At 39.5% G+C, this 72089-nt stretch overlaps 2 protein-coding genes across 2 annotated transcripts; both read right to left on the bottom strand.

The window, feature by feature from the left end:
* Nucleotides 1–19146: 19146 nt before the first annotated feature.
* LOC114644859 (zona pellucida sperm-binding protein 2-like) lies at nt 19147–55505 on the bottom strand. Its single transcript, XM_028792839.2, has 12 exons — nt 55300–55505; nt 54194–54308; nt 52745–52950; nt 52419–52536; nt 50077–50246; nt 49908–49984; nt 46227–46357; nt 44697–44883; nt 42256–42403; nt 29365–29461; nt 19486–19575; nt 19147–19271 (listed from the first exon to the last, which is right to left on the bottom strand). Exons 1-12 carry the CDS (start codon nt 55300–55302, stop codon nt 19147–19149), a joined length of 1467 nt encoding a protein of 488 aa, XP_028648672.2. The 5' UTR covers nt 55303–55505.
* A 156-nt stretch (nt 55506–55661) lies between these two features.
* Nucleotides 55662–69058, bottom strand: LOC127529231 (uncharacterized). The gene is made up of 8 exons (XM_051932243.1): nt 68992–69058; nt 66637–66764; nt 65306–65455; nt 60741–60779; nt 60329–60508; nt 58481–58580; nt 58165–58379; nt 55662–55850 (listed from the first exon to the last, which is right to left on the bottom strand). Exons 1-8 carry the CDS (start codon nt 69056–69058, stop codon nt 55662–55664), a joined length of 1068 nt encoding a protein of 355 aa, XP_051788203.1.
* Between the last annotated feature and the right edge of the window lie 3031 nt (nt 69059–72089).

The following is a 72089-nucleotide window of genomic DNA, read 5'->3' as shown; positions in this document are numbered from 1 at the left end:
GGCCTTGTCCACAGCTTGATCCCCTGTCTAGTATGGCTTGTTTCTCCTTGGAGTCGGGTGATTCATTCATCTGCAGACCTTTAGCATAGCTCAGTCTCTGGGTTCAAAGTCAAGTGTTGTCATCAACAATGTGCTATGTGAGAGACGTCTGGCAGTGCAACCTGACCGGGATGCCCCTAAAATGGAAGGAATGGTTGAAGGCAGCTACTTGTTGACACTGCCAAAACACTAGGTGGCAGCTTCCCTGAAGTGTAGTGGTGCCCCAGATTCCCGCAGGGCATTATGGGACTTGGCAGTTCGGTTTCTCAGCCTTGTTGGATGTCGTTGGCAGAGGTGGGTAGAGTAGCCAAAAATTGTACTCAAGTAAGAGTAGCGTTACTTCAAAATAATATTACTCAAGTAGAAATGAAAAGTAGTCATCCAAAAAATTACTCAAGTAAGAGTAAAAAAGTATTTGGTGAAAAGACAACTCAAGTACTTAGTAACTGTTTGATCATAATAAATGATTTATTTTTTAGAAATGTTGTAATAAGACGGACAAAAATATAAAATAATGTGCAAATTCTGCTATTTCCAAATAATTAATAAAATATGAGTACAAATAAATAACATCTTTACAAAATAAAGATGCACAAATAACACAAAGTTCCAAATCTCAGTTTTTCACAACAAAGCTTTTGAAGCCAATACCTACAGTTGGTAACATGTATGTTTGAACAGTGCAAACTACTTACAGTGACAAGATATACTGACTGTACACTGACAGTATAATACTGTATATTCACTTGCCCTCCAAATAGCACAGCTGATAGAAAATAACATTAGAACAAGGCAGCTTGTGCACGTACAAGAAGTCTCACTTTACCATGACTGTCTGTGTCTGTGCATGTTTGCTTAAAACATGCTTGTTCTTCACTCAGTGAAGTGATGGTTAAGCTTCAGCAGGAATTGGCTCTCATTTTTCATGTATTCTTTTTTTCCCTGTCCACTGTCTGTGAGGAGTTTGTGCCACTATGCCGCCAGTTTGTGTGTGGTCATGTGACTGCAAGGCTACGTCTGATTTGTGAAACGGAGCCATGTGATTATTGTTGCTACGTCTGATTGGTGAAACAGTAATGCACTAGATCCATTGGCGGCTTCTCTCTGGCAAAAATATAGCGTATATGATGGAAAAAAAGTAATGATTCGAGTGTTGCCCAATGCAGCGGAATAAGAGTAGCGTTTCTTCTTCACAAATGTACTCAAGTAAAAAGTATGGTGCAGTAAAACTACTGTTAGAAGTACAATTTTTAAAAAAAAGTTACTCAAGTAAATGTAACGGAGTAAATGTAACTCGTTACTACCCACCTCTGGTTGTTGGTCCCACCAGGGGGAGCTGTCGAAGGACCTGGGGACTCATGCTTTTCCAATAGTCCAGAAGTAATAGGTAGTTACGAGGACGGAAGCCCCGAAATACTTCTGGCTGATTAAAGAACTTGAATTCTCCAGCTGGCCCAGAAGTGCTGGCAAGTCACGTGGGAGGAAGAGCAGAAGCACTTCAAGGTCAAGGACTATTTAAAGGACTGCTGGGAAACCAGCAAGGGAGCCGGAGTCGGAAGGTGTAGGACAGAGCTTGCTGGGAGGTGTGGAGGAGAGAATTGGAATCATTATTGAGAACTGTGTTTGCTGAACTGCCTGATTATTGTGGCTGGGGTTCTTGAAGGGACTATTATTGAGAAGAAAATAATTAAATATCTTCTAAGTGTTTTTACTTTGCGTCCTGACCGTCCATCTGTTGGGGTTAAAGGGGCAACAGCGACCCCTTGCGTCTTATAGCTAGTAAAAACAGCTCTTACCTGCAGGTGTAAAGACTTAAAAAAAAGTTTTGTTCTATATTAGTCAGTATTGAAATGCTTCATCTGTAATTTTGAAATTTACTTTTGGATCCCAATGTCTCACAAGGTGTTAGGCCTGTTTCATTGGGGGTACCCCTTATCAAAAATAACACTAATAATAAAACAGATGGTGATTTATCCAGTCTCTGGTTGTTTCTTGGTAAATTTGTTTTAAAGGACAAAAATAAATTCTGCAGGTGGTAAGCACAATGCACAAGTTTCCATTCATTGAATCCATTATGTTCAAAAATAGACCCCTGAAAACGTTGCTCTATAGTTGTATCAAGTTTGGCCATTGTTGTGACATACTCATCATAACGAGTATCATGACATAAAATAAAGTCAATCTTAGTATATACCAAGGTAAAAATGCATTCAGTTGTTTACATAACCTTTGCTGTTATGAAAACAACTTTACTTTACAGACTACAATATCAACCATTCCCCCCTTAGTGGGAATGTGGAGCAAGAGAGCATTTGGTGAGTGAAAACTCTGAAACCAATCCCATTAATATTACAAGTTGAAAGAGCTAAATGCCATAACCCTCCTACAGAGAACACAAATACATCCAGGAGTGGCAAACAAAAGAAAAGAGAAGGCAAAGTGGTGGAAGTTATTAGTTAGACAGCCATGTTCTGTGGACGTACCTGTAGAAACTATAACATCAGTGTCCTCCAGAGAACATCTCTAAGTCAGCAAAGCAAGTAAAAGTCAAGGAGGAAATTCACAATCTGGACTGGTAAATTCCTAATTATTTTTAGAAATGAGATAAAAATAAACTAAAACAGTTAAACAGATAACGTGCATGCTTTGATACCAGTATGCAGAATCTGTAAGGCAGGCCTGCTTACTGCTGCACTACCTGGCTTAAAAGTATGACATGAATGACTGTGTGTGCTATCTGTTTTATCAGACTTTATAGTGTCAAGGATGTGCATCTGTAGCTCACCCCTGGGCTTGTCTTGCCACCCCAGGCCAAGAGGGGGTGCTCACACTAACCTTCTCCTCTTCTTTTTCTTCAGCATAGCCCAGAAGACACCCTGTGAAGACAACTGATGTCATGCATTCAGGTCACCACCTTTAAAACCTGCCGCTGCTGGAAGGAGGTGGTCAGCATTGACACAACTAAACCAGACAGCAGAGCTCCCAAAAGTAAACGACAAATTGGGAAGAACCGGCTTTCTGTGGTTTTTGTTGATTTTGTAGAGGTGTGCGTAGCAGCCCATTTTTTTACATTGTGACTTTATTAAACGGGGGATGACTGGGTTGGTGCGCCAACATTTTCTTGTGGGAACCTGCAGTGCCCTATTTAATCACAATAGCTATCATGTTGGCTTACATGAAGATTGCATTTTTCTGTTCATATTCAAAATTTGGGTTTTGGAATGTACAGTAAAAAAATAAAAGACTAATCTGATTCAAAATGCTAAAAGATATTTGTAAAGATGAAAACATACTAATAAGAATGTAAAAATAGGTAATTATTGATTAAAAGGCTACTAGAATTGTGATGTCTTCTAAATTTAATTACAAGTGCCAGTTGTGGCACTGGCATTTGAGTGCAGGAACAGAGACTGGAGATTTAAACCACTCTTATCAACTGGACTAGAAAGTGTTAATTGTGCTTCTCTTGTTGGATGGACTGGACATAAATAAAAAAAAAAAATAATAATAATTATAGGGGCACTTTACATTAGCAGTAAATCTCAAAGTGCAACATAAAAAGTTTAAACAAAGGCAAAGCAAGATAAAAACAGAGATAAAACAACAATAATTATAGCATTCTTGTTAATAAGCTTTCCTAAATAGAAAAGTCTTTAGCTGTTTTTTAAAACAGCCCACAATTTGCTGTGTTTTTAGGCTCTCTGGTAGGGCATTCCAGAGCCGTGGAGCAGCTCGGTCACCCGTTGTATGAAGTTTGGTCACAGGAGGGGCAAAGGCGGTAGATATTTGTAAAATTGAGGTTTCTTGTAGTGGATTGTAGCATAAAGAGTTCTTTAAGATATTGTGGAGCATTTCCATAGATAAACTGGTGAGTAAACAAACAGAGTTTGTATTCGATATGGAGATGGATAGGGAGCCAATGAAGTGATCGAAGGATTTGTGAAATGTGTTCATATTTCCGCACCCTCATCAGGATTCTTGCAGCACTATTTTGAATTTGTTGTAGCTTTTGAAGGCTATTGCTTTCATTTTTTTTCATTTCATTTCTTTCAGTTCAAATTACTGTCCACCATGTTGCAGAGATGGGAGCCAGTGTCCTGGGATCAAATTCTGTATCCAATCTGATCTGTGTAGAGCTTCACATTCTCCCCAAATCTGTGTGGGGTTTCCTCCTACATCCCCAAATGTGCTCATGGTGTTTATTGGTGACTATTCCCCATTTAAAACTTTGAACTTTTCTAAATTTCTGCATGTATGACTCCTACAATATGCTGGGTGTACGTGTGAGCTGCCCTTGCATAGGGTTAGTGTACTATCTGGGGTTCGTTCTGCCCTTGTATCCAATGCTACTGTAACAGACATTGGCCCTGTATTACATTAGTAGATTTGTGAATATTCTGACACAGAAACTGCTTAAAAATTTACATTGGAATTCTACCCAAGTCGTCCTAATGTCAACACTTCATTATTCAAATCAGAGTCATAAAATTAAATCACAAGGTGAGCATACAGCACAGTATGTGACTAATCTTGTACATTCACACTAATACATTCATTCTGTCCCTCCAAAATGGTAAGAAAGCTGAGCTTACATGGCTTTTTATCAGATTGTGAGGTATCTAAACTCTTTTGGGACCCGCCAACCCCCCCCAAAAACAATGGAACAACACACCAAACTGTGATTGCTTTTGTGGAAGGCTGTTTGTCCATCGGCGATGCAACCGCGGAAACAACTGTAAGCACCGGTTGCCGATGGTTGATGCAAGGAACATTTTAAATGCAGGGAATAATATAACATGGCCACAACCCTGCCTGACTGCTGTGTCAGTGAATAGGAGAGTGTCAGATCCTGCTACAATAAATAACCCTGCTTGTTCCTGTTTCAAGCTGAATAAAGCTGGTTTTGCTAAAGTACTGATACTTAGCTTCCTTTTTGGGGTGTAAGACAACTACTCATGCGGCACAACATATACAAAGTAAATGCCAATTTTTCCTAAAAAAAGAGCAAAAATTAAATCCTATTTTTTATTTTATCGATTTTCTCAAATCACATTAAAATATGTGAGGTGCAGTTCAATCTATTTATATATATATATATGACAGATATATATATATAGATATATATATATAGATATATATATATATATATATATATATATATATATATATAGATATACTGTATATATATATACAGTATAAACATATATAAAAAGGTCAGTGTATGTGTATTGTATGTATGTTCCAGCATCACTTCCGAATGGCTGGAGCAGTTTTCATCAGACTTGGTACACATTTCTCATTGGTCAACTAAAAATACTGTAGGATGAAATCAACCCTAACCCACCCCCTTCTGGGTAGGGTGGGGGGGGTGATCTTGCGGTCTTGTATGCATGTTATCATCCATTTGACACTCGGAACGACCACCAGAGGGTGAACTGGAGGTGACTGCCACCATTCTTTATGCTTGAGTACCACCGCGCCCCTGTTGCTTTTAAAATAAAATAGAGTTGGCCGGTTCCGAGCCTCAACTAGATGATAACATACATACAAGACCGCAAGACAAGCACATTAGTCAGTCTTCATTGTTTGTTAATTTATTTTTAAAGTTGTGTTTTTTTTTATTATATTTTTCTCAAACATTTAAAAGAAAGACTCTTTATTTTCCTCCCAAAAATAAAATAAATAAAATCAATATTATATAACAAACATTTACCTTTAAATTATTTATATTAAATCAATTAATAAATTAAATTTATATCAAATCAAACTCAACACCCTCCCCTACTCAGTATTGGAGAACTATATGAACACAGCCCAATATAATGCCATTTGTTTAAATACTGAGCCATCAGAAAGATCAGCAGGCTCAGCCTTTTCATTTTAGAATAATTTCTTGACAGATACTGAGAAGGTTTTGGGCTGTTCCTCATTGAAACAATTTATGTTCTAATTTTTGTTGTGGTCTTAGAATTTCTTCCAAACAAAACCACAAAACAAGGCCTCCAAAGTAGCTGTCGAGCAGGCCCATAAAATGAGTAATTGGCCAATATACTTTAAAGTCTCAAAAACTCTTGCAAAAAGCCCCACAACAGGAAAGGTCAATATCAATCTTAGGCCTGTACAACAGAAAATGCAAATGAAGATGTTTTCATAAAATAAAAGGTTTATTTTCCAAAAATGCTCTGTAGCACAACAAGCTCTAATGCACAGTGCAAGTCCCAATACACATGTGTAGAGAGAGGTCAAAAACAGTATAAAGAGATAAAAATTCAGTAAATTAACAAAAAGCAAAACAATAAGCAAAGAGAAGTCGCCAACACCTAACACATGCAATATACTGCATGGAACTGTGTGTTCCCTCAGCTTTTTATAGGAGTGAGGGCAGTACATTGACATTGATTGACAGGTGGGCCTGCCTCCTCAAGAACCACCCACAAAATACAAGGAATGGTAAAACAAGTATGGGTACAGAGAAACTAAATACTACATAAAACTAATAATGCAAATAACACACATAAATAACAACATTAACTCAAACAAAAGAATCAAACATGAACAAAAAAGACATAAGAAAGGAATTTGAACACAAGAGAGGGGATGAAGCCTGGCTGAAGCTTTTACGTTAGGAGCTCTAGCCAGAATATTTTAGAAGTTACTGAGACAAAAGATTCAGTCAGAAATAAAAAAAAAAGCTTGAAAACAGGGAGATCACCCAGACTGTTATCATAGCCAAAAGTAAAGTCAAAAAGTCAAGCAGAAGTGAAAACCAAGAAAAGGCTTTTCTTTCCTTTTCTGGTATTGCAATCCACTTTCCCCTTATAAGTGTTCTGGACCCTTGGTGAATCGAGTACAATCATCAGAATTCTGGCCATCTTAGTGAACTGAGCACGATTGTCAGAGTTTAGTCGATGCACCGCTACTCACTACCACTGTAAACAATAACAGCTCTCGTCCCATCAGCAGGAGCCCACAACCCAGTGGTTGAAAAACACTGTTTTAGAAAAACAGAATTGATTCAATAAATGGGTGTTATGAATCCACAAACTCGGATGAGGAAATGCCTGAAAAAGCAACTTTTTTAACTTTACTGGCAGCTAACAATCTCTGACGATATGATCCCAACAACACAGAGCTGCCCTAACAACGGGATTGCAAAACTGCCCATAAATTAAATAACCAAAATGGCAGAAAGAAATGGACCAAATAAATAAACAACCCTAAAAATAAGATTATGACCACAAAACAGAGAGAAATGCAGAACATTTAAATAAAGAACCTATTCATAACAGAATCATAACAATTTAAATAAAATAAAACATCTTTCTGGCCTGACTGCTACCTCACAGTAAGGAGATCAGACTTTGGGTCCTTTCTGCATGGAGTTTGCATGTTTTCCCCTTGTCTGTGTTGGTTTCCTCTGGGTGGTCCAGTTTCCTCCCACAGTCCAAAGACATGCAGGTTAGGTGAAATGGCAACTCTTAATTAGCCGTAGTGTGTGTTTGGTGTGTGGATGTTTGCATCCTGTCCAGGGTTATGCCTGCCTTACACCCTGTCACCCTGGTCTGAAATAAGTAAGTCAGAAAATGAGGTGACAAGGCATTCTTTTTCCTAAAGAATTATGGAATGTAGAATTCTTCGAACTGATCAAAATAAAACAATGAACAGGCAATAAAGTATCTATCTATCTATCTATCTATTAAGTATAAAATATGATGTCCTATCTAGTATTATTCTAAACAATGCTAATAAAGGATTATGAGTAATTATCAATCTAAAAATATATGCCAAATAATTTTTTTTCCTTAAAATGCTATGAGCATGGGGCATTCCCAAAACATATGACCTATCAAGGCAGGTGCTTGATGACATCATCCACAGTTTGGATATTGTCTCAGATTTGTTTAGATGAGGTAAATGCATGTGGTGTACAACTTTACCTGAATTGCAGTTAAAAATTGTTATAATCTGTTTGCTGTATACTATGTTTTACATACCATAACTTGATGGAGAATGGATCTTGTTGATGGCCAAGTTCGATTTATTTTCTGAGATTTTGCAGCATTCCTTAGATCAAGTGGTGCACTCTTTGAAAAAAAGTTTGCACAATCTGGAAATTCTCCCTGTATCTGCATTACTACCATACAGTATAGTTTCTGGTATAGATACTGTAAAAGATAGCTCAGCCACAGACAGACACGACACCAGATGTCCACAACACACACGGTTCATTTACAATTTCTATTTACACAGTCCAGTTCCACAAACTCACACAACTACTCAGTCCTTTCCTTCACTAATCTTCAGCCGCCTCTACTCCTCTCTTGCATGCTCCATCTTCTCCCTCCTGACTCCGGCTCTGCGAATGGAGTGAGGCGGCCCCTTTTATTCCATCCTGGATGTGCTCCTGGTACTGTGATGGTCCGCCAGCAGCACTTCCTGGTATGGTGGAAGTGCTGCCCTTGCACCCGGAAGCACTCTGGGCGTACACAGTTCCTGGTTCTGCAGCACTTCCCAGTGTGGCGGAAGTGCTGTCCTCCAGGGCTCAGGAACCACCCAGGCACTGCCTGGTTGTGGCCATGGACCCCCCACAGGGTTGAGCTTCCCAGCTCCGTATCCGTAGCCCCGATGGAATCCAGGGGGGCTTCTCTCTTGTGCCCAGGGGAGATATTGCCCCTCTCCCAGTCCTTCCCTGCTCCAGGCATCCCGGTGGGGCAAGGTTCCTGGTCGTCTGCCACAATACTGATAAGCGATTAAGAAAGTTGGGCAGGTTTCTTTTAACATAGTCTTGAAACTTATACATTAGAAATGTAGCGTGCCACTAGAATGTTATATTTGAAGTGTAATTGTTCAAAGGATCCATACATATTGTTGATATATACTGGTCCATATATATCAAGGAATGCATCAGTGACATATTGTGTTGTTTAAGGAGGACTAAATTATTTGATTAGAATGCACAGGAGCAGCTCATGGTAACTTCATGGCCTTAAAGTATCTCCTTTCATTGGCACCATAAAGATTGATATGTACATTTACATTTACATCATTTAGCAGACGCTCTTATCCAGAGCGACTTACAACAGTGTTTGTTAGTTTTTTTCGCATACCCCTTGGGGTCAGAGCGCAGGGTCAGCCATTGTACAGCGCCCCCTGGAGCAATTACAGGTTAAGGGCCTTGCTCAAGGGCCCAGCAGAGTAGGATCTCTTTTGGCACTGACGGGGATTCGAACCGGCAACCTTCGGGATACCAGCGCAGATCCTTAGCCTCAGAGCCACCACTCTGCCCACAGTACAGTATATGAAAAAGATCAAACAGCTTTGGAAGGACATTCATTTTAACAATTTTAATTCACCCAATAAAATGAGATTAACTGATTGCCATTGATGCCTTGCTTTACACTCTCCATCAACTGTAACTGCCATGTATTTGAACTGTTGTCAGACAATTAGAGGATACTAATCTAGTTTAAGATGACATGCAAGACTGTTCACTGGGAGCAAAATGCTTTTAATCCTGGACCGAGAAATATTTGAGGATTCCTTCTGAAGACTCAATGCATTTGACAATGATGAATATGGATTAGTAATATAGGGCACTTTATCATTTGCAGATATTTATTCCCTTCAAGGCCAAAATCTCAGTCTGGTTATGGAGGCAAACATCACTGGTGATAATGGATAGCCCTGTCTATTTCCATGTTCCAGAGTAAAATCATTCAGATTCATATCATTCCTACATATGCAGCTATGTGATATGCTTATAATCGACAAGTGTTTTAATCGTTGTAGTCAACTGTTGTTTTAAAAAAAAAAAAAAAAAAGACTCAACATATCTTCCTAATTAACAGCTGGATACAAACAATGGTAAAAATGCTTTAAGAAGGGGTAAATACAATAAAATAAATGCCAAAGAAACATAAGAGTTAAAGACTTGGCAAAGAATACAGCTATAAATTCCTTAGAAATATTTGCAGGCCAGATAAACAATTAGCTGATTTAAAAGTAAGAATGACACACTAAAGTACTGGATGCTAGCTAGACTGGGGTTTAATAGCCTTGTGTACACTGTATGGTGAACAAGGCTTTGCCATGCTGCTTTCTGCAACAGTCAGGGTCAAGCACTACTCTCGACAAATATGATAGGTTTTGTTAAATCAACCCTTATTGCAGTCAGGGGATCTAAATGTTAAATATTGTCCTTACAATCTGTCTTCCCACAGCTCTGATGTTTTAAATTTAGAAAAAAAAATCAACACTGAATTCAAGAAGATGAAATTGAAAATGAGAGTTTTGTCAATCTGAAACGCATTAGACATCCATTCAGATCTCCACCATTTGCTTTTTCCTCCATACGTAGTCGGAAAAAGGATAAATATCAATGTGCTCCACAGGTGGGCATGTGGCAAATGCGCTTTCACCGTTTATGTATTTAAGGAGACGTATTGGTATACCAAACACATTGTCAGATCACAATTTGCTGGCTTTTTCCTCTATTAGATTGGAGGTTTAACCAAATTGTTTCTTGAGATGTTCTCAATGGCTAAAATGCTTGATATCCTGGAGTTTGCTTTTCCCCTTGCCACACTTAACTGCACAAAAGGGGGTCTTTCCAGTGAGAATCATCTCATATTGCTTCAGAATTTCAACATCTTTTAAGATTCCCCACCCCACAGCCAGCAGAGCCACAGGAGGATCTTCCATGTGAACGTGCAGATATTTTGAGGACCCCAAACCAGATTACAGTGATGAGGTGTTTCTCCAGTATGTGCCTTTGAAGAATTTCAGTCACTTAAACAACCTTAAAAGGCATCAAACATTCAGAACATTGCTTTTGAATATGATGGTTTGTTTCGGCAAAACATTCTGACACCTGCAAGCCCCACCAGTACTAAAATTAGAAAGATCTGGAGAAGTGTTGGCATTTAAACTTGCTTTGTTTCTGCACCGTTCAAGTAGCTGTTGACAGTGTGTGTTCCAAAGAATCTTAAAGTATTCTTCCCTGTGACAGTTTTTCACAAGGTCTTCATGCAATGTCACAGTATGCACAGGGATAAAATCTGTGGCATGCTTTTCCAACCAACGTAGATGAATTGAGGTCAAATTTGAAAAATTATTATTAAAAGCCACATCCTTCACATTAGTTGATAAGCTGTTTAAGGTTCTCCTGGGTTATTCAATGTTCTTTTTTTGCAGTCATGGCATTATTTCAAGTATTATTAATCTTTACCTTATTTTAAGCATTCACCATTTTGTGTTCAGCTTTCTTAGCAGGGTTGATTTCATGGGCTTCACATTATTGTTCTTGGCACCATGAATTACATCACCATAACTCCACCCCCCTTATTTTTAAAAAAGGACACCACATTTAGGATGATGTCAAAGCTCTGAATAATTTTTGCTAAATTAATAAACAGATTCAAGTATAGTAAGGACTCTTGACTGGGCTTGCTTTTGAATACGATGGTTTGTTTCAGCAAAACATTGACTTCTGTCTGGGGACAAATTATTCTTTTAGTTCCCTTGGGAAAACCCATCCTGTAATTTCCTGGTCTTCTCAATTCATTAAGTCATGTGGAGTTGCAGGTGGTTATAACACACATATACTAAATGGCCAAATGTATATGGACACCCCTGTAAATTACAGAGTTCACCATTAACAGGTGCATAAAATCAAACACATATGCATGTAATCTTCATTGACAAACAGTGGCAGTAGAATGGCTGCACTCAAGAGCTCAGGGACTTCAAATGTGGCAATGTCCTAGGATGCCACCTTTGCCACAAGTTAGTACATGAAATGCCCACTCTACTAGATGTGCCCTGGTTAACTTAAGTGCTGTTATTGTGAAGTGACAGTGTCGAGGAATAACAGCTCAGCCACAAAGTGGTAGACCACACAAACTCACAGAGCAGGTTCATCGAATGCTGAACTGTCACACTGTGAGTAAAAATCGCCTATCAACCACTGCATAAGTGCCAATAACTGCAAACTGCCTCTGGAAGCAACATCAGCCCAAAAAACTGCATCCTAGGAGCTTCATAAACTGGGTTTCCATGACCCAAGCCTAAGATCACCATACGCAATGTCAATCGTCGGCTGGAGTGATGTAAAGCAGTGGTCCTCAATGTTCAGTCCTGGCAGGTTTATGTACTAATCAATTTCATCTCTTACTTGGGCTCCTACCTTAATTAAGCAAGCAATTATTTCCCAGTTTTCACATGTTGTACAACCACATGGAAATCACAAACTGTTGTATTTTTATCCAGTGAAACAGGAATTATAGGGTGTTGGATAAGCATTCTTATTTTTTTAATTTTCTGTTTTTAGACAACAAGGAAATAATTAAGTAGTTGCTCCTTTCAGAGTCATTTGTGCTTGTGTCTGTTCTACTAAACATTCATTGTTTGTTTTCAGATACAATTAAGAAAGCACAATCCACAGAAAAAAGTGAATCGGGTCAGTTCAGGGAACATGCACTGGTACAGCACGTTGCCCCACACACTCCATGACAAAAGAGCTTGGGATCCTGGTTGGCAACGCCCCCAGGCAGACCTGCGGTCCAGTCCCACTGTCCGGAAATAACCATCTACTGTATATGCTGTAGCCTGGTGTTATGTGGGTGTCCCCTTGGCCTGGTCCAGCTGCTCAGGTCTTCAACAATGAGGATCTTCTGAGCCAGATCACCCTCGGAGAACCGCGGAACATGGCTGTAACTGACGCTACCTCACAATGCAGGTGATGTGCCTCATTTGGAATTCCATGAGCAACTGCTAATTCGACGTCAAACCCGTGGTACCCGAGGATTATCTGAACAGAGGCAATATCGAAGGACTCCAGTCTTCATCTCAGGTCACTGGATAGTGACCATATCCCACAACCCCATAGCAAAACAGTACCAGGACTCTAAATGCATGGATTTTAATGCATTCAGAATCCTTTACATATTCACTGTTAGAGATCTGTGGTGGGAAATGATGCTCTGAACCATAGCTACTGTTCAGGGAAACATACTGCTAAACAGTCCCTTGTGCTGGCCCATCAGGACCTCTCCCAAATACCTTCACCTCATTCAGCAGAAAAGGAAATGAATTTGTCCAGAAATAAACCTGGGTTCACCTGACTTTTTCCATGTGGGGTGAATAGCTTTCCCTTTTATGGCATCTGCTTCTCCTTTGGCTCTGCACACTCTCTCTCCTCACCTTTTTTCCACCACACATTTATATAAGGTTGGTTCCTCCCCATACAGCCTTACAGTCTGTTTGGGCATCCAAGGCAGGTGCTCCTCTCTCAATGTACCATTGACTGGCCTTAAAAATTCAGCCATTCCACCATTCTCAAGAATGGGGGAAGGTGCAAACTGACAGTGACACACGCATATTCAAGACAACCGTTACAACTCTCTGTCAGTCTAATGGCCAAATCAGAGTTTTGTGGATGTCAGTAAGAATGCCACCTTCCAAACTGCACAGTGCCTACTGTAAATTCTGGTGGAGGAATAATAGCCTGGGTCTGTGTTTCAGGCTTTGGGCTAGGCCCCTTGGTTCCAGTGAATCATATTGTTAATACTACAGCATACAATGACATCTTAGACAAGTGTGCTTCTTACAACTTTGAGCAAGGCAGGTGTCGATCTGAGGAGTGACTGTGTGAGCACAAAGGATGAAGGGAGGAGAGCCGACCTCGGACAGTCTGGCAGTGATGTCCTTAATGGAAGCCAAGACAGAGGTCGGCCGAAAGGAACTTGTGGCTATTGGGACTCCGCCGGCTGCGGAAGTTATGGGTGAGCCGGGGAGAATGAGAGATGGAGGTGGGCAAAGATCGGGATGAGAGAGACTGCATTTTTAACCGCTGATTTTAAAGGATTTAGTTATTGCTTTTTATCCCAACTTTTCAGTTTTTATGGATTTATTTATTTATTGAAACCAGATGCACTGCCCGGTTTGGATACTTTTGATTTTTGTTTAATAAAAGCACTTTATGGAAATATCCCCTGGCTTCATTAGAGAAGTGTCCTCATTTGTCAGCTCATCTCGGTGTTACAGTATTACCGGCGGCATTGGGTTCAGGGTTCCCCGTAAGGACGATGGGAGCATGGAACGGACCCACATTGTCACAGTGATCTTTTTCTGTTCCAGCACGATTGTGTCCTGTACACAAAGCTAGTACGATAAAAGACATGGATGAACTTGAATGGCCTACCCAGATCTGACCTCAGCCCTACTGAAAAATGTTGAGATAAACCAGAATGCCAAATGCAAAACAGGTCGTCTTGTTCAACATCAGTACCTAACCTCACAAAATTTCTTTTGGCTGAATGGGCACAAAATTTCCACACACACTTCACAAACTTTTCCCAGTAGCATAAAGGCTGTTGGAGCTGTGAGGAGTTGGGTTGGGCAACTCCATATTAAAGCCCATGCTTTTGAAACAGGATGTCCAAACAACTCATACAGGTCTTATGGTCTGGTGTCCAAACAGTTTTAATAATAATAATAATACATTTTAGTTAGACAAGGCGCCTTTCAGAGAACTCAAGGACACCGAACAAACAAATAAATAAAAGACAATTATAAACAACTTAAAACATCAGAAAATCTAAAAGTTAAAACCAAACAAAACCACTAGAATCAGAAGGAAAAAGAAAAAGCCATTTTAAACAGATGCGTTTTAAGTTTGCATTTGAAAAATGAATATGATATGTTTCGAAGCTCCGCAGGTAATGATTTCCAGAGCTTGGGAGCAGAACGGCTGAAAGCTCTGCTCCCCATGCTGGTTAGATGGGCGGGAGGGACAGTCAGATGGGTGGAGGAAGAGGATCTAAGGTTACGGGAGGGAATGGCAACATGAAGGTCAGACAGATATGGAGGTGCGAGGTTATGGATGGCCTTAAATGTTAATAGCAGAATCTTAAAATCAGTTCAAAACTTAAATCGGGAGCCAATGAAGCTGCTGCAAGACCGGAGTAATATGGTGAATAGATGGGGTTCGAGTGATGACACGTGCTGCAGAATTCTGGACTAACTGAAGCTTATGAAGAGATTTATTAGGGAGACCGACGAGGAGTGAATTGCAGTAGTCCAGCCGAGAAGTGACAAGACTATGAACAAGAATGGCAGTGGTATGAGGAGTGAGGGAGGGGCGAATGTGATTAATACCGGTATTACGTAGGTGGAAGTAAGCAGACCGGGTGAGGTTATTAATGTGAGATTGGAAGGATAGAGTACTGTCGAGGATGACACCCAGACTCTTGACCTGATATGATGGGGAAACAACAGAGTTATCAATAATAAGAGAAAGATTATTGGTTTTGGATAATGATGATTTTGAACCAATGAGGAGAACCTCAGGTTTGTCACTGTTTAAGAAAATTCGAAGAAAACCAGGATTTAAATTTCAGAAATGCAGTCAATAAGCGAGGGTGGTGGAAAAGAGGAGGTGGGTTTACCAGCAAGGTAGAGCTGGGTGTCATCAGCATAACTGAAAATATTATATTTGCGAAAAATATTGCCAAGGGGAAGAAGGTAAATAATAAAAAGAAGAGGCCCCAGGACAGAGCCCTGGGGCACACCAGAAGTAACGGCAGTGGGTTGGGATGTGAAGGTTTTCAGCTGTATGACCTGAGTGCGGCCTGAGAGGTAGGATCTAAACCAATCAAGTGGAGTGTGGGTAATGCCAATCAAGGATAATCTATTAAGGAGAGTGGTATGACAAATAGTATCAAAGGCCGCACTCAGATCAAGGAGGATGAGAATAGTGATTAGATCAGAGTCAGCAGCCATAAGGAAATCATTGGTAATTTTAACAAGTGCCGTTTCTGTACTATGAAGAGGGCAAAAACCAGACGAACTTTTCATATAGATTATTGTGAGATAAGTGGGTGTGAAGTTGGAAAGCTACTATTTTTTCAAGAATTTTGGAGATAAAGGGCAAGTTAGAAATGGGGCAAAAATTGCTGGAATTAGTAGGATCAGCACCAGGTTTTTTTAGTATTGGGGTTATAACTGCAGTTTTAAAAGATGAGGAAATAATACCAGTAGTAAGAAGAGTGAATGATGGCAGAAATGAGAGGGACTAGAGAGAGGAGGCAGGCTTTAACCAGACCTGTAGGCAGGGGGTCCAGCTGACAAGTAGATGACTTGGATTTGCAGATGAGATCTGAGATTTCAGAGGAAGTGGGAAGCTGGAAAGAAGAAAAAGAGTGAGTAGGCAAGTGTAGTTCAGAAGGAATACAGAGAGGATCTGGACCAAGGTGCTGATGTATCCTTTGGATTTTCTCATTGAAAAAAGACAAGAGAATTACAGAAAGCAGTTGAGTAAAGGTAAGATGGTAAAGAGTCTGGAGGTTGTGTAACATTACTAAGTAAAGAAAACAAAGACTTAATTACTTTTAATACAGGTAACACCGAGTGTAATAGATTTGGTTTGGGCTATACAATCCTTGTAATAGAGTAGATTTTTATACATCTCTGTGGACAGAGAGTCCAGATTTTTTAAACAACCTTTCAAGTTGCCTGCCCTTAGCTTTCAGAAGCTGAAGTTCAGGCGTAAACCAGGGGGCAGAAAAAGAAAAAGATCTGGTTTTTAGCGGAGCTAGAGAATTAAGAATACCATTAAGACAAGTGTTATAATATGAGACCAGTTCTATGGGAGTGGATAAATTATAAAAGTCCATTTGGGAATCAATTCTAGAAGACAGCAAATTCAAGTTAATATTCTTAATGTTACAAAAGGCTATGAGACATGGAAGCTTAGGAACAGAAAAGGGAAGTTTGGCATTGAATGAAAGGAGAAAATGATTGGTTATAGTGAGTTATCTGCTGTAAGATCAAAAGGAACAACACCAGAGCAGCAGATCAGGTCCAAGATATGTCCTTTACAATGGGTAGGAACATCAGTGTGCTGCTGGTATCCAAAACTCTCCAGGCAAGATAAAAAGTCTCTAGTGAAAGGGATATTGATATTGTCCAGATGTATATTAAAATCCCCCAGCAGAATTATATTTGGAGTAATTATAGATAAATGGGTAAGGAAGGTAGCAAGATCATTCAAAAAAAAATTGTTGTTTGACTTAGGACGGTAGACAGTTGCAATGATGGTAGGAACTGGCCCAGAGGGTTGACACACTGTTGATTCAAAAGAGCTAATAGTAGGAGCAGGCAACAGCAGGACTTTCCACTTCTCGTGATAAATTATCGTGACACCTCCTCCACGGCCAGAAGCATGGGGTTGACAAGTGTAAACAAACCCCAGGGGGGTGCATTCATTAAGTTGTGAAAAGTCTTGAGGTTGCTGCCAAGTCTCAGTTAAACAGAGAAAGTCAAACTTACGGTCAATGAGGAGATCCTGAATGAGATGTCCCTTGCTCGTGAGTGAGCGGATGTTCAGTAGACCAAAGCTGACAATGCTGCTGTCGCATTTGATAGTGGTGTTAGTCGACCGAGCTAAGCTGGCCAACACGCTATGGTCAGCGTTCCTATCCGTTATGTGGAGGGTGCCGAAAATCAGACCAAAAAGAGTTAATTCCTTTCGAGGCATCCGTTCGGAATCTCCGGCGGGACCCACGGTGGATGTATCTCAGACGAGGGAGAAATATGACGTCCGGGTCAAAATACAGCACCGACAGTACAGGCACAGACTGGAGAAGACGCAGTCAAAGAAGCTCAGCAGCTGGGTACTGGAGGAGGCTCCATTTATATACATGCCCATTTTTTAAAATATAGCTTAATATAAATAGTGAGAAGCTATAATATGTACCATTATATTTCATTTTGTATCATATTTAGGAAAGGCTGGTTTGCTTCCCATATTGGCCACTGCATAATGGGGGACAGAATGAGACTAACAAAAACTTCTTAGAAGGGCTCATTTTACACTTGCATACCCATCCAATGTTTGACCATTGTCATAAAAACAATTTGTTTCTTGTAACTAATTTTAAAATGTTTAAGTATAGCAAATTTGGGCACTTGATATGATCTAATTAGGAGCTTTGTAGACAGAGTAAAGATAGTTTCAGGTAATGTCTTAAAATGCATAAAAAGTTCCTTATAAAATAAAATCCACAAAGTTGCAAGTACTGCACTGTAAACATTACAGTAAGAAACTAAATGAAAGTTAGTGATTTCCTGCCAAAGTTCACTACTACAAACCTCAATTGTCAGTAATTCACTGTAAATGAACCTACTCGCTAAAAATTCCATACATTTTATTCCAGAAAAGTAGCAAAAATTAAAAACTTATTAGATTACACTGTTATAACACGCAGAATAATCAACAGTTAACTGTAGTATGATATAAAACCCTTTCAACATTTAGATGCACACACACACACCCCTATCTATTATACAATAAAACACTAAGGGATACTGAACAGGTGACAAGAGACCCAGGCCTTAAGAACTGAATAGTGGACTCCATCTAGTCCTACAGCTTTTCTCTTACTTGGTCTTCAGTCATGAACACTCCATACTGATGGTCAGAGGTGGACTTTTCACTGGCCATTCCAGTTGATGTGGTAGGAGTTTTTTGATGTACTAAGTAGTAGGGATGGTGTGGGGGTCACTGGTCATTCGAAGGTGGCAGTGGGAGGGAAATATTAAATTGCTTCTACTTCTTGCAAATTTGTAATTTATTGCATGTTGAACAACAATGTTGAGTAACCGGAAGCACGTTCTGACACTTTTTTTTAAATCCTAACGAGGCTTATAGATTCCTGAAACAATCTCAGACTTGCAGTATGCAACTTAGATGTACGTCTTCATTTGCATACGCTTTTTTCCTTAAATCATTAACAAAGTGGTATTAGGTCTTGAGTTATACAGTGCTAATCAATAAATTAAACAGGAAAAATGCAGAACTAAATACTTAGTTCCCAATAGAACCCAGAAATTACACAAATTTACCAAAAACAAAAGTTTAAGAAGTTGTCATTATCAGATCATTACACTGGCTAAAAATCTGGATATTTACTCCAGCATGAACTTAGATCTTTAAGTGATTGGTAGATTAATGCCTCATTCACACAAGATACTTTTCAACAACTGGGAGTTGGACTTATTTACCAAGAACTACAAATGCAATTTCATAAACACAGTCACATACAATATTCATGAAACACTGGTTTTATTATCTTCATTTTTTAGTTTCATTCTCCAGTATACATACACTATAAATGATAAAGAGGAAAACAGTGCTACTGTAGATACCACCAGCCACAAGTGTTTCTCTGCATCTGCAAGAAAAATGTGTAGTTTATTAAAATTAACCGTAGAAAAGAATGGTCAGCCAGCTAGTCGGAAACAAGTGTTTATATCACTAAACTAGATTAAACTGAGCAATAAGGTACTATTTGTCATCTTAATTTTACGTTTTTCAAAAGTTAGCCAGGATTAAACAGCAATATTAAGCTTTCTCTATACTTAAAATTCTCTTCATGAAGGTCTCACTTGAAAAATGGGTGAAAACATCTTCTATTTGCAGATGAATACCATAAGATGATACCATTGCCTGCTGAACTCCAAATGATGCACCTCGTCCTGGAGTGGGGAAACAAAAAAAAAACAAAACAAAAAAACACTGAAGCATGCACAAAAAATTGAGCTATTACCTCACATTTCACATGAAGGATCATAACAGAAACACACACCCAGCACTCAACAGGTTCCAGCTGTTCTTCTGGAATTCCCAGAAATTCAGTCAAGAGATGGTTCTGTCCGGGTTAATGTAATTCTGCCACCAGGTCATCTCCTAGTTGCCATTTCTCACACACCACCAAGAACATGCTTAAAATTGCCTCTACTTGCTTATCTCAATCTAGAGAACCTGTGTTTCAACTTAGTGATCCTCCTGCATTGCATGGCTTACCTAATCACAGACAGTGAAATAATCCAGTTCAGGAATCTAATTTTAGCTGCTAGTATACAGGATCTTTTTCTTTCAGTCATAATACACAGACTTCAAAACCACTAGCGACAATAAGGATGTAGACCACCTAGTAAACAAAATGCATCACCCAAGGCCATATCTCCCTCCTCCCCACCTCCAGTCAGCCTGCTGGTTACTTGTACTTGTAACCAACTCTCTGTATACTGCAGGAGGCCACAGGTACTGAAAAAAAAAAAGGAAAAAAAAAAAAAAAAAAAAAAAAAAAGTATACCACTATGTATGGAGTCATAGACACATGCTGGGTTTCTAAATTAAAGTAAAGTGTGTTAAAGTAGTCCCCCATGGTAGGAAATTAAATATACACAACTGCAGAGCTAGCTTTCAAGTCAAGAGATATTTCGTCACAACCATGGCCTATATTTGCCACCTAAGTGTTTTAAAGTAAAGCTTTTTTAAATAAATTTTAAAAATACTTTGATCTTACAGCTTACAATGAGGCTCTAAGGTGTCCATACGCAATAGAAAAGGTCTTAAAATGACCAAATATGGCCACTTTGAAGAGGCAAAGGTTTCGATTTAAGAAAATGTGCTTTCTGCATTAAAATGAGGCATCTCTGGGATCACGGAAACATTTTATGACAGTTTCTTGGTCCCATTTTCTCAAGGGAAGTGTGTGTGCTCATTTGTGTGCTTGTAATGACCATGGAGTTGACAACACACCAGTTTACATAGGCCACAAAACCAAGATGCACGTTGAGTTAACAGCATAGTGAAAACACAGTATTTAAAAGTTTCACTGTACGAATGGTACATTGGAAATTACACTATTTTTAATAAAATAAAAAATACAAGGCATACTTGAGCTGTGTTGTGTCTCAACAACATAGCAGATGGAAAGGGCAATTTTTAAAAAAAAAATTATTCATAATACTCACACTTGCCAACATTATGCTCAGTTCTTTAGTTATATTAATGTTTAAAAAAAATGGATTGACCCTGATGCCAATCAACCTGTAAACACATGCAGACTCTACTGTATGTAGAACATGGTGCTATGAGGTAGGAATGACCATCAACTATGCTTATTAGAACATCTGTATTGAACCTCAACCTGATTAAACTTTAGCAATGCCAATTCATAGAATTGGTCCTATAGAGAGTGCATTTGCCCGGTGATGGACTGGCACCCTTTCTGGGGATTGCTCCTACCTCGTGTCCAATGCTTGCTGGGACAGGCTCCAGCAGGACTACAATGCTGCCCCGAGAAAACTAATGGATGGATGGATGGATGGATGCAGGCTTGAGGTGGAGCAGTACAACAATACTCCAGACTAGCTTTCTCCCATTCAAGCAGTGGATGTACGACTGGAATGTCAATTCAGGTCTAAATCAGTTAGATAATATTAAACTCATGTAAGCAGGCAATAAATTTACTATCACTGAAGAATATGCATGCTTTATCAGTCCTGCTGGAGCAGGCAGTATCTTCTTTAAAGTAATAGAATTTTTGAGATTCCCCCCCCCCCCCCCCCCCCATTATTATGGTCTAGTGGTCTATAAAACAGGGTTCTCACAGCCAATCACCTTTTAAAAAAAAAAAAACCAAAAAAAAAAAAACCAGCTGAATCTCAACACAATGGCCCCCCTACCCTACTTAAAATGACAGATATGCTGTTTTGGAATATATGTATAATCTCAAGACTGGGATCAATGGCAGCTGGGTTATACACAGTCCCATTGTGAGCTGCAAGAACAAAGTATTTTTTTTTTAATTTATGAAAAAAGTTTCACTTTAGAACATGATTTTGAGTGGCAAATTTTACCACAATTGTGAGGAAACAATGGATTTTGTTTTTGTCTTCCGATCTGAAGACATTTTCTGGACACTTCAATTAATGAGTTGCTGACCAGTCAACTGATCCTTAAAGGGAAAACAAGTTTTTTTTTATTTTTAAGTTTAGCTCAAGGTACTGTGATAGCAGGAACACTTAGAAACAACCACACATTTAGATATGTTTTTTTTCAAGAACACCGCATGTCTATTAAACTGAATTGAGAACATCTACACTGAAATACAGAAGTACATAATTACTTTGCATACTATTTTAGATAGGGCAGTTCCTCTCAATAAGCCCCATTTAGGCAAAATATTATTATTTCCCATGCAAGTGCTAAAGTTTCCTAGCAGGGCTACAGAGACCGAGGATGGCAAAGCTTTAAAGATCCTGGGGCCTCATGAATAAACGATGTATACACACAAAAATGTTGCATATGCCCGTTTCCACGCTCATTGTGATGTATAAAAACTAAACTTGGTGTAAAGCCACGCACATTCTCATGGCAGCACCCCCCTTGCGTATGTACATTTCTACTCGGTTTAGCAAACTTTCGGTACCCAGTGTCAAAGCAGTGCTACTGTTCCTGTGTGGCTTCCCTTTTTTTAGATTCACATCCATGACATAGGCTTTATTAAATACTCTGAAATTAACCGCATACCATTTATAAATTTAAGACACCTGATTGTAAGCAACCTGTAACAATATAACGATGCATGGAATGGCCAAGCTATTCCAAATACAATAGTTGTTTTAGCATTGTTACTCTCCATGCATCACTCAGAATATATTAACCCATTGTATGTATATGCGCTTATGTATATGCGCGTGTGTGGGGGGTGTATCACAGTGGTACAGCAGCTGATCGGAAAGCTCTATAGTGGGTGGTGTCGAGAGCAGAATTAATCGGGATACAGCTTCCAGCTCTGGAGGACATATATAGCACACGCTGTCTCAGGAAAGCCTCCAGCATCTGCATGGATTCCACTCAGCCATGCGCAGTCTATTTGAACTTCTCCCATCCGGGAAACACTTAAGAGCCTTTCCTGTATGGACCTTGAGGCTCAGAAATTGCTTCATCCCAACACCTATAAAACACATTCAATCAGTCTAAGTGTTCCCGGTAGAATTGCTCTTACTTACAATTACCTCACTGTAAAATTGCACACCACCTGTAATATTGTACAACCTGAGCCACTTCATGAACAATCTGCACTATATGTACATGTACATATATTATACAATATGAAAGCATAAGTACATTTTTCATTGTTTACTGTATTTTAGCATTTTATAGAAAAATAAGTTTTAGGATTTATGTATTGAATCTCATGGTACCATACAATGACAAAAGAATTTGATTCAATTCAACAGAAGAGAGTGCATATTTACAGATGATGACTGGCTCCTAAGTCAATTTAGATTTCCAAGCACTATCCACTTGTAGCGGTGAGCGGTTAGAATACTAGGATATATACTGGACATCAATTTTAAGATCAAATGCATTAAAATATGTATATTACATTTTACACATAACAGTATACATTTAAATTAACAATTTAATATACATGTGAGGGCATGGTGGCACAGCGGTAATGATGAGCTGCCGCTCTATCCAGGGATTGTTCCTGCCTCGTGCTGTATGTTTGCTGGGACTGGCATGAGCCTGGATAGATGAAATAAAACTTATTACAAATATTTTTCAATGTTCCTTAAAAGTTTTTAAGAATCAGCATTCTACACTTAATACGCTCTAATAAATGTCAAACCAGCTTTGTGTGGCAACTGGTTACGTGGATAAAGAAAACATTAGGATAGGAATTGGGGGTTGGTACGTTCGACAGACACGGTACTGCTGCAATAAAATTTCATCGGGGGTCACACACGTACCAGCAAGCATCTTGCGGGAGGCAGGAACAATTCATGGAGGGGGAGGCAAGAACAATCCCTGAATTGGGCACTAACTCAATCACTACCACTACACCCCCATGGTTTAATACACACTTTTAATGCATTTCATCATGAAAATGATATCAAGTATACAGTGCATCCGGAAAGTATTCACAGCGCATCACTTTTTCCACATTTTGTTATGTTACAGCCTTATTCCAAAATGGATTAAATTCATTTTTTTCCTCAGAATTCTACACACAACACCCCATAATGACAACGTGAAAAAAGTTTACTTGAGGTTTTTGCAAATTTATTAAAAGTAAAAAACTGAGAAAGCACATGTACATAAGTATTCACAGCTTTTGCCATGAAGCTCAAAATTGAGCTCAGGTGCATCCTGTTTCCCCTGATCATCCTTGAGATGTTTCTGCAGCTTAATTGGAGTCTCCGAATTAAATTGGTAAATTCAGTTGATTAGGCATGATTTGGAAAGGCACATACCTGTCTATATAAGGTCCCATAGTTGACAGTTCATGTCAGAGCACAAACCAAGCATGAAGTCAAAGGAATTGTCTGTAGACCTCTGAGACAGGATTGTCTCAAGGCACAAATCTGGGGAAGGTTACAGAAAAATTTCTGCTGCTTTGAAGGTCCCAATGAGCACAGTGGCCTCCATTATCCGTAAGTGGATGAAGTTCGAAACCACCAGGGGCCTCATGTATAACGCCATGCGTAGAATTTGCACTATAACATGACGAAGTACAAAAACTAAAATGTGCTTACGCACAGAAAAATCCAGATGCAGGAATCTGTGCGTTTGCCAACTTCCGCGTTCTTCCGCTACATAAATCCCACTCAGCGTGGAAATAAACGCACGTGCATGCACTTGCTGTCCCGCCCCAACTCCTCCCAGAATTACGCCTCTTTGAATATGCAAATCAATATAAACAGCCCTTAAGCCCAGCATTCTGTGAAAAGGCAATGGCAAAAGTATGAGGAAAAATAGAAGAATTTCAGTGAATACCAAATGGAGGCAAAGAAAAACATTATCTGTTGGAAAGTTATATAAGCAACAAAAGGAAGTTGATCGAGTGACATAGCGTGTCGGAGAAACTCGAAAGCTCAAGTTCACAAAGTCACACAAGTGCCCGAAATAAAAAAGTTGTCACATATCAAAGTCAGCGTGAGAAGGCGACTCGTAGCCCACCGTCAAAAAAAAAAAAGGCACACAGTGGGGGGGGAAAAAAGCATAAAATGTCAACTTTAATCTCGAAATTTCCACTTTAATCGTGTAGTTTATTTTGTCATTAAAGTAGATCATAAACTTCATCTTAAAATCATTTAATTTACTAGTTTCTCAAATCCCATCGTAACTAAAGTAGCATGTTAAATTCTTTGTTGTGTATTTGATCTTATATGTTCTCTATGTGCCTGAATCACTACGTGATCTTCCTCCGACAGGACATAGAATCCATTACGTTCGTAATATTACAGCTCTCTGAATAATTAAAATACTGAGAAGTATACGTGATATCATTTTCATGATGATGAGTTAAAGCATGTTATTAAGCATGGAAACACGGTGGCACAGTGATTGTTCATGTCTTACAGCAAGATGCTTGCTGCGCCATGCGTGACCTTCAATGAAATGCTTTATTACAGAAGTACTGTCTTTTTCAAAATGTAGTAACTTCCAATTCCTGTCCTTACTTTTCTTTCTCCAAATACCCAATCGCCACACAATCAGCTCTGTAATAGACGTTAAGCCATCTGTAAGCTTAGAACATCGGAATATCTTCGTAATCTTTAATTATTCTATCCATCTATCCTTCCAGTGTCGCGCCAGTCACAGCATGAATACAGCGCGAGGCAGGAACAAACCGTGAACGAAGCTCAAGCTTGATAGTGGATGTGGATCTAAGAAAGGGTAACCACACAGGAACAGTAGCACTGCTTTGACGCTGGATGCCGCCATTCTGCAAAACCGAGTAGAGAACTTGTGTACGACAGGGTATGAGGTACCATGGAAAAATGCGTGGCTTTACGCCAAGTGTAGGTTTTATACATCGCGATTTGAACGGGGAAACGTTCTTGTGCAACATTTCTGTGCGTACGCACCGTTTATACATGAGGCCCCAGGACTCTTCCTAGAGCTGGCCGGCCATCTAAACTGAGCGATCGGGGGAGAAGGGCCTTCGTCAGAGAGGTGACCAAGAACCCGATGGTCACTCTGTCAGAGCCCCAGAGGTCCTCTGTGGAGAGAGGAGAACCTTCCAGAAGGACAACCATCTCTGCAGCAATCCACCAATCCAGCCTGTATGGTAGAGTGGCCAGACGGAAGCCACTCCTTAGTAAAAGGCACATGGCAGCCTGCCTTGAGTTTGCCAAAAGGCACCTGAAGGACTCTCAGACCATGAGAAAGAAAATTCTCTGGTCTGATGAGACAAATATTGAACTCTTTGGTGTGAATGCCAGGCGTCATGTTTGGAGGAAACCAGGCACCGCTCATCACCAGGCCAATACCACCCATACAGTGAAGCATGGTGGTGGCAGCATCATGCTGTGGGGATGTTTTTCAGCGGCAGGGACTGGGAGACTAGTCAGGATAAAGGGAAAGATGACTGCAGCAATGTACAGAGACATCCTGGACGTAAACCTGCTCCAGAGCACTCTTGACTTCAGACTGGGGTGATGGTTCATCTGTCTGCAGGACAACAACCCTAAGCACACAGCCAAGATATCAAAGGAGTGGCTTCAGGACAACTCTGTGAATGTCCTTGAGTGGCCCAGCCAGAGCCCAGACTTGAATCCGATTGAACATCTCTGGAGAGATCTTAAAATGGCTGTGCACCGACGCTTCCCATCCAACCTGATGGAGCTTGAGAGGTGCTGCAAAGAGGAATGGACGAAACTGGCCAAGGATAGGTGTGCCAAGCTTGTGGCATCATATTCAAAAAGACTTGAGGCTGTAATTGCTGCCAAAGGTGCATCGACAAAGTATTGCGTAAAGGCTGTGAATACTTATGTACATGTGATTTCTCAGTTATTTTATTTTTAATAAATTTGCAAAAACCTCAAGTAAACTTTTTTCACGTCATTATGGGGTGTTGGATTAAATTCATTTTTTCCCTCAGAATTCTACACACATTTTGGAATAAGGCTATAACATAAAATGTGGAAAAAGTGATGCGCTGTGAATACTTTCCGGATGCACTGTACATCTAAGGCCGGAGTTATACTTCACGCGATGCGATGCATGCTGCAGCGGATGCTCCTGCTACGCAAGCGTTGAAGTGTTTATACTTGCGCGCGTACTTTACGTAAATCTGGAGGAATTCACCAGGTGGCACTGCGAGATATTATCACGGTGAGAACATGTTCGGCTTCTCTGTGTTGTGAATTGCCTTGAACACCCATTAAATTCCGATGACACCTTACCGCAATATCTCTGAAAAGGATGTTTATTGATTAAATCCAGGGATGTGTCCATTCCAGCAAGCACTGAGCACGAGTGAGAAACAATCCCTGGAGGATGCCTCGGCTCATCGCAAGGTGAAAAAAGCACACATATACACTAGCGTCATTTTAGCAGCACCAAATCCCCAAATCTGCATATCTTTGGAAGGAAACTGGAGTACACTGAGGAAACCCAGCAGGAAAACGTGTAAACTCCAGGCAGGGAATATCAGCGACATGACTCCCTGCAAGACAGCAGCGTTACCGCTCTGCCACTGTGTCACCCCATGTGTGTAATTATTAACAGTATTCATTATTTAAAAGAAATTACAGATTTATCTGTAAAATGTAATATACATACTTTAATGCTTTTCATCATGAAAGTGATATCAAGTATAAATCTAAGGATTCTAACTGTGCAGAGAGTTGGGATATCATACATTTAATGTGCTCAGTGTGGCGATCTATTGCTGGCGATTCGCTGCTGTCAGGAGCAGAGAAAGCCCTAGAAAAAAAGATAGCAAAGACGACGGTATGTGAGAATTTTAAAATGTATCTATCATGTCATTACGATCGGGAATATATGTGACGCTTGAATATAAAAGCACCATGAATACACCTGTATGTCGGCATTTTGCTTCACCACATCGAACCATTTATCAAATATCAAAACGCGCACACCAATCTCGTAGGATCTGCAAAGCAGCTTTCTGTCACATGTAGATAATAAACAGAGACTCTGACGTCACATTCCAACTTTTAGCACACTGCGCCCCCCGACTTTTTGCTGGTACTGCAACTCACGCACGCGTCGCGTTAATTTCTGAGGACCTGCTCAGAGGACGCATCAAATGAACGCTCAGAACGCGTTGTGGCCATGATGCGGGCGCGTACGCGTTCTCAGCGTGAAGTATAAATGAGCCCTTACTATTCTAAAATGTTCAGAGAGCTGCAATATCATGAATATAATGCATTGTGTGTGTAGATCAGTGCCTGCGCACCCCTGTCTACCAAACAAAACCCATTTAAGCATGCAGTGATTCACACACATAGAACACAAAGCGTTTAAAATGATGCTTTAGTTACGATGGCATTTGAGAAGCTAGTAAATTAAACATCAATTTTAAGATGAAGTCTGCAATGTTCTACTTTAAAAATTAGGGACACAGTGAAGGAAAAAAGTTCATATCTCAGTGTCATATGGAAACGTATTAGAGTACAGACGGTGAGTAACGACTTGCCTTTTCACGGCGACTTTGATATCTGACCACTTTATTTCGGGCATTGTGCGATTTTGCGAACTTGTGTTTCTGCCACTATCAACTTCACTTTGTTGTTTATACCACTACATAAGCCAACAAATACATTTTTTCCTTACCTCCACTTCGTATTTGGTAAAGTTGTCCTCCCTGCGCTTTGCCATTATCTTTTCACAAAGCACTGAATGTTACATATTCAAAACTACATAATTCTGGAAGGAGTCGGGGTGGGGCAGCAGGTGCGTGCATTACTTTTCAAGCTGACCACGATTTATGGAGTTGAAGTGCATGGAAGTTGGCCTATGCACGGTTTTGTACATATGCCATGTTTTAGTGTGAATTATACGCACTGCGTTATATACGAGACCCCAGATCTCCAAAATTATACTAAAAAGTGAATACTTGATGCAAACATATATGAACAGGTTTTTTTTTTTTTTTTTAAAAACGCAAATTTTTTAGAAGAACCTCTTCAATGATCACTCCAAAGTGGCTTTGAATTAATCAGAAACTGATTAGGCAATGTGGCTCAACATATATTTGGGTGTGTTGGCATCCAATTACTAAACTACCTACGGTGCTCTGAAGTCCTGGAAGGTCAATAGGAGTTTCACTGGCTTAAAGGTGACCAAATGATCTTGAATATGGAGATGCAAAGGTTTATTGCAGTAGGATTTGGTTAGCATGATTCAAAGTTTCAAGATGTCCAGTAGGTAGTACAACCTAACACTATTCCTAAAACTACTGTGCCAAGAATATAACAAGCAAAGATTAGGAATCAAATGGTTTTTATCCAAAATAGTTTTTTGGGGTCCTTTTTAAAATTTGCATGCTCTACTTTTTGATAATCAAATCAATGACACACAAATACTGGGTTTAGACTACTAAATAAAATTGGTCTGATAGAAATAAATAATTGTTAAAATTAAAAAGGGTCAAAGTAGAAGTTTCAAAAGTTAAAATACAAACATAAGTACAAAGTGCTCATAATGTTTACCTTTTCTCTGCTTTGCTGGTATACAGACTCCACTGCAACGACGGTCAAGATTCAAAACTTTAGAATCGCATACAATTACCAAACAGTGAAAGTAGATCTGAAAGTTTAGAATAAAACAGGACAATTATACACCAACTGTAAAATTATGTAGCAAATGAATATTTTAAAGAGGAATGAATACTACAGTACTGTTAGTATTCCTTGTGTATCTTCATCCAAAAAATGCAAAGGTAGGAGAAACAGTGCAGGAAGATATCAGCATTGTAATATTGAAGTACACCACCACAATATATATAATTATATCTGGCACACATTTGTAAAGATTAATCTGTTAATTTCCTTACACCTGTTGCCTGTAACACAGGAACAGAAAATGTCAAAGATACCACCATCTTTAGATTTGCAAGTATACCTGCTGATAAGTTTTCCATCATTAAAAATTTCCAAATTCAGCATGGGCCAAACATGGGAGACAACCTTCTAAAGCAGGGGGTTCTTGTTAATTTTCTACATTTCCAGGTTTCATGTGGTAGGTTCTCTTAACTGTGTCCTTATTACATAGTTATGGCAAGCCAAATTAACATTTAGAGATATCTCAAAATGAATTTCGGATATCTTAAAATGTAATTTACTTTTTAAGATATCTGAAACTCGCTTTGAGATATCTTAAAATACTTTCCTTTACATTTTAAGATATCTGCAGTACATTTCGGGATATCTCAAATGCATTTCAAGATATCTCAAATACAGTTTCAGATATCTCAAAATAATTGTGTCTGTATTTCAAAATATCTCAAATTAATTTTCCGATATCTTAAATTGACCTTTTATGCATTTTAAGATATCTTAAATGCATTTCAAGATATCTCAAAATCATTTCCTGTAAAACTGCCTATTATTTCAATGGGACTTATTTATTATAAGATATCTTAAAATGTATTTGAGATATCTGAAAATGGACAGGAAGCTGTTTTGAGATATCTGGAAATGTATTTGAGATATCTTAAATTGTATTGTAGATATCTGAAAGTGCTATTGAGATATCTTGAAATAATTGAGTGTCCTTTTAAAGATATCTTAAAATGCATTTTAGATATCTTGAAATACAATTTTAGATATCTTGAAATACATTGTTAGATATCTGAAATAGAGCAGAGACCCATTTTAAGATATCATGAAATTTTAGATATCTAAAAATGTATTTCAGATATCTGAAACAACAATGAATTTCAAGATATCTTAAATGCTTTTTAAGATATCTAAATTATATTTCGAGATATCTTAAAATAACTTCCTTCTCATTTTAAGATATCCCAAATTCATTTTGAGATATCTGAAATGCATTTTCAGATATCTTAAAATGACTTCCTGCACATTTCAAGATATCTCAAATACATTTCATGATATCTCAATCACTTCCTGTGCATTTCGAGATATCTTAAATGCATTTCAAGATATCTTAAAATAGGCAGGAAGTTCCACTGAAAGTATATGAAATTTTACAGGAAGTGATTTTAAGATATCTGAAAATGTATTTGACATATCTTGAAATGTGCAGAAAGCTATTTTAAGATATCTGAAAATGTATTTCAGATATCTCAAAATGCCTGCAGTTGTATTTTAAGATATCTTGAAATGTATTTGAGATCTCAAAATGCACATGAACATATTTCAAGATCTCAAATTGCATTTAAGATATCTTGAAATGCATTTCAGATATCTGAAAATGTACAGCATATCACTTCAAGATATCTTGAGATCTGTTTGAGATATCATACAATTCTTTTTAGATATCTTAAAATAGATGTATTTTTAGATATCTATAATTCAATTTGAGATATCTAAAATGCATTTCCAGATATCATAAAATTCATTTTGAGATATCTCTAAATGTTAATTTGGCTTGCCATACATAGTAGTATTACAGCAATAAAAACAGTCATACAGAAGGGTACAGGATTGTGAACAATAAACTTAAGGTTTTGAAGAGTCAGATTAACACTTATTACCCCCTCCCCAAAAGCTACAAGCTTTCCATTGAATCTCCTGGGCTCTGCATCTGCTTGTCAATAGTCTATAAAATATTTTAATCTGTAACAAAAGGAGGATTTTTCATTTTTCTACTAATGCAATTGCATTAACATGCTTGGTTTTATACTGCATCAAAGTATTAACAATTCTTTGAACCTCTCAATCTTGATGTTTTTTTTGCAAGAGTATAAATTCAATACAAACTACTCACATCAATGCCTCAAACAAAACTGCTCCTCAGCAATAATTTAAAAAAATGAAATAGATGACAAACTAAAAGTGGTTTTAATACAGTTAAAAATGACAAGAGCCTTGTTTAAACTTATCTGCAATACACACATTTCCTGGAACATGGCTAAAACATGCATTCAGAATGTATGCTATACAGGTTTTTGTCAAATGCAGTCAAAAATAGTGGCATGCAAAAGTATTCAATCCCCTTGAAAGTCAATTTTTTATATGACAAGATTAGCACTCCTAATTACCCATTCAGTATTTTAATGTGTTACACTGTAACAATACATTTCCAAAGAGAAAATAAACCATTTTCTATAGATATTTAACTGAAGAAAAACTCAAGTTAGTGTTTGTATAAGTATTCACACTTTGTTGAACCCTTTTACTGCAACAACCACCTTAATTCTTTTGGGGTAAGTATGGACCAGTTTTGCACTTTACTCAGGAGTGATTCTTTGCCATTCTTCTTGGCAGTATTGATAGAGATCCTAGAGGTTGGTGGGATGGTACCGCTATAGCAGTTTTGAAATAGTGACACAGATTCTTATTAGGGTTAAGATCAGGGCTTTGACTTGGCCATTCCAAAACATTCATCAGTTTTTGAGCCATTCCAATGTTGCTTTGGCCTTATGCTTTGGGTCACTGTCATGCTAAAAGATGGATCTTTTCCCAAGCCATAGGTTCATACACAAGAAACAAGTTCTCCTGCAATGTTGTACTGTTTTTGCCCACCCATTGTCCCTTCAACTCTGACAAGATTCCCAGTCCAGCACAAAACTATCACTACAGCATGATGCTGCCACCACCATATTTCATTGTAGTTATGGGGTTTCTTGAGGCATGGGCAGTGTTAGTTTCACACCACACACACCTCTTTGAAGTCTGGCCAAAAAGTTATATTTTGGTCTCCTCAGACTGTAAACCACCTTCCACATCTGAACTGGGTCTCTCTCATGCTTTGTAGCAAATAAGGCTTTGTACTTGAAGCCCCAAGGTTGTAGGTTCAAATCCCGCTACTGTGTGACCAAGAACAGGTTAATACACCTGCTTGTGCTCCAACTGGAAAAACCAAAACCACTTCTATATGTTGTAAGTTACTTTGGTGTTGTGTTGTCTTTTTTTTTATCCAAACAGTTTGCTTTTATCCTTCATCCACTGCATCAAGCCACCACATCAGATATTCTTTTCCTTTGGCTTGTGGAATTGCCAGTCTGTGGTCAGCAAAGCAGACTTTATTCCAGCTTTCGCCACCCAAAGGGGCCTCCAAGTGGTGGCTCTACTTTTTGGTCAAATCCATGTCTCTATCACTTTCCTCCGCTTTCAACCTTTCCAGGGGGGTTGGGGGTTGCAGGGAGATGACACACCATTCTTGCATCCAACAACTGGAAATTCACCCCTGGGTAACACATGCAATTTCTCTACTTTTGAATACTATGGTTTTACTGTCTCATTTCCAATTAACATGACCATAGTTGTTTATTGCAATTAAAGCTTGCTCAGGAGCTTCCTTGATAAGCTTGATGGATTACTCTTTCCTTCCAGAGGATGGCAACCCACTTCTAAATCTCTGGGACCTAAGCAGCATCCTGCTGCTCTTCTTTCCTCCTTCAATATCACACACCTCCACACTCCGATTCACAATGCTGGCAATCTGCTTGACCTCGTTTTCTCATGCACCTGCACTCCAACAAAAGCAACTGTCAACACCCTCCACACATCTGACCATTTTTATTCAGTTCTCTGCTTCTCCTGCCCCTACTGTACCCTTCTGCCATCACTCCCACTCTGCCACCAATTTCTCTTTCACAGTCTCCTCTGCTCTCCCTTCTCCTGACCACTTCTCTCAACACCAACACTGCCAGACACCTTACGCTTGACTCTGTCCTCTCTTCCAGGCCTGCACACAAAAGACCCTTCTGTCCCTGGCTTTCAGAAGCACACCACAAGACAGCTGAAAGAAAATGGAGGAATTCAGAGGCTAAGGCAGATCTGGCTAAGTATCAGTCCCTTCTTACATCTTTTTCTTCTGCCACCATCATCAACAAAGTTCTATCAGATTAGAATTAACAGCAACACCGACACATGCTGTGTTCTCCATATTCCTTTACGTTCTTAACCCACCTCCCCCAGATCTCCATCTGCCGAGGACTGTCACCTTTTTTCAGGACTGGGTGGCTGCCATCAGCAGTCAGTTCTCACCCTCGCTGCCCCCCATTATACCTCCTTCCAAACATCACCCAGCATTCTCTCCACTCCCTGCCACGGTGGTTTACAAACTCCTCTCCAATAACTCCACTACCTGTCTACTTGATCCTATCCCCTCACATCACCTTCAGGCCATCGCCGCCACTTTCCCCCCCCCCCCCCGAGCTCACTCCTGTAATTACACACAACACCTCACAGAGCTCAGGCACATTTTCCACCACCTTCAAACATGCTCCGATAACCCCACTTTTAAAAAAACAACACTCGATCTAACCCAAGTTAACAACTACAGACCTCACTCTACTTTCTTTCCAAAACACTTGAACATGTTTCTAACCAGGTCTCTTCCTTGTATAAAACAGATTGCTCAATACCAACCAGTGCGGCTTCAAGAGGAACCACTTTACTGAAACAGCTCTACTAATGGTGGGTGACCAGCTACGACATGCTAGGGCTACAAATGTCATCAGTTCCGATTCTGCTAGACCTCTCATCTGCCTTTGACACAGTCAACCATGAGATCCTTCTTGCCACCCACTCTGACACTGGCATCGCTGGAAATACTCTCAAATGGTTAGAGTCCTGTAGCATGTTCTGGTAAGGACAGCTGTCAAAAGGCACACCAGACATGCACAGGTGTACCCCCCAGGGATCGGTGCTGGGTCCTCTACTTTTCTCTATGTACACTACCTCACTGGGTTCCATAATCCAATCCCATGGGTTCTTTTATCTGTACTATACCAATTATACACATCAGCAACAGTCACCGTCACTTCAAATGTTACACTGAAATGCTAGACAACTTTTTGCAGCCCCAACTGGAAGAAATGGATGATGTGGGTGCCTGCTTTCAACAGGATGGAGCAGCAACAGCTCATATGGCGCAGAGAGGATTCCAGGGAAGCTGATCTCCCTGCACGGCGAGGTCAGGTGGCCTTCATGTTCACCTGATCTTGCTCCGTTCGATTTCTTCACGTGGGGCGCTCTAAAGTTGAAGGTACACACACACACAGACCTCAAAAGCTTTAAGCCCCCAAGGACACTATTTGCCACGAAAATCACCCCTACTCGCCTTGAAATGGCCGAACAAGTCATGCAGGCATCGTCTCAAGGAGTGTATCACTAATGATGGCCATCACCTTGAAGACATTTTTAAAACACCCTTTGTGTCGTAATGAAATGTATTTTATCTTGTTGCGTTTTGTAGAATAAATGTGTGAAATGTGGTACCTTTTTGGCTCACCCTGTATAATCTACGATTGTAAATTAGTTATTACATCTTTTTACTTGCAGCAATCAACTTGTTACCTGTCCTACTACACTTGCTGTACAAACAGGCCCTAGCCCAATGTTACTTGGATTGTTTACCTCTAAGTCACTTTGGATTAGAAAGAAAAAAAAAAATTCTGCCAAGCAAATAAAAGTAAATGCCAGATGTGCTTTTATGTGGACATACTTAAGGAATGGCTTCTTTCTTGCTACCCTCCCACAGAGGTCTGTTTTTATGGAGACCTCTTGAAATTGTGGACCCTTGTAACTGCATTCCAGTTTTAGCTAAACAGCATTGTGGATTTCTGAAAGCAACTGTTGGATTTTTAGTAGCCTACCTCACCAGTTGACCTCTTGCTCCAATTTTTTGTTTTACGGGACAGCCTGTTCTAGTAAGAGTCTGGGTGCTATGGTGAACTTTGCACTTTTTGATGGATCCAGTTGTGTAGGGCTGCAGCCAATGATTTTAACAATCAACCTTGGCAATTGTGTTTTTTTTTTATATAAACAATCCAATGTGCATAAAATAGAACTTGTATAAAACTTTCAGAAATGTTATTAAATGAACTATATGTAAATATTTTAATCTAAATAGGTTTTTATACATTTATAGAATACATTATTTAGTTTATTACTATTTATTTTCACTTAGAAGCACCTCTGGCTCTGCAATGAAAACACTAGATTTCCTTAAAAACATTTTAATAAATTAACTCAATTTGGCTTACTGTATGTATTTAGAATCACACTAAACACACACACTTAGTAACTTGAATTAAATGTTTAATTTTGACGTGCCCCCCCCCCCCCCCAGTTTCTGGCAAATCATCCTGTAAATCTGACCATCGTAATACTCCACTACAGAAGAATGTTGCACCAGACTGCAGTAATGTTTGAAGTAAGCTGTCAAATGTTGGGCAAATGTCCAGACTATTTTCCTTTCGCAGCAAAGCAAGTAGTTTCATTTGTGTGAAACGCGGTTCTTCCTTTGCTACAATATCAAGTTTACTTTAACTGAAATTTTATTTTTGCATCAACAGTCTTTTTTTTGTGCCTGGAAACCTTTTACCAACACAGATAGTTTGGAACATTTGATTGTAGTCACCACACTGTCACCGCTTGCTGCATCACATTTGTGTTTGGAAGTATGCAGTTAGATTTTCATGTTTTAAAACTGATCTTGACCAAAAAAATAAATAAAAATCGATCTTACCAGCTAATCTAGGCTTGCTGCAGCAGCACCTGCACATCATCACATCTTACTCCAGATTGTATAAAAACCAGCTTAAGTCCGACAACCAGCTAGTCTGCGGTTTCACTTTCCACCCTGCTTCTATCATCGGACTCTGGATGAGCAATACGTATTGCAGTTGCGGTTTATGTGGTTTGGGATTCAACCCTGCACTCTGAGATTTTGAATTCCTTTTACACAAGACTGAAAAGCGGGGAATTGAAAATTTTCTGCTCCGGCAGGAACTTGCATTTACAAAAAATGACTGTGACGAACGTTAATGGTACACGAGTGCAAGTGTTTAGTGCAGGACTATAATTAGAGTGGTGGCATTTATATATATATATATATATATATATATATATATATATATATATATATATATATATATATATATATATATATATATATATATATATATATATATATAAATAAATAAATAAATAAATAAAAACACCCTTTTGGCTGCTCCCGTTAGGGGTCGCCACAGCGGATCATCTTCTTCCATATCTTTCTATCCTCTGCATCTTGTTCTGTTACACCCATCACCTGCATGTCCTCTCTCACCACATCCATAAGCCTTCTCTTAGGCCTTCCTCTTTCTCTTCCCTGGTAGCTCTATCCTTAGCATCCTTCTCCCAATATACCCAACATCTCTCCTCTGCACATGTCCAAACCAATGCACTCTTGCCTCTCTGTCTCCCAACTGTCCAACCTGGGCTGACTATGTACTAATTTCTAATCCTATCCATCCTCATCACACCCAGTGCAAATCTTAGCATCTTTAACTCTGCTACCTCCAGCTCTGTCTCCTGCTTTCTGGTCAGTGCCACCGTCTCCAACCCATATAACATAGCTGCTTGCACTACCATCCTGTAGACCTTCCCTTTCACTCTTGCCGATACCCGTCTGTCACAGATTACTCCAGACACTCTTCTCCACCCATTCCACTCCGCCTGCACTCTTTTTCACCTCTTTTCCACAATCCCCATTACTCTGTAGATAGATACTTTATTAATCACAAGGGGAAATTCACATACTCCAGCAGCAGCAGCATACTGATAAAAAACAATATTAAAAAGTGATAAAAATGCAGGTATAAAAGAGACAGTAACTTTGTATAATGTTAACAGGGGACCAATTCCTGAATGAGCGTGTGGTTGTACGTAGCTCCCTCACTCTTTGTTTGTAGTGAGGCTGAAGCAGAACCAGGTTATGATCTGCTTTCCCAAGCGCAGGCAGCGCCGTATGTGTCTTTAATGTTTCCATACAGTAGGTCAATAGTCCTATTTCCCTGGGTGTTACAATCCACATCCTGGGAGAAGGCAAGTGATGTTTTGTCCAGTGTCACATGGTTAAAATCTCCAGCGATTAGCACAAGTGCCTCAGGGTGCTGCATTTGTAGTTTAGCAACAGCAGAATGGATGATATCACCCGCTATCTCCATGTCCGCCCGAGGAGGGATGTAAACAATAACGTGTCCAAACTTTCTGGGCAAGTAATAGGGATGCAGACTTATGGTCAACAGTTCGATGTCCCTGTAGCAATTGGAGATTTTGACGTTTACATGTCCCGAGTTGCACCACCATGTATTCACATACAGAGCGAGTCCTCCTTTCCGCTTCCTGCAGGTATTTGCATCTCTGTCCGCTCTAACTGTGCTAAACCCGGGTAGCTCCACGTTAGCATCTGGGATGTTAGTTGTTAGCCACGTTTCACAAAAACACAACATTCTCTGTAGGTCCTGACATTTTTCACCAGCGCAGCCAGTTCGTCGATCTTATTTGGTAGTGAGTTCACATTTCCCAGGATCACAGAAGGCACCAAAGGCTTGTATCGCTAGTTTCTCGCTAGCCACTTGTCTATTCAGGTAGTCAACTTCAAGCTGAGTCTCGGCATGTAAAAATCCATGTCCAAAAAAAAAAGTGTCCACATAAAAGAAAGTGGTAGGAGTGATCAGTGAAATAGAGAAAAAGGTAGAAAGATAAAGTCATACACGGAGCTGCTGGAAAAGCTGCCACTCGCGGTGGCCCCCAAGTCACTCTACTGTTGATCCCAAGTATTTAAACTCCCCCACCTTCGCCAACTCTACTTCTTGCATCCTCACCATTCCACTAACCTCCCCCTCATTTACACACATGTATTCTGTCTTGTTCCTACTGACCTTCATTCCTCTCCTCTCTTGAGCACATCTCCACCTCTCTAGGGTCTCCTCAACCTGCTCCCTACTATTGCTACAGATCACCATGTCATCAGCAAACATCATAGTCTACGGGGATTCCTGTCTAATCGTCTGTCAACCTGTCCATCACTATTGCAAATAAGGGCTCAGAGCTGATCCCTGATGTAATCCCACCTTTAACTTGAATGCATCCGTCACTCCTACTGCAGACCACACCACTGTCACACTTCCCTCGTACATAAAAACGCAATGCAACTACTTCTGGCCTTCTCTATACTTTTCCATCAACACCCTCAGATCAAACATTGAATCTGTGGTGCTTTTTCTTGGAATGAAACCATACTGCTGCTCATTAATCATCACCTCACTTCTTAACCTAGCTTCCACTACTCTTTCCCATAACTTCATGCTGTGGCTCATCAATTTTATCCCCCTGTAGTTACTACAGTCCTGCACATCCCCCTTATTCTTAAATATCGGCAAAAGTACACTTCTCCACTCCCCAGGCATCCTCACTTTCCAAGATTCCATTAAACAATCTGGTTAAAAACTCCACTGCAATCTGTCCTAAACAGGTCCATTTTTCCACGGGTATGTCATCTGGACCAACGGCTTTTCCATTCTTCATCCTCTTCATAGCTGTCCTTACTTGCATGTCCTGATTTACTATCACCATCATCCAACCTCGTCTCTCTCTCTCATTCTCTTCATTCGTCAGCCTCTCAAAGTACTCTTTCCATCTGCTCAACACACTCTCCTCGCTTGCGAGTACGTTTCCATCTTTATCACCCTAACCTGCTGCACATCTTTCTCAGCTCGGTCCCTCTGTCTAGCAGCCAATCGGTACAGGTCCTTTTCTCCCCTCCTTGGTGTCCATCCTCTCATACAACTCATCGTACACCTTTTCTTTAGCCTTCACCACCTCTCTTCATCTTGCACCTTATCTCCTTGTACTCATCTACTTTCTGCATCTCTCCAACTATCCCACTTCTTTGACATCCTCTTCCTCTATAAATTCTCCTGTACTTCCTCATTCCACCACCAGGTTTCCTTTCCCTCCTTCCGTTGTCCAGATGTCACGCCAAGCACCCTTCTTGATGTCACCCTTACTACATCTGCTGTAGTTTCCCAACTGTCTGGTAACTCTTCACTACCACCCAGTGCCTGTCTCACCGCCTCCCTCAACTCAACCTTGCAGTCTTCCTTTTTCAACTGCCACAATTTGATCAGTCTACAATCTCCTTCAGATTGACTCTTCTGCATAGGATATAATCTACCTGTGTGCATCTTCCTCCACTTTTGTACGTCACCCTATGTTCCTCCCTCTTCTTAAAATATGTACTCACCACAGCCATGTCCATCCTTTTGGCAAAATCCACTATCCTTTGACCTTCATTCCTCTCCTTGACACCATACCTACCCATCACCTTCACCAACATGTCCATTGAAATCCGTTCCAATCACCACTTTCTGTCCCTTGGGTACACTGTTCATCACTTCATCCAACTCACTCCAAAAATCCATTATAAACCCCAAACCCCAAAGTGAAAAATCTGAATGTCTTAATAGCTAGTGGCTAATGACATTTTTTAATCACCCATCAAAAATTGTCGCATATGGTAGTGTATTATTCAAACTGTAGGGGGCTGGACTAGGAGTAATTATCCCTCTCTTCAAACCAGAACTCGCATCATTATGCCTAGCCTGGCAAACATTGTGTTCATATATCCTTATGCTGAAGTAACATTCAAGTTACAGTGAAGACTGACAGTCTTACTCCTCCACAGAGCCTGTAATGGTACGTTTTGTTTATATGTTTGTGCATCTCTTGTACTATATAAAAAAATCGGACCTATACATTCTACATCTCACCTTTTCTGTGTTCACAGTAAAATGCTCCTATATTTGAGGTCTTAGGTCACACGGTCTTTTCTGGCACTTGTGTACAGTCTGCCTTTTTTCAAATGTGTTCAACAACTGAATGAAGTAGTGACAACTGCATGGCACAAGGTATGCAGCACAATCACTTACTCAACTAAATTGGTGATTGCTATCAATGTTTTTAATTATTAACTATTTGTTGTTTAAGCCCTACAACAGAGCTTAATGGGAAATTTCAATTACTGTTCCTCAAATCAGCAGAATGCTGCGGTCTTCATTTTTGAAGTAATCACCCAACAAAGACTATGGCCCTTACAAAGGGTGCTTTCTATATTCAGAGAGAAGACATGCAAGTAGTACCTAATTATGTTTAATTATAGTCAAATGACAGTCACCTTTGTCTCGTTTGTGATTAATTTGTTATTTGTGTGAACCTGGAGCTTACAGAGCAAAGGTTTAAATACTTATGCAAACACTAACTTTTGAGTATTTCCTTCAGTTAAATATCTACAGAAAATTGTTTAACTTTGGAAATATATTGTTACAGCATAAGAGTTCACATTAAAAATACTGAATGAATAAAAAGGTATACAAATCTTTCAAGGGGATTGAATACTTTTGCATACCACTGTAACAAACTGATCTCAAAACACCCAAATTTACACCTCTTGTAAAAGGACATTTTTGACTGACTACCATGCTTAAAGGACTACTACGCCCAAAATTTTAAAAATCCTGCCTCTCACCCTCAATCACTGGTCAGTCTAGCACACTACTCCCATAAAGCTTTTTTAGTTTCCCCGTTTATGATTTGCTCCTTTTAATCTGGAAGTACCTACATGACAATATTTTAGCAAAAAACACACATTTTGCACATTGCACAAAGAACCGGATAACAGACACGTGGATTGCACCTGCCACTCCAAGAACATTTTTATCTCACTATATGGTTATGATGTTCTTTCTCCATGAAAACATGATTAAAAGGTTTCTTGTCCACCACTACAAACTACACTGGGCAAATTTTTTGGGAATCTCTTATAATAAAAAAATCCTGGGACGAGATGCAACTTTTTCAGAGAGATACTGTCACATCACGCAAGAAGAGATTTTGTGCCAAGAGATTTAACAACGCCCAGGGCTAGAAATAAAAGACAAATAGTAGATGACAAAGTAGAACGTTGTAAAGAATTCAAAAACATTGGCATGATATACATGCACAGCAGGTTAGAGATAATGAAAAAGTACTAAAATTCGAAAGTCTCAAAAAAAAAAAAATGACAGTAAAGACCACATTTGCGAAACAAACGGAAATTACTCGGTGAAATAACAGAACAGCGAAAAGAGATCAAATATATTCTTTAGATTTAAACTTTAAGTCAGACTAGTAGATCGTCTAATTCATGTTGCCATCAAGGAGAAGTAGTGTTTCTTCCCAATGAAGAGGTGTATCTGTGAAAATTAAAAGATTTGTTGTTTGGTGAAAGTAAAAATCCACATATGCAAAGTGGCTGGTGCATAGTGCAGGCCGGGGGGGTTGGCAAGCGAAGCGAGCTGGGGGCAAAGTTGGTAAACAATTATGACATTCATTAACTGGGTCTTCAAAAATGACACAGGATGGGGGGGGGGGGGGGGGGGGGTGTGTGTGGGTGTGTGTGAGGGAAATTCTGAAGATGAAAAGAAAAAACCTACATCACAGCTACATGAATGAAAAGCTAATGATTGTTGCATTTCTTGCAGCAGACCATGTGGTTACATTTTTAAGCCCATGTATTTTTACATGCGAGAAAAATTGTTAGTGCTCACACTGCAACTGAAACAGACAACTACAGCACAGGCATTTTTTCCTACTTACTTGATTATCCAACAACTTTTTGGTCTCTGCTTCAGCAAAAGAGAACATTTTCACTTCAAAGCGTTTATAATGCTTTGGGAACTTCACTCTGGAGTTTGGCCTCACAGGGTGAAACTCCATCTTGTACTTGTCCTGCTTGAACTCACAGCTAAAGAGGGGAAAAAAAAATATTTACAGAATTGTAAATATTCAAAAGTCATAATTTGGGGAAAAAAAGTGTTCAATTACATGTTACCAAAAGTTCAGTGATGGAACCAGACACTTGCTCTAGACTAAATTTTGTTGCCACTGTAGCTGCTGGTATGTAAGGCAGGATCAAGCACGGGTCAAAATTCATACCAAAAGAAACCTCTCAGTCCAAAAGTTTGTTTTGAATTTTCACTAAATCTTTTAAAACTAACAGTCCACACAAGATTAAAGAGGATCGTTACACACTTAGAATAAAAGGCAAAAAAAAAAAAATAATAAAAAAAAAAAATTGGGTTTTGGGGGTTTGAAAAAAGAAAAAAAAAAAAACCTTCTCTAAAGACTTAGCTTTTTTTTTTGTGAAACTTCAGTCATTTCTATACTTGGATGCTTTACTTCGCCTTCAGTATGCTCTAAATGTACGGCACTGCACGTTCAATGGAGCACGTTGCATTACATACTATCGGGCACGTTAAGGCAGTTTAAAACTGTGCACCCCCCATGCCTCGCTGATGAATTTGGCATGGTGAATTTGGAATTCAGTAATCCCTCGCTATATCGCGCTTCGCCTTTCGCGGCTTCACTCTATCGTGGATTTTTTGCTGGTTCGTGGATTTCTGCGGACAATGGGTCTTTTACTTTCTGGTACATGCTTCCTCAGTTGGTTTGCCCAGTTGATTTCATACAAGGGATGCTATTGGCAGATGGCTGAGAAGCTACCCAACTTACTTTTCTCTCTCTCTCTCTGACATTCTCTGCTCCTGACGGAGGGGGTGTGAGCAGGGGGGCTGTTCGCACACCTAGACGATACGGACGCTCGTCTAAAAATGCTGAAAGATTACCTTCACGTTTCTCCCTTCTGTGCAGCTGCTTCGTATACTTAAAAGCTCGAAGGGCACGTATTGATTTTTGATTGATTGTTTTTATCTGTCTCTCTCGCTCTCTGACATTCTCTGCTCCTGATGGAGGGGGTGTGAGCTGCTGCCTTCATTGCAAGTGCTTTATACGGCAGTGCTTCGCATACTTAAAAGCCAAACAGCCCTATTGATTTGTTTGCTTTTCTCTCTCTCTGACATTCTCTGCTCCTGAGGTGCACTCCTTTGAAGAGGAAGATATGTTTACACTCTTAATTGTGAGACGGAACTGTCATCTCTGTCTTGTCATGGAGCACAGTTTAAACTTTTGAAAAAGAGACAAATGTTTGTTTCCAGTGTTTGAATAAAGTTCCTGTCTCTCTCCAACTTCCTGTGTTTCTGTGCAAATCTGTGACCCAAGCATGACAATATAAAAATAACCATATAAAACATATGGTTTCTACTTCGTGGATTTTCACCTTTCGCGGGGGGTTCTGGAACTCAACCCTCGAGATCAAGGAGGGATTAGTGTAGTGATCATGCAAGGCAGATCACTAACTGAGACTAATCTATAGTCAGAGACAAGAAAATTAGAACATACCAATTCAATTAAGCTTGTGTGGGTTATAAGAACCTCTCAGACTACGTACCAATATATTGGCAAACATTTAATGTAACAAATGGCTCTTAGAGCCACAATACACACACCCCGACTTTTATATAAATGCACAAAAAAAAAGACAGCAGGCATAAAAATCCTGACCAAAAAAGGTAGGTCGAGGGAATGTTTTCACTTCTCTGGTTTAAAACTATAAAATGCTTCTAACTCTAATAGATGGTGCAGATATTTTATAATTTATTCATGCGGGCACTGGACACTGCTCTATTTGCTAGGCAAAATTCAAAAGTTTGAAAATTCTACTGGTAATACTGAGCATTACAGTTTCAGCTTACAGTCCAAGTGAAAGGTGTACTAATGGAATGTATAGGCATCTGTTGAAAACCAAACTCATTTTAGATCAGCTGGTAACTGGCTAGTCCAATAATAGGAGCATAAATAGAAAACTGCCTTGCAATTTTTAAAGTTATTCAATTTTCCTATTGTAATGCTTAAACTGAGATGGCTTAAATAGCACTAAATGTATACTACTCTATGGATTTTATTAAACACACTTAACACAGCAGTATTTTGCACGCCCCCGCAGTTGAAGACAGTAAGCTTTTCAAAACAAAGGCACTTCCCGATCATGAAGCTAGGAGCACAAAACATTTGCGTATACATTAGAGGTTCTTATGGCAGAACAGCAGGCATACTTGTATGAAAACAAGCTTTTGTAACATGAGTGTATTAAAGTCTCTGCTCAAAGATATCCTATAAAATGTATACATTTATAAAATTACCTGTCTTTGATTATGGGCCACAAGATGGCGTTGGATGGATCTGGACCTGGTGTTCCCCAACAGTCTTTCAAAAATAGTTCAAGGCCAGAATCACTACTGTGCACGTAGACCTCCACATACAATGGTTCTTTCAAAAACTTAGTGATAGGAAACTCATTTTCTTGGTACTCTTGTAAAAACGTGGAATCTGTATGAATGTCAAATAAGTATCACGGTGACACCGAATGAAGACAATTTATGAAGCTAAATATCTATGAAACATACCAAGACCCCATAAACACCCAAGTTAGTTTACCTTTATCATATAGGTTATGAATAATTGAGCGGGGCCCTGCTTGGGAAATTACTATATATCAATAGTATTTAAGTGACAAACTAAAATAAGCGCTACTTTTAAAAACTGACTCAATGACCAACATTATTACAACAAACCTTAAATGAGTAAAAAGCTAGAGCATTCAGGATTTGCTGGAATGCTTTGTTCATCATCTATTGTAGTACTAAATGAAATTTTAAACATTTAAAAATAAATCAAAATGTAGAATATATAATGGGAGAAGAAGCCAAATATTTAACTTAATCCTTATATAGTTCTCTGTGTGTACATATTTTTTTTTTTTTTTGTTAAAATAACTGGACGAACGATTGTAATAAATGAATAGGGGCAAAAAGCACATTCACGTTTATAAAATGCATTGCAGTGGATAGTTGATTTGAGACATTCCAATATAAAAATATAAATTTATGACATGGTGATATTCTGTTTGCTTATCTTTATTAAAGTAACCCCAGCTCAGACAAGAATGCAGCTTTTTAATACTCATACTCCAAGCAACATCTGCCAGTTTTTTTTTTCTTATACAGTGCAATGAGACAAATGTAAATCAATACCTCAAAACACAAAAGTTCAGTATCGTTTGCTATGAGAATAGAAAGAGTGCCTGAAAAATTGTTTACTGTACTTCTAAACTGCCCTTTTACACAATCTGGCATTAATCAAGACATGCAAGAGCAACCAGAACAGTCTCTCAGGTCTAAAAAGAAATACACAGTCCTCTACACACAGAATGCTATATCCAAGTATTTTCAATGTTTTATGTATTCTCTCCTGCAGTACATGGTTATATTTCAAAATTCATCTTTTTAGTGTATATAGAACCTGTAGTAGTGACTTTAAAGACTACATGGTGTTTATAGTCAGCTCTACACACAGTGACCCTTTCCCTGACTACCTATGTTATGACAGTTCTGGTATTGCATCTAAAATTATATATTGCAGTGCATCACTGCCTCAAGCATATAACATAGGGCAGGCAGAAAAGTCTAACAATTTTACTTTAATTTCTTCCTGTACTAAACACTTTAATGAATAGGTAAAATATTTACCTTATTTTTAGTAAAGCAGCAACAACATTATTACACTTCATGAGTCTGTAGATCTTTTCTATAAAGAACTATGGTACAACTGTGTCTTCCATAACAAGTGGAGCACAGGAAGGTTTAAGTGACCACTACAAAAGCAGCTCTTACCTTTCATAATGTTCATTGACAACTTAAGATCTCCTTGGCCTGGGGCAGGTCTTGGCTGACTGCGAGTGTGCTTATTTTTGAAATCCAAAGATAAGAGATTTGTTCTCAAGTACTGGCACTGGAGACCCAGCCTGAATATAAACATGGATGTAAAAAATGACCCTCACACAAGGCGTTATGAATATACCATTCCGTTTTAGACATGGGATATTGTATTGATACTACAGCATTCTCAAAATTATAGACTCTCAAACCAAGAAATTAAGGAGAATTCTACAATTAAAAAAAAAAAAAAAAAAAAAAGTTACAAATGCAATGTCCCTACTACTTCTGTAATCATTTTAGCATGGCATTAACCTACACCAGTTTTACCCTTTTGAAGCAGCAAATACACGCAACTTCCTTTCCAGGATATTCTACAAGGTAGTTTGCAGAGACTTTTAAAGTCTGTCTGATGATCTGGTATCCTACTACTGCTCTTGGCTATATGCCCATCACTCTAAAGAGGAACAAAGAAGGGACGTAGACAGAGGAGTTTTAGGGATGTTAAAACTAAGGCAAGCTACCAGAACACGCACAAAAAAACACCTACAAAATTGTTCTTAGAGACATCCCTTTTGTTGCCAGACAATGAGTACCCTCATAAGGCTACCCATACTATAGGCATCAAAAAGGGAAGTTAGCACTATGGGCTGTGTAATCTAATCTTCTAAATTCCATCTGTTTGAATCCTTCAATGAATTCGAGATGTTAATTGACAGCTTATGACAAGGTGTGGGAGAATTTTTTAAAAATCCAACACATTTTACCTTTAAGATACCATAATGAACACTAGCAAACTAAAACATTACAATTTTTGTTTGAAAAAATCTCAAAGATGCATTTAATGTCTTGAAGTAAACATTACTGAAGTACTATAAATAGGCATTTCAGATGTCCCAAAGTGACAAGTGTGCCATTTTAAGACATCTTGAAATAACTTCATTTAAAATTGAGAAACTGCAAATGCACTTTGAAATCCTAAAATGACTTCTTTAAAAAAGGTACTGTTTAAAAATAGGCCTTCCTATCATTTTCAGGTATCTTTAAAATGTATCAGATATATCAAAACAATTGGGAACATACAGTGCATCGGAAAGTATTCACAGCGCATCACTATTTCCACATTTTGTTATGTTACAGCCTTATTCCAAAATGGATTAAATTCATTTTTTTCCCTTCAGAATTCTACACACAAACACCCCATAATGACAAGGTGAAAAAAGTTTGAGGTTTTTGCAAATTTATTAAAAATAAAAAACACTGAGAAATCACATGTACATAAGTATTCACAGCATTTGCTCAATACTTTGTCGATGCACCTTTGGCAGCAATTACAGCCTCAAGTCTTTTTGAATATAATGCCACAAGCTTGGCACACCTATCCTTGGCCAGTTTCGTCCATTCCTCTTTGCAGCACCTCTCAAGCTCCATCAGGTTGGATGGGAAGCGTCGGTGCACAGCCATTTTAAGATCTCTCCAGAGATATTCAATCAGATTCAAGTCTGAGCTCTGGCTGGGCCACTCAAGGACATTCACAGAGTTGTCCTGAAGCCACTCCTTTGATATCTTGGCTGTGTGCTCAGGGTCATTGTCTTGCTGAAAGATGAACCGTCGCCCCAGTCTGAGGTCAAGAGTGCTCTGGAGCAGGTTTTCATCCAGTATGTCTCTGTACATTGTTGCAGTCATCTTTCCCTTTATCCTGACTAGTCTCCCAGTCCTTGCCGCTGAAAAACATTCCCACAGCATGATGCTGCCACCACCATGCTTCACTGTAGGGATGGTATTGGCCTGGTGATGAGCGGTACCTGGTTTCCTCCAAACGCGACGCCTGGCATTCACACCAAAGAGTTCAATCTTTGTCTCATCAGACCAGAAAATTTTCTTTCTCATGGTCTGAGAGTCCTTCAGGTGCCTTTTGGCAAACTCCAGGCGTGCTGCCATGTGCCTTTTACTAAGGAGTGGCTTCCGTCTGGCCACTCTACCATACAGGCCTGATTGGTGGATTGCTGCAGAGATGGTTGTCCTTCTGGAAGGTTCTCCTCTCTCCACAGAGGACCTCTGGAGCTCTGACAGAGTGACCATTGGGTTCTTGGTCACCTCCCTGACTAAGGCCCTTCTCCCCCGATCACTCAGTTTAGATGGCCGGCCAGCTCTAGGAAGAGTCCTGGTGGTTTCGTACTTCTTCCACTTACGGATGATGGACGCCACTGTGCTCATTGGGACCTTCAATGCAGCAGAAATTTTTCTGTAACCTTCCCCAGATTTGTGCCTCAAGATAATCCTGTCTCGGAGGTCTACAGACAATTCCTTTGACTTCATGCTTGGTTTGTGCTCTGACATGAACTGTCAACTGTGGGACCTTATATAGACAGGTGTGTGCCTTTCCAAATCATGTCCAATCAACTGAATTTACCACAGGTGGACTCCAATTAAGGTGCAGAAACATCTCAAGGATGATCAGGGGAAACAGGATGCACCTGAGCTCAATTTTGAGCTTCATGGCAAAGGCTGTGAATACTTATGTACATGTGCTTTCTCAGTTTTTTTATTTTTAAATAAATTTGCAAAACCCTCAAGTAAATTTTTTTCACGTTGTCATTATGGGGTGTTGTGTGTAGAATTCTGAGGAAAAAATTAAATTTAATCCATTTTGGAATAAGGCTGTAACATAAAATGTGGAAAAAGTGATGCGCTGTGAATACTTTCCGGATACACTGTATAATTTATCATGGAGAGCTTGAAATAACAAAACTACTTTGTTAAATCTCAAAGTTTAGTCAATATAACTCAATACATTTCTGATATCTTTGCATTGACACATTAAAATTTAAGATAACTAAATAATTTCCAAAGAACCAATTTCTTTATTTGAAAAAAGATTCAGAAATAAGACATTGTTTTAACATGCATACCAGATCAATGTGAAATCTCAAAATGCACTTGACATATCTTCACTTCCTGTGCCTTTTAAGGTATCTTAAAATGCATGTAAATGAACTTACAATATTAGAAACTCATTTTAAAGATATCTGACTAGCCGAACTTCATTTTAAGATGTACAAATTGATTTTAAGGAAAAACTGGAACTCTGACAAGATTTAATTCTACTTCAGCTTCTAAATCAAAGCAGAAATTTGATTGCTCTGTACACGTTTTATACATACACACACACAAAATGCATGCCAAAAACATTTATGCTTTTAGTATAAGAAAGGATTTATATTTTATGGAAACCATCAGACTTATGATTTCTGAGAACAGTGAGGAAAGACTTTTTAGTGGAGCTTTAAGTTTTGAGGGAAAGGCATGCTATGTAACCAGTATAAACAGGATTTATATCAAATTAGCATCCCAGAATCATGATACACAAACAAAACTTTAATTGAAACATTGCCTACTGTGCTGCTCATTTCAGAACTTCCAAAAACACGTTATGGGTAGTTTGTGTTGTTTTAGACCTGCTTAAAATGCAATCACTATAATGTGAAACATTAACATATACAGTTTTTCAGATGATGCTTCAGAACCCTGTTTCTTTACTATCACTAAAGTAGTTTAATGCATAGGCAGTACTACCCTTATTCCCTGCACTTGTTAGCATGCATTTTAGTCCACAACTACTAAAATGAGTCTACTCACATAAAGATCTTGTGAGTGAAGTTGTGTTCATCTCCATAGGATATCTCATTTCTGTAAATGATCAAATCTCCCTTCAACTTGGGTGGGACGCCAAAAAAAAAAAAAAAAGTTTTATGCAAGATATCAACCCAAAGCAAAAATGAACACTATCTCCCCTGTGCTTTTTCACCTCTTTTGTGGTACTGCAGCTGCTAATAGGAAAATTAAAGGAGGCCAGGCTTCCACGGACGTCAGAGGGGCCACAAAAAGGATCCTTCAGAGTTAACAATGTGAGGTCAGAATCAGCAGACATAGCAGTCCTCAAAGAAGTTGCCTTCATCTCACCTTCAACTGTGCATTCTGGAAAAGAAATCAGCAAAAAATAAAAAAAATAAATAAAACTTTAAATATGAACCTCCAAGAACAAAAAAAAAAGGCGTATTTTATACATCTTTTTATCTATATTCTTACTGTGGGTCTCTCTCATCATACAGAATGTTGTTCCTGGACTTACCACCTAGACTGGCATTTTTCAACCATCATGGTGTCATAATCAACTTTTCCATGTTAGCATCTGTGCGACTCATTAAGGCTCCCCCTTTTGAGTATGACAGTTGCCATGGCAAGCCTTTCAAAACCCAATCCCATTAGGAGTTGCAACTCACAAACCTCTAGTGGACCCAGTGGTTGGGAAAAACTGACCCCACCTAGAATTAATGGCTCTTTATTCTACATGTACGCACACACACACACACACAGCCCAGGACAAGAAATGCCGACAATGCAATTTAGCTCAATGGAGGTCATCATACTGTCAGACAGCTAGGGGAAGAGGAAGCAGAAATAGGTGAATTAAGTATTTTAAGGGGCTAGTGAGAAGTGTTATAGTGTGTTGGCCAAGTGTGAGAAAAAGGATCCACTAAGATCTGTTAATCTTTTGAACCGTAAGCTAAACAAATTGAAGGGAATAATTAACAGCATTGAATTCTGGGAAGCAAATAGAGAGCTCAGGGAGAAATATGCAAATGTAGGGCAAATGTTAGCCATTATGTTTAACACTTCTCCCTAAGTTCAGATAAGCTAACCAGTGTTTATATGCCTGTAAGGAAACGTGAAATGGGTTATTTAGGTACTTTGTTATTTAACTTCTCATAATTAGCTTAAAACCACTTCAGGTTAACAGAGGGTAAATTTTCAATCGCCCATTTTTTTTAGCGAATGTCAGTTACTAAAAATAGCTATCAAACTGGTAGAAAAAGCACTTATTGCTGTGGCACAGACATATATTCAGCACATGCCTGAATGATGCAGATTTAATATACGAACAAGTTGCCTGCCATGAAAAGGACAGTTAAGACACACTGAAAATTTATATACTGTAAAAACAAAGAAGTGCAGTGCCAGCTACGAAATGAAAATACAAGTGGACAAGCTTGGATTAAGAACGGGCTCTACCCTTACAACTTACCCTGTAACTTATTCTTGCTTGATCGGTTTTGAAGCAAAGGTCGCCTGCCTTGGCCATATTAAATGACAATGTGCTTGATACGAGTGATGAATGGATGTCATGGGTTTTACATGTGAATCTGGGCTTAAATGTAGGCATTTCCAGTATTAAAACTTGTCTACCAATTTAAAAAAAAAATATAAAAAAGGAACCACACACGTTAAAATGCCTTTCCAGGACACTTTTACACCCCAAAACAAGCAAATTAAGTGTAAATAGCAGGCATTTACTAAGATACTAATAAAAGCCATTATTGAGAGGGTTTTAAAAAAATCACTGCCCAATCTTCATTTATATTAAGTCAGTAAAAAGATACAATTATGTGCAAGTACTATAAGCAAAGCCTTTATATGCACTCTGTCTGAGCAAAGTATTTGGCATGTACAAGAAACCAAATTGCCATATGCTGGTTTGGAAAAGGTTGTGGGCAGCTCATTTTAAAACTCATTTCAAGCAAGTGTGCTGTGAATCACTACAGGCAGCTCAGTCTAGACCTTATTTCTTTAATAATTTGTCTATCAAATTTTTGTCTATCAACTGTAACTCATGCAAGATTCAATTTGAATGCCTACAAGACATTTTTTGCCAATTTCAGACAGTCATTTTTGTTCAAACACATTTTAGTGTATTAATGAGAAGAGGGGTATTAATTTAACCTGGGGAACAGATTTGAAATACTACAGATTTACACAAACCCCCATCTTTGCAGAATTGTACAAAGAATAAAGCTTTTTAGAATGGAAAAACTGAAAAAGCCGATTTCTGCATGTTACTGTCTGGATTTAAAACTTAAAATGTTCTTTAAGACAAACATCTCAAAGATGAGCTTTCAGTTAGACTATGGTTTTGCCATTACAACATGAAAAAAAAAACTTCCTTTGTAGTTACAAAATTACTGCCAACACCCTCTTGACAGGGTAACATATTGCAAGACAGAAATAAAATTTTAAAAAGTGTACTATGTTTAAACAGAATAAAGTTAATGAACTACAATGTCTCAGAAAGCACAAATGTAAAAGTCAAACCTAGCTCTCCACTAGAGGGGAAGGAGCAGATATGCTCTGCTGCCACCACTATTTGACCCATTCTTTCATCATGGAAAGACACACTCAGAGCCATCCACCTTGCATTTTCAGTTAAATTCTGAAAATGAAGCAAAAAGAATTAGCCTCACTACACGTTTAACTATACTGTGCAAAGATTAGTGTTTGCTCAGATCAAAGGCAAAAAATACACTGTATATTGCAACACAAAGTTATTACAGGGTATGCAAGTACATGGTGGCTAGATTTTTTTTTTCCTTTTTAAATCTGAAATTACAATGACTGGATAAACCAAGTGAAATACTTACCCGATGCAGGAGGTAAAGAGACTCAATACCCACACACATGGTGTAATGAGTAAAATAATCCTTGTAAACATATCCCCGCTCTTCTGATGGTGAAGGAACCATGGGATACTTCCACACATAAAAAGTCCACAGATGATCCACAGTCCCTCGGGTTACATTAAAACAAATGCTCTTTTCTGTACAGCTTCCTTTTAAGGTAGGCAGCACTAGGAAGACAAAGTTAAAAGTATTTTGAGAAAAAGGATTCGTGGAAAAATTGCATGACAGAATTAAGTTAACAATACTACAGGTGTAGCAATAGGTTATGATAATGCAGATTTAAAAACTTTCCTGTGCCTGAGAAGTTTAAAATCATGAATGCAAAACCAGCATGTTTTTGGATCCTGTTTACAAGTGGAGCTTACTTACTTATGACCTGGGAAATATTGAGATCTGTCACATTTGTCATTTATATACAAATTGCAGCCAGGCGTCTGTACAAACCGATCACTTAAATATGGCACATTTTCTGACATTTGAACAACTGATTTTGCTTTAAGGATTTTAAACTTTGTTTTTAATTTCTATCGATTTTATTAAAAGCAAGTAACATTCCATACAATCAAGTCATTTCAAGATTTATGTCCAGAATATTAATTTGGTGTCCAAAACATGAAGCCCAGAGAGGCTGGAGTTCAATTGCAACATTCACAGGTTGGATCTTGCTCTGGAAACATTTTGGACAATCTTAAAGGGGATTGAATTTTTTAATCTAGTGCATTTAAAGTTAATAATTGTATGCTTTGCACATATGGAGCTAGAGTGAATTTTGTGCATAGCTGCTTTCCACACCTTTTCTGAAATGCGGAGTAAGAGATCCTTTACCTAGTGTACTCTGGGATCTTTGAAAGGAAGGGACTTTAAAATGTTTATTATAGTTTTAAAATCATTTGTCTGACCACTGCCATGCAAGAGGACTATAAAACAAGTGTAGAGTACTGCAAATGTTAATGTAAATCAAGATAAATTACCACCACACAATGGATACTACAGCAAACTGCTGTTGTTCAGTAAGCAGTCATGGTCTAACTACAGTATTTTTTTTTTTTTTTTAGATAACTCAATATGATGTGCAATACCTGCACATAAATACAAAACTGATTCATTCTGAACCAGTGGTCAGGAAGATTTACAATTTGATGCTTTAGAGTATAGCATGTTAAGTCACCGAACAACATATACAGTGTTACAGCCGGTCTTTATATAGCCTAGTTTCTCGCACTCCCCCCCCATATTTTCGCTATTGCTAAATGTTTCAGTATGTACGGTTTAAAGAACAGTGGCCTACTATACTACTATAATACCAAGCATCTTTGTTCAGTGGCCATCTTTTATGTTGTTAACATGCATTAGACAAGCAAACACCAAACTATGACAAGTATTTTCATCCATAGTAGAAAAGAATCTTACCAATAGAACGTCTGTGAGCATATGCTTTGGAAGTCACTGTAATGTCTGGTCTCTTGGCAGTCTTAAATACAACTGATGGAGCAACCGAATAAAGAAGAGTAGACTTTCCAACTAACTGCAAAGCAGAATTAAAAATCAGTAAAGGTGGTTATCGATTAGTAAGAATCAACATGCACAGGATTATTGTTTATACAGAATATAATTATAATAATAATAATTATAATAAAGTAATCCGAGAAATAGGCATGAAAATATTACTTCACCTTGACTATCCAATTTCAACATATAGCCCTAACATACATTAGTTTTAAATGGGTTTAAGGGATTCAGGTAATGGATTGGTATACCATAGTAAAAGCCTTAGAAGACCTTACTAAAACCTGTATTTTCACTTCCCAGAAATTTCATTAACTTTAATATGTGCATCCAAACAGTACAGTGTACAGCAGTAATATTGGTAGAACATAGTGTAATACAATATTCACCGTTTAAGAAAGGTCCAATGATTAAGCAGATAATAAACAGAATTCAACTCCTGTCTACATAGGTTTTCCGTTCAAAGCAAAATTAAACTTCATTGAAGGGCGATTGCTTTTTCCTCCCAGTTTTACTGCGCAGTACAGATGTTGCCCTGGGCAGGTGTGCCGACATTCAGACGCCCCCAGCTAGGTGTTGTGCATTTAGTTTGTATCCTTGGCTAAGTTTTCTAAATGTGATTTTTCATTGTGATATGTATTCACCTATGAAGTATTTAAATGAGCCATTTACATAATGGTATCTGTAGAGATAAACAACAGACTAACTTGGAGACTACAGTGCTAACATGGAAAAATGACAAAGGGTAAGGATCACCATGTACAAAGAGTATGACTAGGTACAGATGATCCCAGAGCACAGAGTATGGTTTCCTAAGCAGGGGCCAGAGGCACTGTCATTTCAACGGTTCTGGGCACAAGGAAAGCTAAGGGCATTATCATAACATGTTTAAATATGCTAATATTTCTCTAACTTCATGCACAACATTGCTCAACTTGTTGCACCTGATTTTAGACTCCATAATCTCTCCATTTTTTCATACATATCTAAACTCAAATAAGACTGCTTACCATGTGTGGCACCAAGGAGTCTCCAAATTGTACCCAAATGTGGACATATTGGGTCTTCTGCTCCTTGTGAATAGTTACATTTACACCCAAATCCTTAATTTCCTTGACAGAATAAGAAGTCACACCATCGATAGAAATCCTTGCCAACACATAGTCAATAGGCACAGGACCATAAGTTATATCAAATCCGCCATATTTGCTTTTAACTGCAAGTCAAAAAAGGTAAAAAAAAATAAAAATAAAAAAAACATTTCTGAAAGCACACAAGAACGTAAAAATAGAAAATGAAGCAGATTACAAAATAACTTCTACAGTCATCCGATGACTCACACAGTGCTTCTAAAGCATGCGACAGGATAATCTCAGAAAACGCTTAATACTCGCCCCACCAAAAAGGACTTGCCTACAAACTCGGGCTTTGTAGACTTCAAACTTTTTTCTAGACACCTCTCTCCAGGTAGTTTTATCAGCATGCTGACATCACCCCTCTCATCCAAGTCTCTCCACGTGTGGACCAAGTGTAGCTGGTGCATATAGAGAAACTGACCATTCTATTAAAGAGAAAAGATGGTTACAAAATTAGGCCACATAATGTTCAAAGAAATTATCCTTCCATCAGCTAGATGCATCAGAACACAGAGGTTTAAAATATAAAACTGAAATAAATTGTGGGTTGGCCTCTTTTGTATTTGCATTTTAGATTCTTTGCCTTATATTGGAATTTGGAGGGTAAATAATAATAATTCATTACATTTATGTAGCGCTTTTCTCAGTACTCAAAGCGCTATCCACACAGGGAGGAACCGGGAAGTGAACCCACAATCTTCCACAGTCTCCTTACTGCAAAGCAGCAGCGCTACCACTGCGCCACCTGTGAGGACAATGCAATTTTATTATACGCAGTTGGCAACTCAACTGCTTGTTGGTGTAGGAATTTATATCCTTTCAGACATCTCAAATCCAAGATGAGAAAACAATGCATTTCCTCCATGCCATACTGAAAATAAGTTTGTGCTGATATTTCAGAATAGCATGTTCTTGTAATACAGTTTCAACTGTACTGAAGGCCTTGGTTGCTTGAAAACAGAATACTGTACCAAAAACAAATTTTACCAACTGTACCATTTGTAAATTTTCCCTGCTTTATAGGCATGAATATTGACAGAAGACTTCTCAGTGAAGGAGTTAAAGGCTAGTAATCACGCATTTGCAGCATTGACATATACAGTACATTTGTTGGCTGCTCATTGTCACAGATAAGATGCCAATATTGAATTTTGCCACTCAAAATCAAATTCACTTAAATTATGGGTAGGAAAAAAAAGGGATAAAAAAATTTCCCCTGCTTTGCTCACACTCTCTCAAGTTTCAGGAGGATCATCAGTGAACAGCCATTTACAGTCCGGCTGCATTTTCCCCCCAATTTGCTGGAGGTCTGGACTCTAAAATGTTAATGTCATGGAGTGGCAGAGTTAAAGCCATTTCTGTGTAGCTCTGGCTATGCTTGGGGTTAATAATTATTTTTATTTACATGGTACCTTTCCCATGCTCAAGGTTGCTTTACTAGAAAAATCTAAAGTTCTTGCATACAGCATCAGGCTTTCTGCTAGGATTTCCCTGCAGTCACTTTCCCCTTCTGCCCTCAAAAGCCTTCCCAGGCCTGCTACAGAGCAGCATCCCCACAGCACGATAAAGCCACCACCATGCTTTACAATGGGGACTTCACAAAAATGGAGTGCATTGCGTTTTTGACAGAGGACATGCTTCACAGATTTACAGTTGTGCCTTATAGTCTTAATGACTGCTTTAACTGGACACCAAAGGATATTCAGTGACTTGAATATTTTGTCTCCATTCCCTAAATTGTGCTTTCCAATTACGTTTTCACAGTTGTAAGGAGAGTTGTGTTTATTTGGTAGGTTAGGCCATAATGTGGACCTGAAGTTACACCTTCCAAACACTTGTGGATATGTACTACCATCAGCTGAAATCCCTTGGTTACCGACAAATGATCTTCATTTAACTAAGTGTGCAACCTTTAAATCACTGGTGTAGCCAATTGGTTTTAAACAGGTGAATACTTATGCAACAAATTTTGCGTTTACTTTTAATTTAGAACACTTTGCAGAGATCAGTTTTCACTCAGACGTTAAACACCAAGCTAAATTACATTTACTGTGATTAAATACTGTACAGCAATAAATTGTGAAAAGGGGTAAATACTTTAAGTTACTGTATGGCCAAAGAACCACCTGCCCAGTAAATCAATTCTGCTTTAGTGAATTCTAGTGCTTGATTTAAAACAAAAAACGCTAGAGCTTGTGCTTTCAGTCTGTTAAACTTGTCTGCATGGTTTTGTAGCATTAATGTTGGTTTGATGTACATATTGTAGTTCCTAAAAATGTAGTCTATATGATCCTAGCAGAAACAGAGGAGTGTGCATTCAAATAAATGGCATAATAAAAGCTGTAGAACCTAGTGCAAACTGCATTTTAAAATGCATACACCGTAAATGTAGCCTTTTGCCACCTTCAAGACTTCTCAGGAAACAATGAATTTGGTCTGACTTTGTTTCCTGCTACATCTTCCACCCCAAAGTACTGGTCTTGAGAGAACCTTCAAACTTTCCATGCACTTAATGCATTAATTGTCCAAGGAAGACACATTGCCTATTACTACAATTATTCCTCAGCTTAACATCAGCGTTTTGAATGATTGCTTCAGGGACCACTTCTGATGGCTTACTTGCTTTAATGCACTTTGACAATTAAAATTTATTCAAGAATAAAATAATTTAAAAAAAAAAAAAAAGTATAGACAAAATTAAAATGTTTAAGACTTTCTTCAGGATGAAGGGATACATACCACATCATAGCCCATATTAAAGCTTTGTGGATAGGTTACACCAAGTTTATGTGCATCAAGATATAAGTGAATGTGGTTATCTTCCATCTCTTGCTGAGACATTATGGTACCATCCTTCATCATTCCAATGATAAGGTCACTGGTTTCGCCTCTTACAGGAAACTTTACATTGGCAGCAGTCATGGCAATTCTGCCATTTCTGCATTGAATGTAGACTAAAGAGAAAGATTTAATGTAGAATACTACACATTAGTTATACTATATTTAGCTGTAAGACTGATTTACCATACATGAACAAAAAGCAGACCTGCTTTACCTTTTGGACAAAGAGCACTCAAATCATACCGCAATCCAATCAGGAGATCTTCATGCTTTGCAGCAACTTTGTACCGAAGAAATTGGCGATTTGTCAAATCCTATAATGGGAAAGGAAGGAATGCAACATTAAAAGCAACACAGTTTAAGGTTAAAACCCCAAACAGCATTATAAAAACATTAAGTAGATTTTCTTTAAAGTGGTGGTTGCCAAAGAGATCAAAATAATGAAAAATAGTGCCATCCCTAAACAGTGGTCAACTGCCCTTTAATAATGGTTGCATCTATACTGGCATTTTTACGATGGGTATACCTTGTTTTAAAACTTGTACAAGGAAGTCCTACCATGGTTTATGGCAGTAGGAGAGGTTTTGTCAGATCTGGTAAAAGAAATACAGCATAAAATTTTCAGTTTTAAGAATCCATACCCTTTTACAGACCATTTAAATCATTACAGAAACATTCAAGCTAAACACACTAAATTTTACAAGGGATGAATTCTTGAGAATTGGAAGACCACAACCACCACTAAGTTTCTATAGATTACCATCAGGGACGTAGCAAAGAAGCACAAAGCATTCATTGCCAAAACCAAACTAGCAAAGCTTACTTTGCATAGTGTAAACTTTTCATTTGCTTGTCACAGGGACAGTGACATAATGGGCATAATCTAAAAATCTCAGTGCCAGTTTGTCTGTACTATAAAACTAGAAAATATCTTGATCAAAAACCAGAGAAGTTTTATTACCTGGTTGTATTTTTACAGTATCAAGCACATAAAATGTCAAAAAAACGGACAAAATTATGGGTATTCTCTCTTTAGTTATGGAAACCTCACAAACCAAAACGATCATTCATGACAGATTACAGACCTATTTCACAGTCATTCTTGACTAATGCGTCTTAAAACAAAAAGAAATGGAGTAACAGCTTTTAGATCACCGTTTGCCTGCTTCCCTAATGCATGTGATGACCAAAATCAACGGGGATGGTAAAGTCTGAATTTGTACATTTAGATTTCTCACTTTACATAGAAACAAAGTGTTTCTTGAATTTATCTTAGACATTTCTTTACACCCTTATCTAAATATTATTGTAAAATGTTAAATAAAATGTAAAAGGTTTTTTTCTGAGGATCTAGCAAAACGCACAAGTACCCATACTTGGAACTTTTTGGTGGTAGTGGGCAGTACTAGGCAAGGCATCCTCACAGGTGGCACAATGGTAGTGCTGCAGCTTTGCAGTAAGGAGATTGTGGGTTTACTTCCCGGATCCTCCCTGTGTGGAGAGTGCTTTGAGTAGTGAGAAAAGCGCTATATAAATATAAAGAATTATTATTAAGGGAATTTGTCCCTGTATTCATAATAGTCATACTTGTAATTAAGATTTTTAATGGTGCAGCAGTTAAGTAAAATTATAAAAAAAGCATTAAGGTATATGAGGCCAGGGGGCAATCAAAAACAACCCCACCATAAATAAAGTACAGAGAAGAAAATTAGCTTGGGGCCAGTGTGACAGAATCCTTAATTAAAAGCAAAGCCAAAATGTTCCAAGGCCAACTGGTTGCCTAGTGCTTCCCTTGGTACTTTACACTGTACTACAGGGTTAAGATTCGGTATGCAAAACTTCGATAGGATCAATAGTAACATCTTCAATTAATTCTGTGGGTCTATTCCGATACTAAAAAGCAGCAGTGCTAAAGCTCCACACCTTAATGCGCAAACAAAATCTAAAATAAGATTTTATGGCCATAAGCAATCCAGCATTCACTCACACAAACACATAAAAAAAAATTGCTACTTTATTTCCAATAAATAAAAGCAACTGGGTAAATTTGACTTTAACTGACCTTCTTTTGAATAATTGGATGGCTAACTGGTACCCTGAAAGTTATCCAACCATTGAAGGCACTGATGTTAAGACCAATTCCATTATCCAAAATCCACCCATAGTCCACATTAATGGTGCCATCATCAGGATAGTGAACTTCAAAATACCAAGGATCCAGATCATCCTTTGCAGCATTATACTAAAGGAAAAAAGACAGGGGATAACATCCAGACCTGATTGGTCTTAGAATGAACATAGTCGGCAAAAGACATTTTTGTTTAAGAACGGACATGCCACTTAACCTTAAAATGATCCCAAAAGAACGAGGAGTATTTGCTAAATGGACTGTAATTTTAAATTATAGACAGGAAGCAATGCATTGCACATACTAAAAGAAAAAGTGGAGCCCAAAACAGATGAATAAAACTTACCAGAGCAAACTGAAAAGCTGGATCAACAATGAGGGAAACCTGAAATCAGAGAGAACGCTAAATGGATTCTAAGCTTCTACTATGAGGAAATACTAGATATTATCAAAGTTTTAAATAATAATAATAATCCAAGTCAATAAATAGTCTGGTACTCTGCCCAGGGTTGGTTTCTATTCTGGGCACTGCAATACAGGATTAAGACCATATGCATTTGCAGGAAAGAAACTGCCACGACAGGTCTTTGCCAGTTGCTATCAAACTTGGTTAGTCAAATTTTACTGTAACTCAAGTGCAGTTTTGTTGTGAAAAACTGTAGCCAGTATGTGAGCTGGTGTATTACTACAAATTATCCATTAGCTCAATTATATACTGTATATACAGTACTGTGCAAAAGTTTCAGGCAGGTGTGAAAAAAATGCTGTAAACAAAGAATGCTTTCAGAAATAGATTGTTTATTGTTATCAATTTACAAAATGCAAAGTGAGCAAACAAAAGAAAAATCTAAAGCAAATCAATATTTGGTGTTACTACCTTTTGCCTTCAAACCAGCATCAATTCTTATAGGTACACTTGCACAAAGTAAGGGATTTTATAGGATTATAGTCAGGTGTACCAATTATGCCAAACAGGTGCTAATGATCATCAATGTCACACGTAGGTTGAAACACAGTCATTAACTGAAACAGAAACAGCTGTGTAGGAGGCTTAAAACTGGGTGAGGAACAGCCAAACTGTTACCAAGGTGAGATTGTGGAAGACAGTTTCATGTCATGGCAAGATTAAGCACAGCAACAAGACACAAGGTAGTTATACTGCATCAGCAAGGTCTCTCCCAGACAAAGATTTCAAAGCAGACTGGGGTTTCAAGATGTGCTGTTCAAGCTTTTTTGAAGAAGCACAAAGAAAATGGGCAATGTTGAGGATTGTAGACGCAGTGGTCGGCCAAGGAAACTTGGTGAAGCAGATGAAAGACACATCAAGCTTATTACCCTTCGAAATCGGAAGATATCCAGCAGTGCCATCAGCTCAGAACTGGCAGAAACCAGTGGGACCCTTCTACTGTCTGGAGAAGTCTGGCCAGAAGTGGTCTTCATGGAAGAGTTGCAGCCAAAAAGCCATACCTCCGACGTGGAAACAAGGCCAAGTGACTCAAGTATGCACGAAAACATAGGAACTGGGGTGCAGAAAAATGGCAGCAGGTGCTCTGGACTGACGAGTCAAAATTTGAAATATTTGGCTGTAGCAGAAGGCAGTTTGTTCGTCAAAGGGCTGGAGAGCAGTTCAATAATGAGTGTCTGCAGGCAACAGTGAAGCATGGTGGAGGTTCCTTGAATGTTTGGGGCTGCATTTCTGTAAATGGAGTTGGAGATTTGGTCAGGATTAATGGTGCTCTCAATGCTGACAAATACAGGCAGATACTTATTCATCATGCAATACCATCAGGGAGGCGTATGATTGGCCCCAAATTTATTCTGCAGCAGGACAATGACCCCAAACATACAGCCAAAATCATTAAAAACTATCTTCAGCGTAAAGTAGAACAAGTCCTCCTGGAAGTGATGGTATGGCCCCCACAGAGCCCTGATCTCAACATCGAGTGTGTCTGGGATTACATGAAGAGACAGAAGGATGTGAGTAAGCCTACATCCACAGAAGATCTGCGGTAAGTTCTCCTAGATGTTTGGAACAACCTACCAGCCGAGTTCCTTCAAAAACTGTGTGCAAGTGTACCTAGAAGAATTGATGCTGTTTTGAAGGCAAAGGGTGATCACACCAAATATTGATTTGGTTTAGATTTCTCTTTTGTTCACTCACTGCAATTTGTTGATTGATGAAAATAAATGATTAACACTTCCATTTTTGAAAGTATTCTTTCTTTGCAGCATTTTTTCACACCTGCCTAAAACTTTTGCACAGTACTGTATAATACAGTACATACTAGCCAACCCGCGGCGTACCATACGCCGCATAATCAGGCCGCTTTTTTAATGATTTTTAAGCACAGGGAAAAAATTAACATTTGAAAAATCCGGAGGAGAGGGGAAGGACGCCCATTACGCCCCATTCGTCATGCTAGTCTGCTGATTTCTCGTTCAGTAACTTGTGAGTAGTGATGGGCGGGGTGAAGCCTTGAGAAGCATCAACACGTTTGAAGCAAATGTGTCGGAAATCGTATAGAAGCTTCGAAGCATTTGACACTCACCTGTCACGTGACACCTTCTGGCCATTTTCATTAACGTTACAGAAACTTATGATACACTTCAATGACGTCTGTTAAAAGTCGTATTGCTTTTATTTTTTCGTAGCTACAGACTGACAACGAAGAGAAGGGTTCGTCAGTAGCTTCTAGTGTCTGATGTCTAAAAAATATAAATATAACTAATGCCGACAGGCAGAATGCACTATACGATAGCAAGAGTTAAACAAAATAAGACGCCTCACCTCATGCATTCCCGGCTCTTTCAATTAGTATTTACTTTTGCACTGTATCATTATAATCGCTCCTGTTATTAATATTATAATTAACCCTGATCTTTTCTTGAGATCACATTTAATAGCCTTAAATGTTTTGTTTGGTCTGTCTTAATTAAAACGGAGTAGACAGAAAATAAAGGTTTATCCCTGTACTTTGCCATGATATAGGTAAGCACATTTGAGAAAGAAAATGTGAAATCCTTAAATCACAGATGTCATTATTCGATCAAGTATTAAAATCTGCAGTGCTTCGAAAGCTCGACACAGTGTCGAAACCTTAGTATAGAACGGCCCATCACTACCTGTGAGTCACGTAGAGTTTTGATTGTTGTTTGCGATTCTGGCCGCTTTTTGCGTACTGAGTTGTTCGGGAGTCACAGTTGAGAAAACAGTTTTTTAATGTCTTTTAAGCACAGGGGAAAAAATGAACATGTGGCCCGGTGCATTGTTTAACTGCCTTGTGGCAGTGTAGTAGGACGGCTGCTTTGCAGTAAGGAGACAGTGGAAGATTGTGGGTTCACTTCCCGGTTCGTCCCTGTGTGGATAGCAAATTATCCGTGACAAACAAACTGTTTTACATGCTGCAAACCAATCCGCGCCGCTTTTTCAATGTTTTTTAATCCTTCGAGTTGCTAATTAACTAACACCCACTCACTCAGCTTGTGGGAAAAAAATGCGCCCGTTCTTTCATCATTTTGTTGCAGCCTATCAAAGACTTGGTGATCATGTTTTGTAGACTCAATATATATTGGCTTTTCACTCAGCGTGAGGGCGCGCATTCATCTCGGATTATTACATCTTGCTAGACTAATCTGCTACACGGCTGCGTTTGAAAAACCGACTTATCCCGGATGAGTTTCAACGGCATTAATGATTAGGAATCTGGTTGGAACAAAACCCTGCAGCCACAGGGGTTCACCAGGACCGAGTTTGGCAAACACTGCTGAACAGAGATGAAACCGACTCAGGTGAGGAGTGGGGGCGGGCAAAGTAGTTGGAGCTATTGATTATTCAGTGTTGTTTGCCTGGGTGTCTGATCTGCTCAACAGGATTATAAATAAAAGGAAAACAATGTGAAGGCAATGTCACAGGTGATCCTGTGGTATAGCGGGTCCACAGCTCCCCTTCAAAAGCCCATTTTTAAATAAATAATCATCGCACTCACAGTGTAGACTCGTGCTTCGGGCATTTCTCCCCTGTGCAGTGTGTGAGTGAGTGAGGAGAGAGAGAGAAAGCCGGTACGTTAGAGTGAGCGAGAGCAGGCTCGAAGGCAATGTGTTCCTGTGGTATAGCAGGTCCATAGCTCACATTGAAAAGGCCATTTTTAATCAGGCGACTGACAGTAGTGGAGTCAGGCACAGAGAAGGTCAGCTGCAGAGAGAGCGTCTCGACTGTTCCAGGGCCTGAAGCAGGTGAGACGCTAATGAAAAAGAGGCACAGGGCTTATTGATTTTTAAAGACTGCTTCCTTCATTGTGTTTTAACTTCAGTTTTAAAGGATTGCGCGGCTCTCTCTTGCGCTGCCTCTGTGTGTGTGCGTGGCTCTCTCTCATGCGCTGCCTGTGTATGCTTCTGTCTCTCTCTGGCGTTGCCTCTGTGTGTGTGTGTGTGTGTGTGCGCGCACGCGGCTCTGTCTCTCGCGCTGCCTCTGTGTGAACCAAGATTCCACTGAGGTTGACTAATGAAAAGTCAACGTAGCTCAGAGCTGCAAGTGGAATTTGGCACAGACAAACAGAAATGACGGCATGTTTTTCGAGGCGTCGCGTCCGAGTTGGTGGGCTTGACTGTGATTTTTTCGTCGTATCCAATGGTCTAAGAGTTGGTGGGCGTGGCTCCTTCCTGCCTGCGCCATTGGCGTCTTACTTGTCGGCGGTTCAGTGAATCCACGCCCCTTCCGGCGTGCTTTCCATGGTCGGCTACTTGTCTCCTGGCTTAGTGAATTATATAATCCACGCCCCTACCGGCGTGCTTTCCATGGTCGGCTACTTGTCTCCACGCCCCTACTGCCGTGCTTTCCATGGTCGGCTACTTGTCTCCTGGCTTAGTGAATTATATATATAGATTATACTTAAGATACCTCTCACTTCCTACCTCAATGTAATCCTCTTCACAGGTTATTTTTCTTTTCACACTTGGTTCCATTTTCTGGGTGCAACTAAAAGAAAAAACTTCCATCTCTGCCACCATGCTTGAATTTAATGGAGTAAACATAACTTCTAAAGTAAGGAAAACATGGTTCTCCTAAAAGAAAAAAAAATTCAGCAACATTACAAAACGCCCCACAGAAGGACCAAGAATTCTTCTCTAGTACAAAATGCTTCTGAGATATACAGCCGTTTTAGAGGGGCTCTTAAAAACTTGATTATCAAGAAGAAGAAAAAAAAAAAAAAAAAAAAAAACCACACACACCACTTGGTCCTGGCACTGCTTGGCACTTAGGGGAAATCAATCTAAGATAAATCAGTTCAATAGCATTTCTCAGGTTATTCATACACAGATGTATCTAGCAAAGAACTCATTCTTGTCACAGCATTCAGGAGGGGTTTATGTTTCACCTTCATCTTGAAGTTCTGTAAAGATTGGAGTTCCTTTATAATTCCATTTAACACCTCACTTTGCTAATGCCCTACTCAAAATAAGCAAAAACTATAGTCTGGTATAAGCCAAGGATAGAGCCTGATTGCCTTGTCCACATCTACATTTTAAGTAAGTAGTGAGGGCTATGCATAATGTAAAATTTCAACTTAACTTAAAAATATATTCAGTGTAGACACAGAGAGAGTGAGCGCGAGAGAGAGAGAACACATGAACAAGAACACCAGTCAGAGTTGCTGCCCAAGACAATTTGAGAACACCATATTGAATGACTGGAGTTAATTCAACTAATTAAATTCCGAATGAGTAAACAGCATTATTCATGACACTGCACCAAACCAATTGAGGCATTTGCTAAAATGGAAAAGTGTGTTGCATTTAATATGAAATATCAAGCCTTAAAAGTTGTATTAACCTTCAGAAGCGTTAGACAATCATGGTACAGATCACATTGTTCTCATCCTTAGATGGTCCATACTTGCATTAGTTTAAAAAAAAAAAAAAAAAAAAAAAAAAAAATCTACAGTGCTGTCAGGCTCCCTGTGGGAAGGAAATTAAATCTAGCAGAATTGCATATTTAGAAATTGCCATCTCATACCATTACCAGCAAACTGGACTGAACTGTGTAAGCAGGTCATGAGCTGTACATCATCTTTTAACCACCCAAAAAAAAAATTTTAATTAAAAAAAGGTAAAAAAATTTGGCCTATTGAACCTACTTATTTTTTTTAAAGTGTACATTACGTATAGTGATCAGACTGCTGCCCAAAAAAAAAAACAAAAAACAACTTGGATGACTAATTGGTACCTTGAAAGTCAGTTCATACCTCATTATATACATGGCAGGCCTTCAAGGATGCAAACAGATCTAAGTCACCCCTATAGTTCTTTCGTAGTTTGTATCCACATTTAGCATTCAAAGAGACATCCAGCAAATGGGATTCTCCTGCATCATCTGAAAGGGAGAAGAAAACACACACAAATGTCCATATTACAGTAATCCCTCCTCCATCGCGGGGGTTGTGTTCCAGAGCCACCCGTGAAATAAGAAAATCCACGAAGTAGAAACCATATGTTTATATGGTTATTTTTATATTGTCATGCTTGGGTCACAGATTTGCGCAGAAACACAGGAGGTTGTAGAGAGACAGGAACGTTATTCAAACACTGCAAACAAACATTTGTCTCTTTTTCAAAAGTTTAAACTGTGCTCCATGACAAGACAGAGATGACAGTTCTGTCTCACAATTAAAAGAATGCAAACATATCTTCCTCTTCAAAGGAGTGAAGCGTCAGGAGCACAGACTGTCAGAAAGATAGAGGAAAGCAAACAAATCAATAGGGCTGTTTGGCTTTTAAGTATGCGAAGCACAAAGCTGTTGAAGGCGGCAGCTCACACCCCCTCCGTCAGGAGCAGACAAAGAGAGAGAGAGAGAGAGAGAGAGAGAAAAACAAACATCAAAAATCAATACGTGCCCTTCGAGCTTTTAAGTATGCAAAGCACCGTGCAGCATGTCGCTTCAGGAAGCAGCTGCACAGAAGGTAGCAATGTGAAGATAATCTTTTAGCATTTTTAGACTAGCGTCCCTATCGTCTAGGTGTGCGAACAGCCCCCCCTGCTCAATCCCCCTACATCAGGATTAGAGAAAGTCAGCGCAAGAGAGAGAGAGAGAGAAAAGTAAGTTGGGTAGCTTCTCAGCCATCTGCCAATAGCGTCCCTTGTATGAAATCAACTTGGCAAACCAACTGAGGAAGCATGTACCAGAAATTAAAAGACCCATTGTCCGCAGAAATCCGCGAACCAGCAAAAAATCTGCGATATTTAAATATGCTTACATATAAAATCCGCGATGGAGTGAAGCCGCGAAAGGCGAAGCGCGATATAGCGAGGGATTACTGTATACTGTATAAGTGGTGTATTTACAACCCTTCAGTGGATGTTGTTGGAATCCCACCCAACTACTACCTTGCATTCAAGTGCATATTGGCAAGCTCCTGCTCTGTTTATAAATAAATTCTGGGGGGTTGGATAATTTGTTCAATTTTCTGCAAAGCCTGTACTCCCATTTCTTTTAAAAGTTCAGAAAACCCTTGTTTATCATGGTTAATCCGTTCCAGACTCTACCGCGATAAATTAATTTCCGCGAAGTAGGATTATTTATAAAATCGAAAATTTTCGCAGTTAGAGCATAGAAAACCTGTTTACGACCTTCTAAATACGTTTAACATTATTAGAGCCCTCTAGACATGAAATAAGTCAAAAGTTTAAACTGTGCTCCATGACAAGACAGATGACAGTTCCATCTCACAATTAAAAGAATGCAAACATATCTTACTTTTCAAAAGGCGTGCGCATCAGGAGCAGAGAATGTCAGAGAGAGAGAGACAGAGAGAGAGAAAAGCAAACAATCAAAGATCAATAGGGCTGTTCGGCTTTTAAGTATGCAAAGCACCGCCGGACAAAGCAGCTGCAAGGATGTACAATGTAAAGGTAGTCTTTCAGCATTTTTTAGAGGAGCGTCCGTATCCTCTAGGCCAGTGTGCGAACAGCCCCTCCGCTCACACCCCCTCCGTCAGGAGCAGAGAATGTCAGAGAGAGAGAGAGAGAGAGAGAGAGAGAGAAGCAAACAAAAAATGTGCTATTCGGGCTTTCAAGTATGCAAAGCACCTCATGGGAAGCGTATCATATATCATTGAGGAGTTTTACTTAAAACGTAATACGTGCTCTGGTTGGGTAGCGGGATTTGTGGATTTATGTGGATTTGTTTCCTGGACACTCTTACTTTTATCAATGTGGGCATGGATTTTTACACGCCGACACTCGTCTATTCAAGTACTCAACTTTGAGTGCTGACAACAAATGCCAGTGCCGGTGTGGTTCCCTATTTACCCGACGAGGTAAGAAGGCGGTATCGTGGCAGCAGAGCCGGCACAAAGCTAAAAATGAAGCGGCTTGCGAGAAAGTGGCGTTTCAAGCCTTCGGTGCCTTCTGTGATCCTGGGAAATGTGAACTCAATATCAAATATGATCGACGAACTGGCTACGCTGGTGAAAAATGTCAGAACCTACAGAGAACGCAGTTTGTTGTGCTTTTGCGAAACGTGGCTAACTACCAACATCCCAGATGCTAATGTGGAGCTACCCGGGTTTAGCACAGTTAGAGCTGACAGAGACGCAAGTACCTGCGGAAAGCAGAAAGAAGGTGGACTTGCACTCTATGCCAATACAAGAGGATGTAACTCTGGACATGTTAACGTCAAAGTCTTCACTTGCTGCAGGGACATTGAACTGTTGGCCGTAGGTTTGCGTCCCTATTACTTGCCCAGAGAGTTTGGACACGTCATTGTTGTTGCTGTTTACATCCCTCCTTGGGCGGTCGTGGAGACAGCGAGTGACATCATCCATTCTGCTGTTGCTAAGTTACAAACGCAGCACCCTGAGGCGCTTGTACCAATTGCTGGAGATTTTAACCATGTGACGCTGGACAAAAAAATCCACATACTGGGAGAAGGCAGGTGATGTTAACACCCGGGGAAATAAGACTATTGACTTACTGTATGCAAACGTTAAAGACGCATACAGCGCCACCCCGCTGCCTGCGCTTGGGCAAGCTGGTTCTGCTTCAGCCTCACTACAAACCAAGAGTGAGGGTCCTACCTACAACCACACGCTCATTCAGAAAATGGTCCCCTGAGGCAGAGAAGGCTCTTAGAGACTGCTTTGGAACTACAGGGATATCCTGCAGGGATCACATAGTGAGAACATTGAGGAGGTTGTTGACTGCACTACTGACTACATCAACTTCTGTATGGACATTGTAGTTCCAGTAAGAACTGTACACTGCTATGCTAACAACAAGCCATGGATTACAAGTGACATCAAGGGCCTTTTGAACCAGAAGAAAAGGGCTTTTAAAGGCAGTGATCAGCATTAGCTCAAGCGCGTGCAGAAGGAACTCCGAGTCCAGCTCAGGGCGGCGAAGGAGCAATACAGGAGAAAGCTGGAGCAGAAGTTGCAGAATAACAGCACGAAGGAAGTGTGGGATGGGATGAAGATCATCACTGGCTGCAGCTCGAAGCGGGGTGCCACCATCGAGAGAGACGTGAAGAGAGCAAACCAAATGAACAACTTCTTTAACAGGTTTGACCACCCTAACCCACTCTCACCTCTGAGTACTGCACTCTCCACCCATCCTTCTGCTGACACCAGCATAGGAGAGACATCCCCACCCACAATTACAGCAGCGCAGGTGAGCAGAGAGCTGAAGAGACTTCGTGCCAGCAAAGCAGTGGGTCCACATGGAATATCGCCACGACTGCTGAAGGTCTCTGCATTGGAGCTGGGGAGTCCACTACAGTGCATCTTCAACCTGAGCCTGGAACAGGGGACAGTCCTGAGTCTTTGGAAAACATCTTGCATCACCCCAGTCCCAAAGGTATCACGTCCTAGTGAGCTGAATGACTTCTGGCCTGTCGCTCTGATGTCACATGTGATGAAAACCATGGAGAGGCTGCTGCTTCACCACCTGAGGCCACAGGTCCATCACGCCCTCGACCCTCTGCAGTTCGCATACCAGGAGAAGGTGGGAGCGGAGGATGCCATCATCTACATGCTACACCCATCACTCTCCCACTTGGACAGAGGCAGTGGTGCTGTAAGAATTATGTTTCTAGACTTCTCTAGCGCCTTCAATACCATCCAACCTCTGCTCCTTAGGGACAAGCTGACAGAGATGGGAGTAGATGCATACTTTTTGGCATGGATCATGGACTATCTTACAAACAGACCTCAGTATGTGCATCTCAGGAACTGCAGGTCTGACGTTGTGGTCAGCAACACAGGAGCGCCATAGGGGACTGTACTTTCTCCGGTCCTGTTCAGCCTATATACATCGGACTTCCAATACAACTCTGAGTCTTGCCACGTGCAAAAGTTCGCTGACGACACTGCTATCATGGGCTGCATCAGGAGTGGGCAGGAGGAGGAGTATAGGAACCTCATCAAGGACTTTGTTAAATGGTACGACTCAAACCACCTGCACCTGAACACCAGCAAAACCAAGGAGCTGGTGATGGATTTTAGGAGGCCCAGACCCCTCATGGACCCTGTTTACATCAGAGGTGACTGTGTGCAGAGGGTGCAGACCTATAAATACCTGAGTGCAGCTGGATGATAAATTGGACTGGACTGCCAATACTGATGCTCTGTGTAAGAAAGAACAGAGCCGGTTATACTTCCTTAGAAGGCTGGCGTCCTTCAACATCAGCAATAAGATGCTGCAGATGTTCTATCAGACGGTTGTGGCGAGTGCCCTCTTCTACGCGGTGGTGTGCTAGGGAGGCAGCATTAAGAACAAGGACGCCTCACGCCTGGACCAACTGGTGAGGAAGGCAGGCTCTATTGTTGGCATGGAGCTGGACAGTTTGACATCTGTGGCAGAGCAACGGGTGCTCAGCAGGCTCCTATCAATTATGGAGAATCCACTGCATCCACTGAACAGTATCATCTCCAGACAGAGGAAGAGCTTCAGCGACAGACTGCTGTCAATGTCCTACTCCACTGACAGACCGAGGAGATCGTTCCTCCCCCAAACTATTCGACTCTTCAATTCTACCCGGGGGGGATGAACGTTAACATTATTCAAAGTTATTGTCTGTTTTTACCTGCATTTTTATTACTCTTTAAATTTAATATTGTTTTTTGTATCAGTATGCTGCTGCTGGTGTGAAGTATGTGAATTTCCTCTTGGGATTAATAAAGTATCTGTCTCTCTCTATCTAGCTTCTCAGCCATCTGCCAATAGCGTCCCTTGTATGAAACTGGGCAAACCAACTGAGGAAGCATGTACCATAAATTAAAAGACCCATTGTCCGCAGAAATCCACGAACCAGCAAAAAATCCGTGATATATATTTAGATATGCTTACATTTAAAATCTGCGATGGAGTGAAGCCGCGAAAGTCGAAGCGCGATATAGCGAGGGATCACTGTGGTAGCCTTTAAAACTACTTGAAGTTAGACTAGTGACACCTACTTCAGGGAGTCTACTTTGGTTCCTGCATTGTGTGCAATTCTGACAATGCTTGCAGAAATATCACTCCATTATAAAGGCATAGTTACACAGCCACTTGGGCCAAGTTTAGGTCATGATTAAAGCTACATTTTTTGGCAACACAAAATATACAAAATGTAGAATTACACATTCCTAAAGCCGAGTTAAGCAAGTGTGAATCAGAATTATTGAAATAAATGACTACATTGAAGTCCAACAAAAAATTCAA

Source organism: Erpetoichthys calabaricus, chromosome 9 (assembly GCF_900747795.2).
Source record: "Erpetoichthys calabaricus chromosome 9, fErpCal1.3, whole genome shotgun sequence".
NCBI lineage: Eukaryota > Metazoa > Chordata > Cladistia > Polypteriformes > Polypteridae > Erpetoichthys > Erpetoichthys calabaricus.
The sequence above is the reverse complement of the archived record's forward strand: the minus strand, read 5'-3'. Positions and strand labels throughout refer to the sequence as shown.

What these genes read in the sequence shown, in the direction of transcription:
- LOC114644859 (XM_028792839.2), bottom strand. An exon ending in TGCTCACAGACGTTCTATTG is followed by an intron (nt 52,951 to 54,193) that starts GTAAGATTCTTT and finishes TTGTCTTCCTAG; the next exon opens with TGCTGCCTACCTTAAAAGGA. An exon ending in AAAAGTTGTTGGATAATCAA is followed by an intron (nt 29,462 to 42,255) that starts GTAAGTAGGAAA and finishes CTAAACTTTCAG; the next exon opens with ATCTACTTTCACTGTTTGGT.
- LOC127529231 (XM_051932243.1), bottom strand. Translation starts at nt 69,058, where the DNA reads ATGTCCAGAGTTACATCCTCTTGTATTGGCATAGAGTGCAAGTCCACC. An exon ending in CCTGCCATGTATATAATGAG is followed by an intron (nt 65,456 to 66,636) that starts GTATGAACTGAC and finishes TTTTTCTTTTAG; the next exon opens with GAGAACCATGTTTTCCTTAC. An exon ending in GTGAAGAGGATTACATTGAG is followed by an intron (nt 60,780 to 65,305) that starts GTAGGAAGTGAG and finishes CTCTGATTTCAG; the next exon opens with GTTTCCCTCATTGTTGATCC.